Here is a 58397-nt window from a genome sequence, read left to right on the forward strand (position 1 = left end):
GTGCCTTTCCAAATGTGTAAGCTGCCCATGCCACATGCACTCATGCAACCCCATACCATCAGAGATGCAGGCTTCTGAACTGAGCGCTGATAACAACTTGGCTTGTCCTTGTCCTTTTTAGTCCGGATGACATGGCGTCCCATTTTTCCAAAAAGAACTTCAAGTTTTGATTCGTCTGACCACAGAACAGTTTTTCACTTTGCCACAGTCCATTTTTTAAATGAGCATTGGCCCAGAAAAAACGCCTGCGCTTCTGGATCATGTTTAGATATGGCTTCTTTTTTGACCTATAGAGTTTTAGCCGGTAACAGCGAATGGCACGGTGGATTGTGTTCACCGACAATGTTTTCTGGAAGTATTCCTGAGCCCATGTTGTGATTTCCATTACAGTAGCATTCCTGTATGTGATGCAGTGCCGTCTAGATCACGGGCATCCAGTATGGTTTTCCGGCCTTGACCCTTACGCACAGAGATTGTTCCAGATTCTCTGAATCTTTGGATGATATTATGCACTGTAGATGATGATAACTTCAAACTCTTTGCAATTTTTCTCTGAGAAACACCACTATTTTTCGTCGCAGCATTGGGGGAATTGGTGATCCTCTGCCCACCTTGACTTCTGAGTGACACTGCCACTCTGAGAGGCTCTTTTTATACCCAATCATGTTGCCAATTGATCTAATAAGTTGCAAATTTGTCCTCCAGCTTTTCCTTATATATACATTTAACTTTTTCGGCCTCTTATTGCTACCTGTCCCAACTTTTTTGGAATGTGTAGCTCTCATGAAATCCAAAATGAGCCAATATTTGGCATGACATTTCAAAATGTCTCACTTTCAACATTTGATATGTTATCTATATTCTGTTGTGAATAAAATATAAGTTTGAGATTTGTAAATCATTGCATTCCTTTTTTATTCAGAATTTGTACAGTGTCCCAACTTTTTTGGAATCAGGTTTGTATATAAGGGGTGTGTAAGTGAGAATGTTTTCATTGTTGCACTTGTTCCTGGCATAAAAATACATGCAAACCTCCGACCTGACACTAATTTATATAATCTTACACTTGAATGCACAGATACAGATAAATTGATTTTGAGGACAAATTGGAAAGCATACATTGAAGATTTTAACATAAGAAACCTTTATAATCAAAAGGCTAAATACAACATATCTTATAGAAGTCTTTATTACTTTTGCTTTGAAATGCACAATAAACTTGTGTATTATATCCAACTAATCCTGTGAATCTATTGATTATACCTTTTAACTCCCTGAGCTCTATTCTTTAAATCCTTAGTTTCAGTGACACACACCAATGGTAACAGTTATGAAAGTTTAATAACACTTCACAGTGTAACAAGGTGCAAATGCATGCTTCAGTACAGCATAATTATATATATATATAATCATAAATCTAAAGAGTGACTGAAATATTTAAATCAATGCATCATGATTTGGAGCAATACATCATTGATTTTATGCTTTTCAAAATGAAATACAATAACAGAAAAGTTTTATTTACACAGTATATAAAGTATTGTATACTGTTAGAATTGTAAAGTGCAGCTTTAAAGAGGTTAAAATACATGAACAGTTTATAACTGTGCATAAAGTAATACTTGACTCTTGTTGTTCACATACAACAAACATGAACTAATATATACCGACTCGAGCAGTTTCATGTACATATATACAGTCTAAATGATACTGATTTCTTTCACTCTGGCATTTTGATGTCAGTGAGTCTAACGTAATTCATTTGCATTGTTTTACATATTTACATGGTTTATGTACATGAAAAAGAGGAAAATGTACTTTAGATAATCGAATTTCCACTTCTGTTTTTATTAACACCTTATTTTCCACCGGTATGATTAGACTCAAATGAATGAGCTTTAATGTCCCACAGTCCCTTTGACCTTAAACTAGACATGTGCACAATATTTGTCTAGTATCAATGGTGATAAGAGAATTCACAAGAGATTTTGTTTTATGTCCTCATTGTGATAGGCAAGATTCAGCGCAGAGAGGATGGGATCCTGGAAACCGCCGAATAGTGAGTTTTACCTACGGATAATTTCAGTAACATTATTTATAGCTCTCTGAATGTAGTGTTGGGAAAAAATCAGGTGAAATCATCATCTTACCTCATCCTTGCTTAGTCTTCTTAGGTATGTGTGTATCTCTTCTACTGTGTCTGTCCGCAGGCCATTGAAGGCCAGGATCGATCCATCTTATGGAACAGACATGAGTCCTGAATCTGCCGACATTCGGACACACTGGAGAAGAAAAGGATGAGAGTCAATGAGAAACATAATACTATGTAAGTTGTTCTTTTGTACTCATGTTAATGTTTTCTCTATTGTAATACATCTGTAATAACTGGAGTACGGTACCATGGTTTGCCTTCTCCCTGCATCAAGATCAGACTGTTTTTCAGACTGTTTGGGCTAACGCAGATCTCCTTCTCGACATGTGTGTGCGTTTCACTGCAGAATAGAAATATACATTGACAATATTCAAAGAGATGCCACATTTTTAATAGCCTCAACAGTTCAAAGCTGCCATGATGTCAGTAAAACTGAATTAAAGTAAAAAATTACCATTTATTTTTATCGTCCTGGTTGACTGCACCATTGCACAAAGAGGACTGGTGGCCATTAATGGAAGTGCTGAAAAAGACAAAATAATAATAAGTTACACTTTATGTATTTTAAACAAAGGGGCATCAAGAATCAAGATCATTTTAATGTTGAACAAGGCTCAAACTACAATAGAACACCTTAGAATGATGCTTGCTTAATCGTTCTAATCAGAGATGATTCCATCTCTCATGTATTAAAGGGATAGTTCACCCAAAAATGAAAATTTGATATTTATCTGCTTACCCCCAGTGCATCCAAGTTGTAGGTGACATTTTTTCTTCAGTCGATCACAAATGATGATTTTTAACTGCAACCGCTGCCCTCTGTCATTCAAATCATTGCAGTAGATGGGAACTTTATCTATAAGAGTGAATAAACCTTGCTTAGACAAATCCAAATGAAACCCTGCGGCTCGTGACGACACATTAATGTCCTAAGACACGAAACGATCGGTTTGTGTGAGAAACTGAACAGTATTTATATCATTTTTTACCTCTAATACACCACTATGTCCAACTCCGTTCAGCTTCCGGTGAGTGAGGTCAGACAACAGAAGTGATGTCTCGCGCTCATTGAAGTATATGGGCGATCACTTCCGTCTTCAGAACGCGTTTTTTGACTCACTAGCAGGAAGCTGAACGGAGTTGGACATAGTGGTGTATTAGAGGTAAAAAATTATATAAATAATGTTCGTTTTCTCTCACAAACTGATCGTTTCGTGTCTTAGGACATTAATGTGTCGTCACGAGCCGCAGGGTTTCATTTGGATTTGTCTAAGCAAGGTTTATTCACTCTTATAGATAAAAAGATGAAGTTCCCATCTACTGCAATTATTTGAATGACAGAGGGCAGCGGTTGCAGTTAAAAATCATCATTTGTGATCGACTGAAGAAAAAATGTCACCTACATCTTGGATGCACTGGGGGTAAGCTGATAAACATCAAATTTTCATTTTTGGGTGAACTATCCCTTTAAGATGCTAAAATCATGCTACAGTCAGTGTTAAAAACAGAATGTTAAATAAACAAAGTATCACATATGAAGGTGAAAAATGTGTAGCATCTGAGGCACAGGGGAATGATCTCAGTGAATGCATTACAATGTGTCAAACAGCAACATACAGAGTTTATCATCTCTTGAACAACTAACACAATAGTGCATTGCCATGAAGTGAATCGAAGACTTCAAAATTACTTTGTCTGTATGCATGCAGTGTCCGCCTCCTGTTGGTCATCTTCCAATTTCATTTGCCTAAAATCAGGAAAGACGACAGAAAAAGAACAATTCAATTAAAATATCTCTCAGAAAATTGCATTTTATCAGCAGAATACATTTCACTAGGCAAGTTAAGGGGAAAAGTCTTTTCAAACACCTACAATGATGCCATTAACATGTATTCACTGCTGTCCTCTGGAGATTCATCCAGTTTCCCATCCTTCTCGTCTTCATCCTCTTTAACTGAAATCTGTCAAATAGAAGTTTGAGTTTTTGTCATATGGAAGTTTAAAAGCATTTGTGTGCATATATTAAAGAAACATGTAAATGTGTAAAACCTTGAGCTCTACTGGTACTAGAGGTTCACTGAACTTGCGAGGATAGTCATAATAGTCGGAAGATAATTCAGGTGCTGACCATGTTTCATCAGACTGATCTTTAACCTTTGGTTCTGAACATTTCTCAGGTGCAGATATTGATCTAAATCTGTTGTCCTGTGGAAAAAGGTATGTGAGCATGTACAAAAGTTGCCTCTTAAAAGTTTTGACATGCTTAGATTTTTTTTTGTTTCTTAGGATGTTAAAACTGATTAAAACATTTATGCTTAAATGCTTGAAATTAAATGAATTATTCCAACATGTGTGTTTCTAAACAAAACAACAATGAAAAAAAATGTAATTATATGAAGTTATATTAATATTGTAATATAACAAATTACAAATCAAATGTAGAAAACTGTAAAAATAAAGAATAAGAAGGTTGTCACAGTGGAATTATAAGGTTCACTCTGTATTCTGAGCAGTTTTGAGATATTGATCCTTCAAAGTTTTTGCATTACATTCGACATGTTCACAACATAAAATGTCACATAATGTAAATAAGTGGTCACAGAATAAGAATATGTGAATGACTCAATTTTGACAAAAATATCAGAGAGAACCTTAAAATTCCAAGGTGATGAGGTGTGTCTAAACCTTTGACTGGTGCATGTGTGTAAAGACAGAGAGAGAAGAGAGAGAAATATTTTAATGTTTACTTCAAGGGTTTCCTTCTCGTCTTCATCCTCTTTAACTGAAATCTGTCAAATAGAAGTTTGAGTTTTTGTCATATGGAAGTTTAAAAGCATTTGTGTGCATATATTAAAGAAACATATGTAAATGTGTAAAACCTTGAGCTCTACTGGTACTAGAGGTTCGCTGAACTTGCGAGGATAGTCATAATAGTCGGGGGGCAGAGAAGATAACTCGGGCGCTGACCGTCTTTCATCAGACTGATCTTTAACCTTTGGTTCTGAACATTTCTCAGGTGCAGATATTGATCTAAATCTGTTGTCCTGTGGAAAAAGGTATGTGAGCATGTACAAAAGTTGCCTCTTAAAAGTTTTGACATGCTTAGATTTTTTTTGTTTCTTAGGATGTTAAAACTGATTAAAACTTATGCTTAAATGCTTGAAATTAAATAAATTATTCCAACACGTGTGTTTCAAAACAACAACAACAACAACAACGTCGACGAAAAAAAATGTAATTATATGAAGTTATATTAATATTACAAATTGTAATATAACAAATTACAAATCAAATGTAGAAAATACTGAAAACTGAAAAAAAAAAAAATAATAATAAAGAATAAGAAGGTTGTCACAGTGGAATTATAAGGTTCACTCTGTATTCTGAGCAGTTTTGACATATTGATCCTTCAAAGTTTTTGCATTACATTCGACTTTATACATAGAACCTTTTTGTTTTCTAAATGTTCACAGCATAAAAATGTCACATAATGTAAATAAGTGGTCACAGAATGAGAACGTGAATGACTCAATTTTGACAAAAATGTCAGAGAGAACCTTAAAATTCCAAGGTGATGAGGTGTGTCTAAACCTTTGACTGGTGCATGTGTGTAAAGACAGAGAGAGAAGAGAGAGAAATATTTTATTGTTTACCTCAAGGGTGTCATCTGTATGTCGCAGTTTATTTGGTTTCTGGGTCTTCACGGCCTTGACTAAGGCATTGCACCAGCCATTCATATCATCACTAAAAACACCATTGGAAAAATGTCATCGGTTGGTTTAAAATGAAAATAAGTGAATGAAAAGTTTAAACAACTTCTAGAATGATTAAGGTACTGCTAAAAGACTACATGTAATTACTCAATACTCCAATTCCAATCATGTATCTCTTTATTTCATATATTTTCTGTATTCTGTATTTCATTTGAATACTTTCTGATTCACTGATTTTGTAAGACTCAAATTTAAATGTATGTAACCTACTATATATGCTACACTACTAGCATATACATGGCTTCAAAACCATGGGCACTTCATGGACACTTTAAATGTTATTTTTTGCCTGTATCATGCTGGCTTTCATTGAACTATATGGTGTGACAGCAGTGAGAGATATAGTCAAAATGATGGTGGCAAACCTTTTTGCTCCAATCAGGAAATAATCTCTCGTGTGTTTTGATGTGTCATCTTCCACCCTCAAGAACAGCACAGAGGCTGGAGTACAACTGAAGTGTTTCTGAATCCAATCACACATCTGTTTCTCTGGGCCAGTAAACAGCAAACTGATGCTTTAAAACAGAAAGACTTTCTCATTATAGTGTGAAAATACTTTATTTATTTATGAGTTTTACTATGAGTTTGTATTGTCCTTACTTAGATAGGTCTATCTCTCCCACAGGTTTGTCTCTCTTTTCGCTGTTTGTGTAATATTTCAGCTGGTAGTCGTCTTCTCCCATCTTGGAGAGCACAAAGAAACGGTGCTTCCATGAGCTCTGTGACAGATATAACAGGTAAGTCATATATAACAGTAACTGCTAAGTTTCCTGAACAGAGGAACTGACAGACTTCAAGTTGAAATCCAATATGAGACTTACAACGCTTTTTAACACGGCCGATTGGCCAGGGGACTTGTACAGGTATCCAGTGTACACTTCCTCTACCATTGCTGGTTCTTTGTAAAACTTTGCAGTTGATGCTGCAGAAACATAAATAAACTGATCAACAATAAACGCACCGATACCACTCAATTTAATTTGTCTTCATTAATTATCCCTTTTTTACCAAGAGATTTAAGACTTACTTTTAGGTTTGTTGGACTTGCTCATGTTGTTGCTAAAATAGATGTGAAATAAATTTACTGTAAGCACTGACATCAGATACAATCAGATGCAAAAAACATTTAGGATTTTGGGAAAAAAAATAATATTCAGTGAAATGTCATCACAAGACTAATTAAAATGTAATGGAAATCATCCCTCCATCATTTTTATAATATATAATATGTTATAAACTTTTTATTTCTTTACAAGCATCACACAGCACAACCATGATACCAGTAGCCGTATTCTATATTATTAATGTCTTACCTTGTGTCACGGTAAAAATAGTGTCCTCTGAAAAGTTATTCAGCTCTCACAACATGCGTGTTATGATGGCAGATTAGGAGGAAGCTGGTGGCTTTTTGTTTGTTATGCTAACAGGAGGAGTTTCTCATTATTTGTAAGCTTAGGTTTAAGGTCCCTCCCTTTTGATTGAGTCCGTCATTAGTTTGTGGAAACTACCAGACAAACTAGATATTCATAATGGCTTTGTGCTATTGTGGGAATACTATATTTATTATTTAGCTTCTGAAGCACATCCTGTATGCTGTGATTGGAAATATGTGCAAATATGTGCAAATATGTGTAAATATGTGGCACTGTTCCATTTATGAGATAATAGTAATGTATGAGATTAGAATCTCCTGGGTCCCCTTAGAAATGCAAGAGGTCAATTAATAAGTTACTTTGGCAAAAAAAAATCATTCCTTTTTTTCTCTGCATGCTGCTGGGGATTTGTAGGGGAATTCTTGATTGATTTCAGAAAATAATTATAATTGTCTTTCCTCCACCATATTCCCTGGATTTTTTCCAAGTTTAACATTTGGCTGGATCTGGAGGGGGTTGGGGTGATTGATTATGGCATTAGATTTCTCCAAGGTATAAAAAAAACGTGTGGTACTCCAAGTAAAAACAACATATAACAAACAGAAAAAGATGTCATGACATTTCTAGCTATATGAATGAACATTAACAAATGATCTAATATGCATTATAAGCCTATATCCAGTGTTGGGTGTAATTAATTACTAAGTAATCTAATTACTTTTCCTTTAAAAGTAAGGGATTACTGTATTGACTATACACCAATTCTATATAAAAACAATACTGGATTTAACATCAGATTTTAATGTTATAATATGTGTTTAATGTATCCTTCTCACTTTACACACGTTGATCAGTTCAAGAATAATTTATGCAATTGTATATTGTTCATTTGTAAGAATCAAATGTGCAATTTCGTGTCTGTCCTTTGTATTGTTCAATTGGTCAAAGTTAATGGGACCTAATTTAGAATTACAGTTCTTGATGTAATTAGTAACTAGTAATTATTTACTTTTTAGAGTAACTTTCCCAACACTGCCTATATGCAATAATGCTAGTTAGTTTTCATTATTGTGCTTTACCTGTTTCTTTTAAATACATGCAGACTTCTAACCCGGCACTGATTTATCTAATCTTGCACTTTATACAGAATGCACAGATAAAGATAAATTGATTTTGAGGACAAATTGGAAGCTATACAGCAAGCTAAGATTTTATCATAAGAAACCTTTATAATCAAAAGGCTATACAATATACACAATTAAAGAAAAACAATACACTAAATTTGTAGAGTAACATAAATACAGTCATTTCAGGATATCAAGATATATAGGATTTCAGTTTTAGGAGTCTTTGCTACAAAACATTGGGGAAGTCAATAAAAAATCTTTTATTAAAAGGCAAAATATTAACATTGAAAGCACACTCAGTCGAATGTGGACAAGTTACAACAGATCATACATTTACATTTTATTTAATTTTCACATCAAGTTGAATGGTTATACGAACACATTTGTCTTGAAACGTAATATTTCATATATATTTAGTAGCCTATTTACATAGTATATACATAGTATTGTTCTGGTCTTTTGAAAATAAGCTGCCTTGTTCTAAAATTATTGCCTTTTGGTCATTTGCTTTAATCATATTTATTTTAAATATATTTATGAATGCAACTTGTGCAGTTCATCTCATTATCAATTTCATTTGAGGTGCCCAATGGAACGCCATTGTAAAAAAATTATTAATTTTGCTTTGGGTTAGTGCAACAGTTAAACATTGAAAGAAAATATCATTTGGCATATAAAGAATCCTGTTCAGCTTTACACTCATTTGGAAATTAATTCAACATATTACTTGAACTGCAAAAAATAAAACAACAAAGATATCTTAAAATCAGTCTCGTTTTTTTTAGAATGTTATGACAATTGGCACTCAGTAGGTAACAACAGGTAAAGAAGCCAGAGTTTAGGATGAAGCCTGAGTATTTTTATGTACTCACTGTGACAATTCATCTGTGTCATTATGTGTTCTCAATTCTGGCATGAGGGGGAAAAAGAGTGAAACTATTAGTATATTTGTGTGTATTCTTTTGTATTCCCTTTTGTGTTGTTTGCATGCATCTACCTGATTACTTTTGAATTTTGTAGGAGAAACATAGATGGGCTCCTGGGTCAAGGGTGATGGCAGTTCGTGTGTAACATATTTTGAATGACCCCACCCAGCTTTCTGTCATTAACACAATATAGATGATGATATTATTGCCTTGTCTTATTAGATTATTGCACAGCTACAAGTAAAGTCCATTAATTATCAGAATAAGTGAACTCTCAAAGCAAAGGGTTAAATAAATCCCATTACAATAAGCAATGTATTCCATGAGCTAACATACCTGCTCATCCTTTTCTGGTTGTGGAAGTTCTCTGATGTTTTTGTTTAACCCAAATGTCTGTGTGACAGATGTTTAATTCAGATTATTTTACTAAAAGAAGATATTTTACACACCATGCACAATTATGTATGATTTTCAAGTCAGAAATCTAAAAACATTACCTTTGGATCCAACAGTCTGTGTGGACGATTATTTAAGATGTCATATAAAGCCTTGAACCATTTTTCCATCTCCCAACTGCACAAATATGTTAAATTGCACCATTCAGAGACTTACGGAAGAGGATTAGGGCCAAGCAATAATAAAAAAAAATAAAACCATCTTGAGATTAAAGTTGTTAAATTTCGAGAAAAAAGTCGAGATAAAATGTTGAGAATAAACTCATTCAATTATGAGAAAAAAGTCGTTAAATTAGTTTATTCTCATAATTTAATGAGTTTATTCTCAACATTTTATCAACTTTTTTCTCGAAATTTAACGAGTTTTTTCTTGAAATTTAACAAACTAATTCTCGTAATGTAATGACTTTTTTCTCGTAATTTAAAGAGTTTATTCTCAACATTTTATCTTGACTTTTTTCTTGAAATGTAACGGATTTATTCTCGTAATTTAACAACTTTTTTCTCGTAATTTAACAAATTTATTCTCAACATTTTATCTTGACTTTTTTCTCAAAATATAACAAGTTTTTTCTCGAAATTTAACAACTTTAATCTCGAGATGGTTTTATTTTTTTATTATTGCTTGGCCCTAATCCTCTTCATTAGAGACTAGTCGAATGATATCATGAGCATTTTTAAAACAAAAGAAATTACAAAATGTAATACATTTCTGTAAAAGTCATCTCTTTAAATATATTTATCATATATATATACTGTATATATAAACCTTTTCACTCAATTTACGACAAAGAGAACAACAATAAATCACTGAACAAAGCAAGTGAACAAAGCAAACACATTCAGGACAAACCTGTTTTCTCCGATAAGGAAGTAGTCTCTATCTGGTACTTTAATAAACATTACGCATGAAGAAGAACATCTGAAATTGTTGTGAATCCAGTCCCACATTTTATGCATCTCAGGGTTTAAGAACATGAATGTGACCCTATAAGGACAGACAGAAAATCAGATGTTCTCATCTGTAGCCTTGTTGTACAATTATTGTGTAAGGAAAGTTTGTCAAGACAAACTAGGGTGTTGAATAGTTGGCAGACAGGTTATGGGGTGTTGAATGATCTGATGAGGTAAATTAGTGCTGGACAGTACAATTATTGAACATACTTAGACAAGTCAATGTCTCCCAGTTGTTTGTTCATCTCTTCATTTTTGTAGTACTTAAGCAGACATGTGTTGTTACTGTACTTTAGAAGAACAAAAAACCTCCGTTTCCAAGATTTCTGGAAAAAAAAAAAAAAAAATAATAATAATAATAAAAAATAAATATATATATATATATATATATATATATATATATATATATATATATATATATATATATATATATATATATATATATATATATATATATATATATATATATATATATATATATATATAATTTAGAGATAAATTACTGTAGAAAAGAGAATCTCTCGTTAAAGGAATTCACCCAAAAATGAAAATTCTGTCTTCATTTACTCACCCTCAAATTGTTCCAAACCTTTATGTATTTCTTTGTTCTGGTAAACTCAAAGGAAGATATTTAGAAGAATGTCAGTAACCAAACAGATCTCGCCCCCATTGACTACTGTAGTATTTATTTTTCCTACTATGGCAGTAAATGGGGGGCTAGATCTGTTTGGTTACTGACATTCTTCCAAATATCTTCCTTTGTGTTCAGCAGAACAAAGAAACTCATACAGGTTTGGAACTACTTCAGGATGAGTAAATGATGACAGAATTTTCATTTTATCTCTTTAATGTGCTGAAAAACCTGTTCTGCTCTTCCAGAGAAACATACCTGGGTCTTGAACTGATTCTCTGGGGGAGATTTGTAAAGATACCCAGAACACGTTTGCTCCTCGGCACCATGTATGTAAAATGCATAGTTTTTATCTGCAGAGACAAATAATTGATTTAAAACTAAGCCGTATGCTATGTAGATCACACACTTTAAAAAAGAACATACCTGCCATTTTACAGTTTTGGTGAGAAATGGAATGCTGTGAGTGTAAATCTGGGAACAAAACAAGGTGTGGTTACATGAATGATTTCAAATGTTTTAAATTCAAGGTGTTCATAAATGGAACAATTATTCTGTCAGGACCACACACACAACTCTCCATAGGCGTAATGGTTTTTATACAGTCCAAACTGTATATTCTATCTCCTAACCCTACCCCTAAACCTACCCATCACAGAAAACTTCCTAAATTTTTACATTTTCATGAAAACATCATTTAGTATATTTATTAATCCATTTCCCTCGAAAGAGGAAACAAATGGCTGGTCCCCACAATGTAATATAAACCTGTACTCACACGCACAAACAGAAACCTATTCCTGACCTAAGTTTTGTTTTACATATTAATTCAGACGGTATATTAATAAATAAACACTAAATGGTGACTCTACTATCATTGATGCTGCCATACATTATGTAAATCAGACACCACAATTTCTTAACTTTAGCTCTTCTGCTGCAACAATCCAAATTATTTAAGCAATGACTTTAATGCAAAAGGTATGATTTTAATATTATTATATGACTGAATTTACAGTTTCTGTACCTGAGATAGATGCTCCCTGTCTCTGAGATCACAAAATGTAGTTAAAATATATGAGGAAGTTTACACCAAAGATGCCAATCTTTAGAGGTGATGTCACAAGGAAGGCGGTGATTAAGCATATTTTATGTACTTGAACAACAAATAGAAAGTAAAAAGAACTACAAGAAACATTAATGCCACTATTGCCAAGTTTAAACTCACTTTGTGTACTCACTATTCAAATAGGGTGAGACTATATTATCTCTGCAATGCATTATTGATGTATATTGCATGTTATTACCAGACTTACAGTCTGACATTGAAGGTGAAGTCAATTTCCCAATACTTATAGTGTTTTGAATACGTTTCCTGAACACTTCCCAACTGCCATTGGTCATGAAATCAGATAGCCCCACCCCAAACTCACGTTATTGGTGGAGCCAAAATTGATGTGTGGAGATGTTCAAACAAACAGAGCAGTGGGTCTCGTTCACTAATAATTGTGTAGATTATTTCATATTTAGTAGTTAAACTACAGTCAAGCTACCGTTTTGAAAAAGTAGTTAGCTACACTACAAGTTCAAAAAGTAGCTAGCTACATTGAAACTACTTTTATTTTTTTATTTTTTTAAATGACATAGCTTATTACAAATAACTGGATAACTGTTAATGAAAAATGTTTAAGTAAGATGTTTGGCGTTTAAAACAAAGCAATGCACTACAATTATGATTTCAAAGCATACTGTTTTATTTTGTAAACTATATAGAAAAATACAATACTCAAATGTATATACTCAAATGTCAATACTCCTATATCTCACACTGACTCTCTTTGCACACTTTATATATATTAAAATGTATTATAAGTTTTGTTTATCATGTCATGAGAGGACCGACGACCAATTGCACTCTGCAGTTTCAGAAATGATTTCTACATAGAAATGCAGGATTCATGCTCAAAATTGCTACCATAACACGGGACAAAAAATGCAATAATAAAAAAAATAAGCAATGTAAATGCAGACTAGAAAAAGATTAGAATTTTTGTATCAATATTTTTGAAATTCTATTCCAATTATTTGTAAAATGATTTAACATCTTAAATGTCTCACTACGCGAATCATGCGCTTCTCGCGTGAACATTCTTATACCCGAGCAACCAATTTTATTAGATCAGCACACTAAGCTATGTTGTTGTTTTCTGTTCAGTTGACGGATGCTTTGCCAATGCAATGAATCAAAACACCGCGTTAGGGATCTTATGTTCATTATAAAACTGGCGGGACAAATTAAACTATGGCGGGTCACCACTGTAATAAAATAGTTTGCATACATTTGATATAGACTGCAATAAAGCAGAAAAATCAATTTAAAAAGGCTATTATTCACCTGTATGTGCTTGAAATCTTCGACACAGACAGCGTTTTAATCATGTTTATAAATTAAGCGTAAACTTTACTAATCGATTCGTGCAGTGTGAACCCTCTCCTGTCCTTTACATAATCATCAGACGATCTCTTTTTTGATGAACTGCTGATGAACTGAACTGATAAAGCCGCAAGATGCGTTATATAACAATAGATGGCGGTAATGCACGATTCCGCAAAGCGGAATGTAGCTTGTAGCTTTTGGTCGCGCTACACCGCTACTTGCTGGAAAATGTAGTTAACTACTGGAAAAGCTACACTGTTTTAAAAGTAGCTGAACTACATACAAGCTACTGAAAAATGTAAAAACTAGTAGTTAAACTAGTAGCGCCGCTACATGTAGTTAACTACTGCCCAACACTGAATTCATAACATGTGCGTACACACATTTTGTTCTTAACCTCTGTTCTTTAACAGTATTACATTGGATTGGAGAAAATTAGTAAGTGCCAACCAAAGGGAATATTTTTATTCCAAAAATACCAAGAAAATTACATATCCTCAATTGATTTTACATAAACCTTAAAAACTGTTTTTTTTTTGTGTAATTAGGCTACTCTTTTTACATTTCATCACAGTTTACATTTACATAGATGTAGTGCAGATGGGAAAGTACACTTGTACTCTTGTGCAGTGCTGTTTCACACATCTATGAACAGAAGTGTCAGTTTCAGCATACTTCAATGACTTTTGCAAGGGTGCAATCCAGACAAAAGTTTATCTACTACATTCCTAAAGTCCGCTTCAAAGAAACATGGTAGTAACCTGACACCTTTCCTTACACTTAGTGTAAAACCCCTGCCCTAATTTCCTGCCCTAATATAAAATATCAATCAAAGAGTCATCGGCAACTCGCATCAGTTCCCACACACACCTGCTCGTTCAGTGACGTGAGGCTGAATAACAATTGTTTGATGGCATCGTGACAAGAAGTTGGCCATGATGTATCAGGGATAGAAAGACAGGCGGCAGCTGCAGGTGGCTTGGCACAGGCCTCAATCCAAACATTCCTACTCATACGCCATTCTTAGAATTTGTATCAGTCATTACAAGGGCTAACAGGGTCATGGCCGAAGCCTATAATTAGTGCTACCTGCTCCATAAGTGCTTTTGAACCATATGGAATTTGTCCTAGTTGCGACACGCAAACTTAAAATGTGCAAAACTTAAAACTTTTACCTTAAAACACATCTGTAGAACCCTGTCAAATTTTTCTTCAACGCTTAAACTGGACACCCAGATTTAAACATCTAAATATTAGATGTTGCAAAACATGCATCAACACTTTCAAAAGTCTTCCATGTGAGACGGTGATATAAATAGATGATTTGTTTGGCTAGAAGTGCTGCTTCCCTTCTCTTTTGGCCACAATGTACTCAGACTACAGCAGGCCCAGTACAGCTCCAGATTTACGGACCACAGTCGTACAATGCGAATACTTCCCAGGGCATAGGAACAACAGATGGGCCATCACCCCTCCCCCATCCTTGGCATTTTAACTGTACAGTATAAAGCTCAAAGTTTGGGGCTTAGGTTAGTCATTTGCCAGTGAAGAACAAGCCTGGAAAGAAAACCAAAACAATCAAATTAAGTGAAGAACTTGTACTATTGGAGTCAATGATGAAGGCACAAACCCAGGTAAATAGTCAGTGAATTTCTATTCATTATGATGGATATTTTCAACTTGATTTTGACTTTTGAAATATCAAATTCAAGGACACCCCAATAAAACATCAGCAGCACTTGAAGAGACAAAGAGATATTCTGGCTTTCCGAATGAAGAAGCTGTCATTGAAACAATCTGACTTCAATGTAAGTTGGCGAATCTTCCATTAGCGTGTGTAAGTATGCTAAATGCAAAGCTTTAAATATGGCAGTCGGGTTTGTTGTATCTTGACAAGTATCTTTCATTATTCCACAGAGCAAGACTGCAACTTTAAAAGAGAAGATTAAGAAAAAATATGATGACATGAAGAGGGTTTTGGATGAGGATTTTAGAATTACACTTAGCCAGCTGGATCTTGAGACAGAGGCCATGGAGAGAACTGTTGAGGACAGCATTGAGAAGTGCTACCTCCTCACGCAGGAAATCGATCAGCAGCTCGCTGAACTATCGGCACAGATGGAGAAAGATCAACATCAGGTTCAAGAGAAGGTGCATTTTTAGTCCAGAATGGTCTTCTGTAGTAGCACATTTTTATACTATACTATATAGCTGAGTTAGTAACAATATACTTGAAGGCTTGAACCCTTTTGTGCTCTTCAGCACTCAACTACAAATTGCTTTAGACCTTTTTTGTTGTTGTTGTTGTTGTTGTTACTTTTTAATACCAAGGACCCTCAAATGTGATTCCATAAATGCAGCTACACTCTAAAAAATGCTGGGTTAAAAACAACCCAAGTTGGGTTGAAAATGGACAAACCCAGCGATTGGGTTGTTTTAACCCAGTGGTTGGGTTAAATGTTTGCCCAACCTGCTGGGTAGTTTTATTTAAACCAACTATTATTTAAAAATTGCTATATGGCTGGCTTAAAATGAACCCAAAATAGTTGGGAAATTAAAAACCAGATGCAATTAGAAACATCAATAATAGACAAAAGGTGAATGTTTTTTAATAAGCTTTAATATTTTATTCATATAAATTTAATAGTTGAATAGTTTATTAATATAAATGTATTATTAAGCAATTTAATAAATGTTTGTTTAATAATTATTCATTGAGTAAGTAATTCACAGTCATTTTTAAACAATAGTTGAGTTAAATAAAACTACCCAGCAGGTTGGGCAAACATTTAACCCAACCGCTGGGTTAAAACAACCCAATTGCTGGGTTTGTCCATTTTCAACCCAAGTTGGGTTGTTTTTAACACAGCATTTTTTGGAGTGTACACTATCATTATTTTTAAAGAAATTGATACTTTTGTTTAGCAAAGACTCTTTGAATTGATCAAAAGTGACTGTAAAACTATTAAACATTTCGACCGATTTTAACATTGATAATAATAAGAAATATTTCTTGAGCACCAAATATCAGCATATTAGAATGATTTTTGTGATCATGTGACACTGAAGACTGGAGTAATGGCTGCTGAAATCACAGCAATAAATTACATTTTTAAATATATTAAAATAGAAACATTTATTTTAAATGTAATTATTTTTACAGTTTTTAGATAATAAATAATCGATTAAATAAATGCAGCCTTGGTGAGCATAAAAGACTTCTTTAAAAAAAACATATAAAAATCATATTGACTTTTGAATATTGCATGAGAGAATACTGCATATTTTCTCATGTAATACAGTTTGATTAAATATTAAGGATGATATTGTAAAGATAATTAAATAATTTGGTTTTATATTGTTGTAAAAATTGCAAAACATTATCTGGAAAAGTTTTTAGAGATGAATAGATTTTTCCTCACAAAACTATGTATTATTTTTGTACTCTTAAGAACTGTAGTGCCATCAGTAGAATACAATATTTCCAATTGATTTCATGATTTCTGATCAGTCTTTAGAAAGAAGAATGAAATGTTAATTTTATAAAAAAGTATCTAATTATCTTAAATGCATTTTAACTATCTATAATAGCTTAAAAATCATTTTGTAAAATCTTTTTCAATTAAGGCAAATGCAATGTGGAAATGTTGTCCAAATAGCTACTTTTTCAACCCTAATATCTCCAACTCTCTTTTACTTACAGACGTCAGAGATGGAAGAAAGGTAAGTAATGTTGCACTTTTAGGAATTTAGTCTTTAGCTGGTCCATGACGGAAACTTGAGTTTAAAACGTATGTACCACTCTAAAGTTACCGGAATAGCATTGTTTTTTTCATTTAAACGGTTTTCTGGTTTTGACAAGTTTGTGGGACGGAAATGGGCCAAGCATTTAATCAAGCATGCAATCTGACGTTTCTGCACAACAGTACTTCCTTCTTGTGTGGCATGAGCATTTTTCTGCACATATTCTTCCTTGTTTTTAGGGTAATAGAGACTCTGAAGAAAACTGACCCAGAATTAATACAGATGGATGAATTTAAGAATGAACAACTGCTCTGCTTAACCATCAACCTGCTACTGTTCATACGCTCTCAGGTTCCTGTCACCAAGAAACTCTTCCAAAGCTGTGAGGATCTTCACATTTTCACATGAGAGTTACACTAGCACTTTTAGTATGTACAGCTAAAGCAAGTTAACAAATGTCTGCAATGTTTTGCATCATTCTAACACATGCTAAACCTATCCCTAGCCAATCAGAGCTCTCACAAAGAATGTCTATTTATAGTCTAATTTTAATATGCCTTTGGTACTTTCCATTTTTCAGATGCCCAAGAAGTTGTTTTGGATCCTGACTCTGCTCACCCAAAACTTGTTGTTTCCCCTGAGGGCAACTCAGTCACTTACACTGATACCTGGCAGGAAGTTTCTGAAAACCCCTCTCGATTTGACACCACCCTGAATGTGATTAGCCAAAATGCCTTCACAGATGTTCGAAACTACTGGGAAGTGCAGGTTTCTGGGAAGACATACTGGGAACTAGGCCTCACATACCCTAAAATCCCCAGGAAGGGCCGAGAGGAGGACTGTTGGTTGGGACGGGGTCCAACATCCTGGTGCGTTGAGTATTTCAACGGCGACTACACAGCCTGGCACAATGGCGTTCCCCATGAACTCACCCATGTAAGTGGGAGAACCTTCCAGCGCATTGGTATCTTCTCCAGCTCAGAGGGAGGTTTGATTTGTTTCTTGGGGGCCGACACTATGACGCCCTTGTACAGTTTTTGTGCAGGAACCTTCACAGACTTGCTCTACCAGGCTGTCTGTCCTGGCCATGAAAACCAAGGGACGAACAGGAACTCGTTACTGATCTGCGATGCCTCAAAATCCGCCCCCACCTTGTGATGGACAACCAATGAGGGTTGTGGTCTGGATTTATCTGAGTGAATGAGGTTGTTGTTAAGCATAGCTTGCAATAAATCAAGTTGTTCAGTTTTTTTTTGGAATGATTAGTTGGAAAATGTCCCTTAGTTTTGTTGTGTTCCTCAAAAAGTTGGGTTGAAAATTGAGAAACCCAGCAATTAGCTTAAATGTTTGCCCAATGTGCTGGGCAGTTTTATTTAATCCATATTGTTTAAAAATTACTATATGTCTGGCTTAAAATGAACCCAAAATAGGTTGGAAATTAAAAATCAAACACATAATTACTAGAGGTAACAATAATAATGCAAAGATGAACATTTATTAATAAACAATTCAATAATGATTATTGTTTAATTATTATTCATTAAACTTATTAATAAATATTCATTTATTAAACATATTATTGCATATCAATGTTAATTTCCAAGCTAGCAATATAGTAATATTTAAACAATAGTTGAGTTAAATAAAACTACCCAACAGGTTGGGCAAACATTTAACCCAATCGCTGGGTTTGTCCATTTTTAACCCAACTTGGGTGGTTTTTAACCCAACATTTGTTAAAGTGTATATCTGACTGATATTTCTAGAACTTATTTGTATAAAATAATCTGTGCCATTTAAAAAATAAAAACAACAAAAAACATTTTACTGTATGGATGGGAAAGTATGAGTTTACATGTCACTTTTTTTCCCATGTACACTGCCATTTAAACATTTGGGGTCAGAAATATATATATTTTTGAAATAAATTTATTGAGCAGGGGTGCATTAAATTGATCAAATGTGACTGTAAAGACATTTATATTGTTTCACAAGATTTTTATTTCAAATAAATGCTGTTCTTTTGAACTTTGTTTATCTAAGCATCCTGAAAAAAAAAAATTGTGCGGTGCAAAGAAATACAGCATAAGAAATGTTTCTCGATGACCAATCAGCATATTAGAATAATTTCTTAAGGATCATGTGACACTGAAGTGATGATGCTGAAAATTCAGCTTTGCAGTCACATGGAAAAAGTACATTTTAAAATATATTAAAGTAAAAAAAAAAAAAAAAATTTTAAATTGGAATAATTTTTTACAATATTGCTGAGTTTACTGTATTTTTTTATTAAATAAATGCAGCCTTTATGAGTATAAGAGGCTTTTTTCAAAAACATCTTACCGATCCCAAACTCAACAGTAGTGTGTATAGACTAGAAGTATTAATGACAAGAAATTAGTTCAATAAAGTCTTTTAATACAATAAAATAAGTCTTACAAATGCATTCATTTGAAGTAAAGTAATTTTAAACAAAAATCAGCCCACTTTATACAGTGTAATGTTGACACAATGTAAACAAATTTTTCAGGGCACTTGTGCCAATAATATCATTTATATTTTAATTATTTTCTATAAACATTCCTATTATCCCAATAAAGCATTTAAATTTATAAAACAATGTAGTATAAAATTAAAGATAAAAATTGTTTTCCATTTCAACACTTCCTTTAATATAGTTGAGCACTTCACTAATAATCCATGCATAAAAAAGAGGGCCTTTCATTTGTGGCAGTCGGTCGGTTGCACAGGCTGGCAGATTGAGTGTGTGATCTGGAGGAACATGCAATAACTGAGAATGAAAATACAGAAAGGAAAAACTGTAGGACGAAGCACATCAGAACCTTCCATCAAGTTTCAAACAGCAAGTTAGGTCAGATGGATGATAAATGGTAAAAATGGTCACCAGTAATTCAATAGCTGCCTCTTGTAGATTATAGACGGATTCGGTACAAAACATTAGTAAATACTGTGTGAAGACTTTAAAGCTACAGTGTGCTCAAAATACACGGGACACATGCAGATCTGATTTCGGGTGTTCAGTGAGCGCAAACTAACCAGCGAGGGATAAATGAATAGCTTTTAAAACCAGCCAGGTGTCAGCATTACTTCACTATTTGCCACTCCATTTCCATTCATGCCCTTTCTTTGACCCCCTTTGAAGAGCATTCTAGAATAACCAAACCAAACCAAACTGAAATGCTACAAATGGCCATTTATGCTTAGAGCTAATGCTTGAGTTGTTTTTTCTAATTGTCAAAATAAAAACAGAACAACTGCAACGTTTTTGTATGGTATTGCATGTCTTTTTTCAAATATTTTTTCATTAATATGTAGTAGGGTAAAAGTGGCAGCAAACTTTCAAAGTTGCCAAAGCAACATGGATATTTGACAATGCCAGTTGACATAGATCATATGTGACATCACTATTCTCTGGAATACTCTGAGGAAGTTGAAATAGAACATGCATTGAGAAGGTAGTGAACTCAAACAGGAAGTAGCACAGAGGAAGACCTTTTCGGTGTCCGTATGACCAGCATAACGTAAAAAATTGCTTTCACACACAAACTTCCAGCTGGGATCATCCCTGAATGTTGTGACCACTTGGTCGAGTGAAGTCAGTCACTTGGTCAGTCAGTCTTTGTGCACCTGATGTGTCTTTCCTGCCTGCCATCCTGAAATGTGTACCGTAAAAATTAGACTGAGGTTTCCCTCCTTATGGCGGATCAATGACAAAAAAGGATAACAATTTGGTTAATATTTACTGTTAAAAGATAACAAATTAAAAGTGTTCTACTATATAGTCCTTGGCAAGTGTGCTGAGAAATGGCAGATGGATCACAGCATGTGAAGATAAGTCTACTCAGATCAGTTGAAGTAGAGTTCTTTAGTCAACATGGACACCACACAAGGTATCTGTTTCTTCTCGCTAAAACGAGGGTCCTCTGACCAGGACTCGAAGCTGGTGGCCACCTTATAGTTGACCCGTGTGAGGATCTGCATGATCTCAAGTTGCTTGCCAAACTCACTAAGAACGTTACAGAGGGCCTGGACAAACCAAGACCCTCGGCCCGGATTCCTCCAGGAGTAGTAACCTGTGAGAACAAATTTGGAAGAATGTTAAAAAACTAAGTTGGTTTTGCAATATTTTAACCAAGGGCTGGGTATCTATGCAGATTTTGAGATTCACAACCTCTCGATTTGATTCAATTCTGATTCATCTGGGTAGATTTCAGTTTTAAAATCAATTTTTGCTTACATCTGAAACAAACAAATATTTATATATATATATATATATATATTTATATATATATAATATACAATTCATATAAAAAATATACACTACTGTTCAAAAGTTTGGGGTCAGTAAGATTTATTTATTTATTTATTTATTTTTTATGAAAGAAGTCTCTTATGCTCACCAAAGCTGCATTTATTTGATCAGAAATACAGTAATATTGTGAAATATAATTACATTTTTTAAATTATTTTAATATATTTTAAAATGTAATTTATTCCTGGTGTCACATGATCTTTCAGAAATCATTCTAATATGCTGATTTGCTGCTCAAGAAACATTTCTTATTATTATCAATGTTGAAAACAAATGTGCTGCTTAATATTTTTGTGGAAACTGATACAGTTTTCAGGATTCTGTGATGGAGTGATAGTTAAAAAGATCAACATTTATTTGAAACAAATCGTTTGTAACATTATAATTTGTCCTTATAGTCACTTTTAATCATTTCAATGTGTATTTAAAAAACAAACAAACAAAAAAACCTTACTGTCCCCAAACCTTTTAATGGTATCTTACTAGCATATAAGTAAAAAATAAATTAATGACTGTTACACATTTACATTTACTTTAAGTTAAACTGTCCCAATAATTATGCTCACATTAGGCAGAGGGATGAAACTCTAAAAGTGCTGTTCTTCTTAGTTGGTAAAACATTTTTGTTGAAACAGCAAATGATAAAATGTAACATTCTGCACTTCTGAGTAAAGAAAAGTCAGAAAAGTCCTGAGTTTGTGATTCTTTTTTGTTTGAATCATAAAAGCAATCTGTTCATAAATGAGACAAGACTGGTTACACTACGGTTTTGATTCACTAAAAAGAACTTGAGTCAGTTGTTCATGAATTGGACTATTCTGGTCATTGCTGTTTGTTATTGTGTGCAACTCTAGAGGAAAACTCAAGACATTTTTTCTTGCTATTATTTCCTGGGACTCTCTGAGTCAAAAATTTCTGCATTCCATAACTCCAAGTAGACACATTACCTGGCACAGTTGAATATGCAAACAGGAAGTCTGCCTCTACCGGAATCTTGTGTCTTGGATTGGCATCTGTCTCTATCGTGTCATTGGGCGGTCCTGAGTCAGTCTGTATGCCATCATCAAACTCGGAACCCCGACAAGCCTGCCAGTAAAAACACCCGGCCATGTCAATATCTGCCTAAAGCGAACTTCAAAAAACATAGGCTCACTCCGGGTATGGTGCGACTGAAATAGCATTAAAAACAATAGACACCGTTGTATGAAGGTGCTCCATTTTCTCCTCCTTCACTTCTTCCTCATCCTCCTCTCTCCTCCCCAAATCCTCCTGTAGCCCTGCTCCTCTTACCTGGATGAAAAAGAGCTTTGGCTTGCCCACGAGGCTCTTGCACATGTCTCCTTTGAAGAGCGAGGTCATGCTCTTGATGGGTATGGCTCCGTCAGTGCCGTAAATCATGCCCTCCTCACCGTGGCTCAGCAAGATGCAGGCGAAGCATGAGCTGTCGCTGTGGTCCTCTTCTGAGACTGAAATACATACAGACAAAATATGTGAGAGAAGAAAATGCAAACTGTTTTGTCATTTAATGCAATGAAACTGTGGATTTGCCAACAGCAGGGGGTGCAACAGCGCATTAGAAATTGGGCCACTAAACAGTAGAGGGCAGCAGATCCAATACTGAAAAGGAATACTTAAAAAAAAAAAAAAAAAGTCCATTTGTTGTCATTAAAACTGATTATATCAGCTAAGCGACACACTAACAACTAACAGCCTATGTAGAACAATATATATTACCAAAATGGTAATTTATGAGGTTTCATAAGTGCATTAGAAAGCAGGTGCCTATGTAGTCAGATAATAGTGAGGCAACTCAATAGGTTTTGGAACAGAACTTTACACAAACAACAATCAAAACAGCATATGCCATTATGCAGTCTTCCAGCAATCAGGTAACCCAATCACATTCCGCAACTGTTCCATAACATGTTTTAGATTTTTTTTTATGATATGCAATACTCAAATATGTTTGTATATTTCGTGTTTTTAATAAAATCATTTCCCAGCAGAATTATGCAAGCCTAATTTGTAAACCGGATGTGGCATTTTAATGGTCTGGGGTAAAGATGACTATTTTAGCCACTCACCTTCTTTAAGTAGCCGCTCCATATTCTTACAGGTCTGGTCATTGTAGACGAAAACGTCAAAGCCCAAGCTTTTAAAGCACTTGAACAGCTCTCCAGCATCCTTATCTGTGCCATTGCGTACATTCATCCCTTAAACACAGAGCACAAAGTAAGCGGCGTTAATCTAACTGAGCATCAACCTAGTAACTTTAAATAACTGTCAACATTTAACAGTTTTTTGTAATCTTTTAAAGGTGTTTTTACAGAAACTATGGTTATTATGGTAAATGTTTGTAAGAAAAGTCAAAATCGAGCAAGTAGACTCATTACTTTAGTATCCTAATGTTTTTATACATAAAAATCATTTTTTTATTTTTTATTTTGGATCAATATACAGGTGAGCAAATCACAATTTTAGAACCCAATTTCAACAAATCAATTGTCATTAAAAGAAATGTTTTCAGAAAAAAAAAAAACTTTATATCAATGACAAATAATCAGCTGTTTTTGGGTTAAGCAATTCAATATTAATTGTTCAATAGGAAGACATGGAGATGAAGACTCACCTGTCTTTTCATCAAAGTTCTTGTTATTGATGATGATGCACTTGCCAACGCGCCGGTGGCTCATCTTATACTGGAATGTTGGTGAAACAATCCTGTAATGGCTTTCAGAAGATTGCTCTTTTTCCTGCAACTTCCCATCCTTCTTCTTACTGAAAAACAGAGATGAACAATTAACCAATCTATTACAGGAACTTCATTAAAAAAAATCTTAATATATAGGAATATAGGGTGTTCTATGAGACATTAGGACACATCAAAATAATAAGAAAAAAGCTCCTTTGTAATTCAATCCAACCTCAAGCAAAATACAACCCATGCCCATCAGGGAATAGGAAATGGCAGCTAACCAGGATTTCCAGCCTCATGAAGAAAATTAAATTCCTTTATCGATCATAATATTAGCTGCATGGTGTCCCAAAGAAATAATATTCCACATGCCTGAGGGAAAATTCTCACAGACGTCTCATATCTCCATTGTCAAATATCCAAAGAATCCATCCAGATTAGTAGGCCACAGTGGACACTGGGGTGTACAATATGTACTAGTATTCCAGAAGAGCCTAGTCATCACGTTACCCAACCACAACAATGGGTTCCTGCCTATACACACTCTCTCGCACACACGAACAGTGGAGCGAATCACAGGTGTCCCATGTGATGTGGGGCAGCAAGCCCCCCCCCCCCCAACTTCCCTCCAACTAGACCCTACATCATATCCCATCTGAGCGCTCTCCTACCTGGGCTCTTCATTAACTGGTACGCCACTCTGCATTGAAACGTGCTTCTCTTCCTTCTAGATCAGCTGAATTTGGCTCAAATTTTAGGCTCTTTTGGGTGGATTTTTTCCTTGTCGTGTGGTGTGGTCTCTGCTAGGATCCTGGCATGCTCTATACTCTATAAAGAGTGGAGCGGTGGCTCCGCTGGGCAGGGGCGGCGCTCGCTACCTGAGTCAGCACACACGCCACCCCCCAGAGCTTTCGAAAGGGCTATTCATACCCATCGACCAAGGTCATGCAGGACATGAGCACACCTCTACTGACAAACATACTATCAAACTTACATATTAGGGTAGTTACTCAGGGCAAGAATCCTCAAAAGTGCCTAAATAACAGGCCACCAAATGTACAAGAGTGATTTTGTTTATTCACAAAGAAAGTAGTCCAGTATAATTCTAAATATGCAGGTGTTTTCATATTGAAGAGTTATGAAATGTCAATCTCAAAACACATTCAAATACAGCCTATATGATGCAAGTGTTACAGCGGCCATGTCAATCACAAAGAGGACTGTGGCGCCATCCAGTGTATGACATGGCCTTTAACATCTGAAGAGTACTTTCAACTTTTTTAATGATAATTACAGAAGTTTTTTCTCTCAGGTTAGGTCCTTAGTGGTGGTTGATATCTGCACATTGCATAAATTATGGATGGATAGACAGAAAAACAAAATCTCACCTGCCAAAGAGGATAAATCTCCCTTTGCGATCAGGTTTTGCATCTGTCACGTCTCCTTCTCCATAGTGCTCTTGGTCCTCCTCCAGCACCTCACGCTCAGCAGCAGGGGTTTCTTTATCCATTCTGGAGCAAGAATGAAAGCTGTTACTGATCAGCAACACAATGTCACTTTGAGGGATATAAAGATGAGTAACCGTGGGGAATTCCTGACAGACTGGAACTCTGGTTTCCAAGTTATACTGATAATTATTCTGACATCTACAGAAATTTACCACTGTAACAGTAGTTTCCACCAAAAATATTCCAAGGGTACTACTCGGTATTGTCTACCACGGACAGCACAATAAGTTATTAAAATGAAAGAAAGGTTCTATAGTAGTGTAAATAACTGTTTCTATGGTAAATTTCTTGCCAATGTCACAGTAGTGGACTGTGTATTACTCAAACACTCTGTAAATTAACTTTTACTTTCACTTTGTGATGTTATCTCAACTGGATGTATAATTATAAATATTTAAAAAAAAATCTATTTATAAAAATAAATAAAACCCCTATGTTTATGTGAGCATTGTTGGAGCTGATAAAGTAAAGCTCTATGACATGACTGTAGCTACAGTAGGATAAGACAGACATGTTCACAGCGTTGGTTAACACCCACAGATAGTCGTCGAGGGTAACAATGTACAGTTACTTTAGCAATACTGATGCTAGTTTAGTTTTAGGCATTTACATAAAGTATGTAATTTGTTCTACAGCTAAAGGTTTTGCGAGCTGTAAAGCTTTTCGATTTGTTGGGTTTACTGGCCTACTTGTCTTTCTAACGTGATTTTAATGTTTAACAATTGAATAACAGGTTGTTTACAAACCTAAGTTTGGAATAATATGCATTTTGATTTCGTAAAACGTCAGTGCGTTATGACAATGCAACGCAGAATTTGTTACTTACAGTTAACGTTACAGTAGTAACGTTAGCTAAAAAAAGATGATTAAGTACAGCTAAGCTTGAAGTTTTCATAACATTACTAACGTTATATCTTTATTCTCGAAACTTACATTTCTGTCGGATCAGCCTCTGTTTTGTTCATTGTTCTTCCAAATAAGTCCAAGGAAGCTACACTGAGAAAATGAAACTACTTTCAAACTAACGATCTTCCACTTCCAGTCTGAGAGTGTCCCATTAATATTTAAAGAAACAGAGTCATATATGAAGTGAAAAATACCGCACAAACTTCCTGTATAATATTCAATAGTCAGAACATTATTTAAACATAAACATTATTTATTTATAGATTTGTATTTATAGATTTATACGTATTATATTATATAATAATAATAATAATAATATTTGTGTGCTATCAGAAAAATATAATGGTACAGCACCGTTTGGTCAATATTATTTTTTAATCTTTCTTTTTCTACTGTGTGATTGTTTTATTGTATTGATGATATGCACCTCTATTAAAGTGATTTATGAAGGGCAGTGCGCTGGTAAGTGACAAATAAATAAATAAATAATGTATTGTTTTTGTAAAACTAAGCTTTTTCACACACATTTCTCAATCCTACAAGCTGTAAATCGGGTTGTGAATGAAAAACTGGACCATCTTGTTTGTTACCAAAATGTATTACGTGTTTTTTTAAGGTTTTACATGGACTGTAACTTGACACTTGGTACTGAACGATACTAAAGAACTGAAAAAATTAAAAACTACGGAAATCAAAGATGGCGGGGGAGATAGACGACGATGAAATACAAAAACAACTCAGCTTGTGTGAAAAGCGAAACCTGACTAATTACCTCCAATGACCACAAGATCAGATCACAGACAGATAAGCTCTTTGACAAAACTAAAACAAATTATATGGTTGTACGTTTCCTAAAAAGTGAAACAAAGGGCTTAAAAGACAAAAGGAAAAGGGGAAAAGAGCCTACATTTGCATTTATGTCGATGAATTTATAAAATCTTGATTTTATTTATTCATCTGTCGAGGTGTTTACTTATTTATTGCACACATGACCTCATTATCTTTTTGTCTGTTATGAGTAAGTTTTTACTTCCTACAATAATTTCAGCTGCATTATCTACAACACTAGGCCTAGGTCGTACTGAACTTGACCCTGAAGTTTATGTTTTTCCTTTTGATTGAATCTTCTCACATTCAACATGCATATGTGTTACAATGTTTATAATTATATAGCATTGTTAATGGCTTATAATTAAAAAGTAGAGTGTTAAAACCAATTAGGATTTCTACCATAAAATCTGAAGACAAATATTTACTAATATGGCCTTTTATTCATAAAGGACAACTTGACTTATTTGTTTATTTTAATTTCAGAAATACGGCAAGTGAGAAATTCTCACGAAGGATGAATAAAAATGCTGTCAGTTGCATTTTAAAAAACATCATTAACCAGACTAAAATCAATACATTATCCCCATTAAATTTAAAGTAAATAAAATTTTTATCCCAATGTGATTAGATTATAAATAGAGTCAAACATTTTATATTATTTCATAAAAGTAACACTATTTTACAGTGCCGTAGTAGTTACATATTACTACATGTACTTACTATAGTAATAACAGTAAATTATGCATAATTACAAGTAACTAACCCTAATCCAAACCCTAACCCTAACTGTAACTCTAAAGTAAGTACATGTAGTTTAATAATAGGGTCAATATATAATTGAGGGAGTTTTCATGTCCATGAGATTTATCTCGCAAACATGATTATTAAAATAAAATTTTAAAAGTCTTCAGTGTTCTTCATGATCTTGTCTTTACAAATTTCATAGTTAATTATTATGGAAATAATCATATATTTATAAAAATTTACTAGATATCCCTAAAATGTCAACTAAATAACCGTCCGAAATGAATTACAACCACAATCTCATTACCTAAAAAAACATTTAAAAAACTTATTTAAAAACAGTTTTAATTATATTATTTACATTAAGTTGAAGTAATTGTGAACAATGTGTCTTTTTGGGCAATATGTCACATTTTCGATTGAAATTGACAAATTGAATATATGTCCGAGAAGTCGCTGTCATCTAAGTTACCCATAGCAAATACACCCCTCAAGGAAGAGTGTGTTTTCCAAATCACATGACCTGCTCCACATGATGTCATTTCCTCCTGAAAAGAAAACTAGCAAGACTCAAAGGTATGTTCTCCCTCCACATTTTCAGTTATTTCACCTAAAGTAGTGCTTAGGGCAAATGTGTACTTATCATATGTCAACAATGTTACTACAATGAATTCATAAATAACTTTGAATTTCAATTCAACTCAGTTGTACATATACTATTTAGAAGAACCTCTCTGTAAAATGCCATGTGGTGTCTGGTGCTAGGCAACCATTTTGATTTTATCCCTAAAAACAGCAAAAATGTCAACTAAGTTACCAGTCACCTATGTTACTCTGCAAAGGTAACTTAGTTGACCAAGAGTAACATAGTTGACATTCATGACATGTTCTTATAGTTTTCAGGAGTTCATTTAATATTCTAATTGTACAGTAACTATAAAATACTTTGCAATAAATATTATAAAAGTAAACTTGTTTTCAGGCAAATGCCACGATTATCTGCTGCAGAAAAGATGTGCTCAGGTTGATTCCTGCCCCACAGCACGTGACAGCATGTCATGTTGAAATAAAAAGAGATGTGTGGGAAGATATTGCCAAATCATATCTTACAGTTTTTCTCCATTGGTTTGGCTCATTTCTTGAAACAGAAATTACATTCTCAAAACTACATGGACAAACCTCTAAACCACTTGGCAATTGTTCACAACAGAATTGAATTTCTCATTCATTTTGCAAATTGCAAATGTCTAAGTACATGTCTCAATGTCTCACTACATCTTTGGGAATGATTAAGTACAGGTAGCCTACATTTAGCACAATTTCCAAGTGAATAGATCTTGTTGATCTAAACTGATTGTCGATTCTCAGTCTAATGGTTGTTTGCTCCAAAACGTGTCAGCGTCATTTCATTGTATAAGTCATCACATGCACAATAGTTTGTTCAATTGTCAAAATTAGTCAAGAACATAATACCATGAATACCATATATGAATCCTTGGAACATTTGATAAATTATTACAGCAATTGACAGTCAGGTGAAACTAGATCTTGACTAACATGTAACATGTAAGTCAGTTACTGGTTGTCCATCATTATAACTTTTTTACAATTAAGCAGTTGTTCCCAAACTTGTTTGGCTTCAGTACCCACTTTACCTCATTTGTGTATCCAGGTAATCCAGGTATGAAAGTATTTGACTTATCTGACTTCAACATTTTGCCTAAAAACTGCAGCTTACTGTATGATGCAATTATCATTATAATCCTTATTTTGAAGAATATAACATACAATAAGAAAAAGGGTCAAAGAGCTGCAATTAGTGCCTCCCATGTAAATGTAATACTGTGGGTTTTACTGTAATATTTCAGTAAGTCTAGTCATTGATGATTTTCCCCCTCCCCTTTCTGTCAAATACCCCCTGTAGTACCTCTGCATAGAGGTACATGTACCCCAGGTTTGGAACCACTGGAGTAGTGGCCAGTAGTATAATGAAGTTGTGGAGAACATAGAACATTCCTATGTAATTGTCTGTAATGTAGTGTATGACTCTTCTGTATGACTGATTTGATTTTTTCTTTTTTTACGCTATTGTAGAGAATAATGGCATTGGAAGGAAACGAGCGACCAGTGAAGAACTGTTAGTTGTGAAACTCCAGCTTTATTTACAGCACTATAGGCTGCATATAATTTTCATTATTTTTTGTTTGTGTGTTTATATTACAGTATATTATGCTGTATACATTTTCCTTTTACTCTGATGTATGGAAGTTACTTTATGTGTGTGAATGATAATGGTTACAATTTCCTTGGCAGTATGAGTGCAATATATGATGTCAAACCTTGGAGGCTACTCTTACCCTAAAATCCTGTCTTTTTTCAGTTTTACACACAATTGTATTCTGTTAGCTAGACAAAAACTGTACAGTAACCATTGTCAGTGAAGGACTGGACTAAGACTGAAAGGTGGACATGAGGGATATTTGCCATAGTGACAAAACATCTAAACATTTTGACTTGCAGTGCTTACACAATGCCAAAGGAACTAAGCATTTTGGGGGCACTGACTGTTTAAATGAGAAGGAAATTTAGTTTTGACACAAACAGTTTAAACTGATGTGCGTCTGTATTTCTCCTTTATGTCATGAAATATTCAACAGGTCTTGATTAAATGCAATAAAAGATTAGCTAACATATAATAATTGATATAGTTTAGGATTGTGTTTGTTAAATACATCATCCTACTTTGTCATGTCCAGTCAACTATGTTACTTTTGTCAACTATGATACTGGGCTGTCAATTAAGTTACCATTATGTTTTTTTAAAAAATATATGTATTTCAATGGTTCCCTAATCTCCAAGTAAATATTTAGAAACTGAGTAGCTGTCAAATATATACCTCAGCATAATTTAATCAAGAAAATTATCATGAATCAAGCAGTTTGGAAACAAAATATACAGACTGGTTACTTCAGTACTTGAAATTTGGGGTTTCAATTGAACAAAATGTGTATTTTCTTAATTAATTGGGTATTTTAATTGAAAAGGTAGGTAAATAGACACATATTCTTCCAAGAGTAATGATTTTTTTAAATGTCTGCCATTTACATAAAGTTAAAACTTATAGGTTTTGTCCGTAACATAGTTGACCAAATAATGAGTAAACTTCTTGTTTTTAAAACTAAATATCTGAAATCAATTATGCCTGAGCTTGGCAATTACTAAAAACAAAATATTTCAGGGATGATTTATCAGGGAAGATAATAATATTTTGTAAATAAATATATTTTTTCCCAGAATTATTCAAACTCAAAATCTCCCACAATTATATATTGACCCAATAGTACTCAGTACTTATTTGAGTAATAACAATGTTACTACAGCCAAAGAAGACATGTCACTCGTATTGTTTAACGCGCAATATGGCGGAATAAGTCCCGCCTTCAAAATAAGAGCCAATCGCCAACTGGTAAAGTCATCGCGTCACTGCAGCGACCGTTAGAAGCCCTGGTTTCTATAGAAACAGTCAGACGCGTGCAGGCACCAGAGACGCGCATTTAGGTCTGCGCATGCGCATTAGCTTAATCCAGCCCAAAAAAGAGTTTTTTTTGTCATGATTCGAGCGTTTGGGGAAAAAAAAATTATGAGACAATTGTTGTCAAAATTCATTGGTGATTTCAAATATGAAATTTAATCGAAAGCTTGGCAAACAGCTTTGAAGAATTGATGTTTCCCCATTCAAAGAGATGCATGGATGCCCATGATGCCCGAGAGGCGTTTCAAAGATGGCCGCCGAGTGAAATGACTCGTCTTAAAAGGACTTTGCTACAGCACCGTAAAATAAAGTGTAACCTTCATACATTATAAAAGGGTGCCTTTTATACAGGATTTCTGTTATATTTTAAATATTTTTAATGACTGATTGTCAGTGGACATGTTAGTCACCATATTTTGAGAATGACTTGATCGTAATAGCCTATCTGGAGGTTATGAAGTATATAACAGCATGAACAATGAAATCTTATTTGGGAAAATGACGGAAAGCCATGATAACGTATACATATGCTACTAGAAACTAAGGCATTTCATAACGTGTTCAATGACCAAGCCGTGACTTCATCCACCTATTTAGAGCATGTCTGAAGGCTCTGACTAATGTACTCAAAGTGAACAACACCGTGATCACAATTCAGTGACATCTCTCTCCCCTTTCAAGTAACTGACAGCTGGGCAACCAGTCAGCTGACTGGCAACAGCTAAAGAGGGGTGGAACTCTGCACCCACTGACATGTACTAGACAGGGTCTCTGTCAGAGAGCAGATCTAAGTTTAACACAGGACAGAGACTGAGACACAAGTGGGAACAAGGGACTGTCTGGGAAGCCTTGCTTTCCTCTACTGACTGTTTGTACAAGTTGTTTTTATATTTCTTTGGAGTTGTCATCTTAATTGGATAAAAATATGAATGTTCAAAAGTGTGCCAGGTGCGGGGTTGTGGTGTACCCAGCGGAGAAGATCAATCTTATTGGTCAGGTAAGGCTTTACTACATGTCTCAAAGCTCATACAAATTAAAACCATAGTCTATAGATCATCATAATGTGACGATGTATTTTTAAGTCAAGTCTATCCATGTTTTCTAAGATGTAAGCAAGTCTACATTGGACCAATTAAATTGGACAGATTTTCAGAAGGAGGAATTGTATTCAGTTATTTTCAAAGTACACATTTCATTTTCTCATGCTCTGCATGAAATGTTCCTCTTTTCTCTTTCAGAACTGGCACAAATCATGTTTTCACTGTGAGGTCTGTAAGATGGTTCTGACTGCCAATAATTTTGTCAGCCATCAGAAAAGGCCATACTGCCAAGTGTAAGTTTTTGAGTAATTTTTGGCTCGAATCTCATTTTTTATTAAAAATAAAGGCTCAAGTGTTCCAATAAATCAGCATTATTATGGCTGAAGGCATAATTTGTACAATTTGGCACTTTAAATTGTTAAATATAAAATTATTTGTCTCTCATATTTCATAGGCATAATCCAAAGAACAACACTTTTACAAGTGTTTATGAGACACCAGTCAACATCAATGCCAAGAAGCAATCTGCTGCAGTCAGTGAGGTGAGGTTTTGTTTACGTCACAGACAACACAATACATTACCAAACTTTATTTAAGTTTTAAATACTGTACATCTTAGAGAGAAAAGCTGAGGTTATAAAAATTAATTTGATAAAAAATCAAGTCATATTTTGGTTTTCTGTAACATTATTTAAGGGAGTACAAGTGTAAAGTTTACAAGTTAATGCTGTGAAAATTGAGATGTATTTTTATATAGGATATATTAAATATTAAGTAAGGCGTAATGTACAGTAGACCCCTTCAATGTGATTTATTTTGGGATAATGACCAGATGACATCCCACTTATAAAACTTCTTAACAAATAAATTAATAAATAGTTAAATAAGATCTGAGTTGAAATTATTTTATTAGTTTACTTATGGAGACTTTGAAAATACTTGAGTTTAGAAATTTGAGCTCATTAACCGCTTTAAAACACAGGTATGCGGAAAGTAAAATATTTTAAATGATAAATAAATGAAAAATCATACAGATTCAGAGAAACAGTTGGGCTTTTTAGGCTGCCTGGTGCTAGTGGTGCTCAGTGTATTTACTGTCTGGATCTTGCTAAATTTACAAGCAAAAGGTATTTAAAGAATTGAATATGGGTCATTTTGCTTGTAATACCCCCTATATGAGCTGGGTTAAAGTGCTGTTTTTAGGAGAGCTCAAAGGCCTTGGTGACTCTACTGGTTTGGAATGAGAACTACATCTCTCCAGTTATTTCTGTGGTGTGACATGATACTCTTCTCTGGCCTTCTTTATGTATTTGCTGTTTAAATTTATACCACATGAACATAGCCCACCTCTCCTCCTTTCTTGCTTCCTTTCCCTCTCTCTCTTTCTCTGAATCTCTCTCTGTGGGATCCCCAGCTGCCCCTGTCTGTCACTGCGATGGTCTCAGAGTGACTAAGTGCAAACCACCATACTTCCATTTCACATGTATAATTTCATTTCATCACCAAAAAATTATCAAAAGACAGTGTGGAAAAATAGCACTCACTAGACCCACTGATGTTGCATATCTTTTAATATGACTTTGCTTGTGCCTATAGGAAGCTCACTGATAGCTCCATGTTTATATCACTCTGGTTTTTAGAATAAATATAGAGAAGAAGGGGAGCGTTTTATGTCAACTTTCCATTATGACATGAGATCGAAAGAAATCGAGCAAGCTCGTAAGGCCAGCCAGCTTGCCAGTCAGGTGAGTAAACAATAAATAAATACTGTTTAATACTGTCTAAGTTTAGTCGTGGACTTCAACATGTGACTGGTTTCTAATCTTTCTAAAAGCAGCAAGGTTACCAAACTGAATTTGTAGGCCAACAGTCATTTTACTCAGGCAGCGTTACCAGCCAGGAAATCGTACGTGTGACCCAGGCACAGAAGACCATTAGTGACGTGAGTGATCTGATTCAGACTCAAAAGGGCAAATGCTTTGAAAAATGAGGCTCTTTCTATTTTTTGCTGCTTCAATAAATGGATAAATAATGATGATGTATTACTAAGAGTGACCTGACGTGGTAATTGGGGCTGCAGGTGGAATACAAACGAGGCCATGAAGAGCGTGTGACGCAATTTACCTCTGTAGCAGACACACCTGAGATGTTGCATGCCAAGACTGGAGTCTCATTGGCCAGTGATGTAAGGACAAATTTCAAAAAAAAAAAAAAAAATTCAAGAATCTTTACACCACTTTTGTGAGCATAAAAGTTTCTTACCTGTGATGTGTTATGTTGATTTACAGGTGAAATACACAGAAGAATATGAGCAATCTAAAGGAAAGGGCAGTTTTCCAGCCATGATCACTCCAGGATATGAAATGGCAAAGAAAGCCAATACACTGGCTAGCAATGTAAGCAAAACAGTTTTGTTACAAAAAGTGCAGTTTCTTTCCTACCAGGTTCAGTATTGATTTATTATTCCTTGTTTTTTTATTTAGTTGGAGTATAAGAAAGGCCATGAAGAACGAGTGTCAAAGTACACCACTGTGACGGATACTCCTGACGTACTTCTAGCTAAAAATCAAGGGAAGATTGTCAGTGATGTAAGAGAATAGAATCTTGAAAATTCTTTGTGTCTGTCTGAATACTCTCCATATATCCTAATTCGGTGTCTCCTTCAATGAAAACAGTATGTCTACACTGAGGGCTATGAACAGCAGAGAGGCAAAGGCAGTTTTCCTGCCCACTTCACTCCTGGATACCAGGTGGCCAAAAAAGCAGGCGAGATGGCCAGCAAAGTAAGTGTCCAAATGTGTTATTGCATGTAAATCCTGCGTGATAGATGTAAAATCAGTGTTGTTTTTGTGCAGGTGAAATATCAACAGAAATATGAGCAGGAGATTAAGGGCAAGGCCAGCACTGATGCTGGGGCTGCAGAGTTTGCTCTGGCCAAAGAGAATGCAGAACACTTCAGTCAGGTGACACAATGCTCTTTTGCACATACAGTGCCTTTGGTTTACATCCTATGTGGACTGAACATCTCTAATTCTTTTAGCATGCCTATACTGAGGAATATGAACAGCAAAGGGGCAAGGGCAGCTTCCCTGCTATGATTACCCCTGGATACCAGATGGCCAAGAGAGCCCATGACATGGCCAGTGATGTGAGTATCAGCACTGCTGAATTGTTCTGTCATTTTAATGTTTCAGTGTGAATTTAACCCGTCTGTTCCCATCAGGGTAATTATCATTAAATAAAAAAAATTGTTAATTGAAATAAAACTGCTATAAATTAAAATATAAATATTAGAAATGTAGAAATGTTGCCTTGTCAACTAACTGAAATAAGTTTAAGTTGAAGAACTATAATAGTATATAGATAATACTAAAATTACACTGAAATATTTTGTCAACTTGGCCTGTCATCACTGAGTGGAATATGCACATTCCTCCCCTGACTCCCACCAAGAATCCAGTGTTGTCACTTTAGAGGCATCAAAAGACATATTTAGACATACTGACTGTCTAAATGACTGATTGTGTATGTTCTCTCATGTCGCAGGAATTCATCCTGACAGATCTGGCATCCTGTAGACTAGGTATTGTTGTGTTTGAACACCTTCCTTACCCTTCTCTCTCCATTTTTAACCTGCAGCTGAAATACAAGAAGGATTTGAACAAGATGAAGGGATCTTCTGCATACCACACTTTAAACACTGAGGATAACCTCACTCTGAAGAGTCAGCGCAAGATCAACAAGCTTATGAGCGAGGTGAGAACCTTATGCCCTTGGTCCATTGCCTAAATAAGGTACATGAGAATAGATGGAGGGAATTTTAATTTGAATAGACACTTACTATCTCCTGTTAAAATGTTTAGCAACAGCCTTGATTAGTTAGCTGTAGATTTGTAACATTTTAGGATGCACAAGTGCTAAGAGAGAAAAAGAGGATCAGTGAACTCATCTGTCATCGGCTTAGCCAGACATAACGTCTCCACACCTGCATTCCCTACATCCCATGAGCCCTCCTACTGAGCCCAGCCACCCACAGACATAAACAAAGAGAACACACAAGCCCAGGGGCCACATCATCATTCTATTTTGATCAGTGTATCTTTCTGCATGCCATAGTGTATACCTGATGATGCCATAAACAATACTGCATACTCATCTGACCCTGATTTACAAGCAAATGTCAAAAGGGCACATGGTTTTCTTTATGCAGTGCATAAAGTTCATCACAAGTGATAAAGACTTAAAATTCCACAATATCATTGCCTACGTGACCCAGACACCATCCCATGATACAGGTTGAATACAGGAAGGACCTTGAGAATACAAAAGGCCACAGCATCAACTACTGTGAGACGCCACAGTTCAAGAATGTGTCAAAGATCGCCAAGTATACCAGTGATGTGAGTGCCACATCAGTTACTGCTATATCCAAAGAATGACAGCATATTCTATATTTAAGGTGTTACTATGCTGTGCAGTCATATGCAAGCTCATTCACTCTGTGATTGCAGAATAAATATAAAGAGAATTACACCAATCACATGAAGGGGCACTATGAAGGGGGTGGCATCGACAAGAAGACCATGCATGCCATGAATGTCAGAAAGCTTGCCAGTGATGTAAGAAAAAATATTTTTTTCCCCATATTATCTCTCCTATTTTTCCAAACATAGTGCAGTGTGTTTACATATTCTCTAATAACATCTGATTTCAGATTTCCTACAAATCAGAATATGAGCAGGAGAAGAATGTGCAGGGTGAGTACAACTATCCAGCCACCATCACCCCATCCTATCAGTCACAGAAAAAACTGGAGCCGCTCAAAGATGTAAGTCTGTCATTCTTGTTGCAACTATAAACTTAAACCTCCAGTATTGGCTCTTCTGCCATGAACTTGTCTTCATTAATTATGCCATCCTTAATTGCTTAAACAGCTTTAGCCTTACAAATTAGCTTCACGCTTGTAAACATGCAAGCTAATCTAAATGGATGTCCTTTTTTCCCCCACACAGAAAAACTACAGACAGCATATCGACAAGCTGAAATTCAGCCAGGTTACAGACACTCCTGAAATTGTGCAAGCCAGAATCAATGCTCACCAGCTTAGTGATGTAAGCATCAATTGTCTTTTTTATGTGCTTAAGTGAATTTAATATAACGTATCTACAGTTAAGCCTCACATATAATCTCTCTCTCATTAAAGCTGAACTACAAAGCCAACTATGAGAAAACAAAGACACAGTATACATTATCTCAAGATACACCAGAACTTAAGAAGGCCAGAGTCAATGCAGAACTTGTCAGTGATGTAAGGCTATGCCCACACATTCCAGAGCCTTGGCACATTGCTTGTCATCCATATATATATATAGTTCACCAGTGTTGACTGCATTGTTAAGCACGTTCTTTCTGCACGTTCACAGATAAAATACAAAGAAAACTGGGAGAAGAACAAATCTAAAGCATGTGATATTGGCCTGGATACACTGACACTCAAAGCTGCCAAAGCCTCTCGAGACCTGGCTAGTGATGTAAGAATCAAATGTTCAATGTTTAAATGTAAAACTTCATTAAATTTCTTTTCTTGGGTTGATTTGATTTCTTCTTGGCCGTACAGATCAAGTATAAGGAGGCATATACAAAGAACAAGGACAAAGCCATTGGAATGGATGTGAGTGACTCTAAAACACTTCACTCCCTTCAGGTGGCCAAGCTTAGCAGTGAGGTAAGCCTGAGTAGCCAGAGTCAGGTTAAGTTAAACAAAACTGTATTTTCCCATTAACATGAGAGCTCAATGTAAGATTCTTCAAATACTATTAAGCCTAAACAAAAAAACAATCCAATTTCTTTGCTATAGGTCGCTTATAAAAAGGGATCTAAGGAGACTCAATCCAATTTCCACCTTCCTCTGGATATGGTGAACCTTAGTCATGCTAAAAAGGCTCAGGCCCTGGCGAGTGATTTGGACTACAGGAAGAAGTTACACGAATATACCGTCCTGCCTGATGACATGAAAGTGCAGCAAGCTAAGAAAGCTTACCAAATGCAGAGTGATGTAAGAAGACGAAGCATGTCTATATGCAAGGAAACACATAATGTGCATTCAATTATGCATGCTAAATGGATAATTGGTTTGTCTCTTTTAGAACCAGTACCGATCAGACCTGAACTGGATGAAAGGAGTCGGATGGGAGGCTGATGGCTGCCTGGATGTGGAACAAGCCAAGAAGGCAGGAGAACTACTCAGTGAGGTTGGTGATTACAAAATGTGTATTCCCTACTGATTAGACTCACATCGCCGGTGACCGGTATTTCCCTAGGCTTTTAAACTTTAAAAAATATCCTGTTAAATTTATCCTGCTGCATTTTCCACCTCTCTACAGAAAAAGTATCGCCAGAAGGTGGACCGTGTGAAATTCACTCAAGTGGCAGACACTCCTTCCATCATTCATGCCAAGAAGAGCCAGGAACTACAGAGTGGCGTAAGATATGATCAATCCGATATATTATATCTCCTCAGTGGACATTTAACTGGAGTCCTATCTGAGATTGGTTGGTGTTTTCTCATCCTCAGCTGGCGTACAAGGCAGGCACTGAGCAGACAATGCACCAGTACACTATGAGCAAAGATGAGCCTCTCTTCAAGCAAGCCAAAGCTAATGCAGAGCTTCTCAGTGGGGTATGAACTGAATCACATGAACCTGTACTTATGTTGCACCAATAACCTGCACAAGAACTAACAACCCACCGCCTGCTTTTAATCAACACATTACATTGATGATTTTCAGAAAACTTATAAGAGTAGTTGGGAGGAGCAGAGAGGGAAGGGTTTTGAGCTTGGAATGGACACGATTTCGATTCTCGCAGCCAAAGCAACAAGAGATCTCGCCAGTGATGTGAGTGACCAAACACTCTACTGATACACATGACTCGCTTAGCACTCAACTAGACACTGAAATCTTATAATCTTATCTCCTGATATTCCGTTTATGTAGGTGAAGTACAAGCAAGAATATGAAATGACAAAAGGCAAGATGATTGGTGTGAAGACTGTATCAGGTGATTCTCAGATGGCCCATTCGGCCCTGGCCACCAAACTCCAGAGTGACCTCAACTACAAGAAAGATTATGAAGACAGCAAGACCAAATACAATTCCTCACTCGATATGATGACCCTCACCCATGCCAAGAAAGCCCAGGAACTGGCCACTGAACAAAACTACAAAACCTTCCTACACAAATACACCATCCTGCCAAGTGATATGAAACTGGAATGGGCCAAGAAAGCCTACGGCCTACAGAGTGATGTAAGATCCCAGCATTCACTTTAATGACTTGTAAAGCCAATGAATTCTAAAGCTAAATGCAACAAAACTTTGTTTTCTTCACAGAAAAAGTATCGCTCTGACCTGAACTGGATGAAAGGGGTGGGATGGGAGACCACTGGATCACTTGATATACAACAGGCCAGAAAAGCTACAGATTTAGCCAGCGAGGTACAGATCAACCTCTCATTAACATGACCAACCATACACACTAAATGTCAAAGTTTTTCTCTTAAAATCAGAATCTCCCTTAAGGGAGTCACTAGATTCCTAGGTCATCTGCAGCACCTTCTGAAAATTTAAAGCGTACATTACCACTTGGAGAGCAGTTATGTAATGCTTGCATAGCAAATAGCTTAAGGTTATATTTAGCAGATAGGAATAGGAATAGGAATTAACTATTTCCTCAGTTCATCAGAACCTTGTATAGTTAATTGTCTCAGCAAACATGGCTGAGAACTATATTAAATATTAGGCCTATATTTTATTAATAATTTATTTTTTAGGTTATTATGCATTCAGAAATGTGACATTGTCGACTAAAAGAGTATTTTGCTAAAGAAGAGTTATTTTAATAAATAATATTTTTGTATAAATAATAATGTAAACTGAAGGTTTTAAGATTTTGAAAAATGTAAAACAGAGAAACATTATGATGTCAAGTGCTGCTGTTAGGCTGACATCCATGACTGTTAGTATATGCACTCACTTCACTTTGAGTATAGATGTTAAACTCAGCTAAAATAAAAAAGCACATGCCTGGGGGTGAACACTTAAATTATGCATGTGTTAAAGGTATTATGAAATGATTGAAGCAAATCGTCCTTGAAATGAGACCTTGAGGGCTATACACCCAACAGACAGTCAAGACAATGAATTCAAAACACACTCTGGTAACACTTTACAATAAGGTCTCATTTGTTAACATTAGGTAATGCATTAACTAACATGAACTAACAATGAGCAATACATTTTGTTACAGTATTTATTAATCTTTGTTAAAGTTAGTTAATAAAAATACAATTGTTCATTGTTAGTTCACAGTGCATAAACTAATGTTAACAAGTACAACATTTGATTTTAATAATGTATTGGTAAAAGTTGAAATGAACATTAACTAAGATTGCTGTAGAAGTATTGTTCATTCTTAGTTCATGATAACTAAAGTAGTTATTGTAAAGTGTTTTTTCTCCCAGCACTGAAAGTGAATATTAATCTTTGCCATGACCTGTGTATGTTCCAGAAAAAGTACAGACAGAATGTGAGTGCTCTGAAGTTCACCAGCGTGGAGGATACCCCAGAGATGGTCCAGGCCAAAATCAGCACCAAACTGGTTCTTGATGTATGTCTTTTCTATGAATCAGTATTTTAATCTATGAATTGAATTCTGTAAAAAGAGAGGAGAAAATGTTGCATTTCTTCATGTATGTGATCTTCATGTTGACAGAGATTGTACAGAGAGAAAGGAGAGAACGAAATGCACAAGTACACACTGATTGGAGATATTCCAGAGCATGTGCAGGCCAAGATCAATGCCATGAACATCAGTGATGTAAGAATCCATTATACACATTGCTGTTTCTATTTCAAAAGCTATTAAACACATGCACAAACAATTGAAATTCCACATTAAATTGTTAAAAGTAAAATTCTTTTCTATATAGTCACGTTACAAAGAGTCCTGGACAAAGATTAGAGATGGTGGCTACAAGTTGCGCTTGGATGCTATTCCATTCCAAGCAGCCAAATCATCCTCAGAAATCCTCAGTGATGTGAGTATTTTGTACACAAAAGGGATCAACTACAGTTTCTGTTTCTGTCTATCTAACTGTATAAAATATTTACCTTCAGCAAAAGTACAAGGCGCAGTTTGAGAAGACAAAAGGGAAGATGATTGGGCTAAAGGGACTACAGGATGACATAAACATGGCTCACTCTGTGCATGCCACAAATATACAAAGCGATGTGAGTATTTCAGCAAGGCTAAAACTGAATGAAGTACCATCAATGTGAGTTTGAGAGGTCATGCTCAAGTGATTCTCTCTCCTTAGCTCAAATACAAAAAGGACTCTTCTAAGGTGCATTCTCAGTTCCATCTGCCAATGGATATGTTGGACGTTCTCCATGCTAAGAAGGCTCAGTCTCTGATCAGTGATCAGGACTACAGACTTACATTACACAAGTACACAACACTGCCCGATGACCTCAAAGTTCAGGCTGCCAAGAGAGCATACGAACTGCAGAGTGAGGTAATGTCAATTCAATGCATTTTCACTAGTATGGTTTCTAATACTCATTGCTCCAAAGAATTCCTCTGAAAGTCGAGTGCTCTTGAACACATTGTGTTTAAAAAACAGAAAATCTACCGCTCTGATCTGAACTACCTCCGTGGTGCTGCCTGGATTGCCACTGGTGCCTTACAGATTGAGGGATCCAAACGGGCCACAGATCTAATCAGTGAGGTATGAATGAATTTAAATTTCAACACTTTGTTCCAGCATAGTCGTCTGCACTGTTGTTCAAAAGTTTGGGCTCATTAAGATTTGTTTTAAAGAAATTAATACTTTTACTTAGCATGGATGCATTAAATTGATAAAAAATGACATTTAAAATGTTTACATTGTTACAAAAAAAAGTTAACACTTTATTTTTATGGTCCCATTTAGACCTTTTGTTGACTATAAGTGATGTTGGACCTAAAGTACATGTCAACTAACTCTCATTAGAGTATTAGTAGAATATAAGTAGACTGTCTGCTTAATATCTGCCAACACTTTATTTTGATGATCCCCAAATGTACATTCTACTGACTTTGTAGTTCCAAAGTATCTTTGGAAGTGCATGTCAGCTTTTCTACTAATCCTACCCCTGCTCCTAAAAGTCTACTAATACTTAACTAATACCCTAATGAGAGTTAGTTGACATGTAGGTGCAATGTTACTTGCAGTCAACAGAATGTCTAAAGGGGACCATCAAAATAACCCTAATGCTTTTGAAATTTCTATTCAAAAAGTATCATGTTTTTCACAAAAATTTTAAGCAGTACAATTGTTTTTAACATTGATAATAATAAGAAATGCTTCTTGAGCACCAACAGCATATTCAAATGATTTCTGAAGGATCATTTGTCACTGAAGACTGGAGTAATGATGCTTTTCCATTACATAAATTACATTTTAAAATATATTAAAATAGAAAACAGTTATTTTAAATTGTAATAGTACTTCACAATGTTACTGTTTTTTTTTTTTTACTGCGTTTTGATTAAATAAATGCAGCCTTGGTGAGCGTAAGAGATTTTAAACATTAAAATATTGTACCATATCCAATCTTTTGAATGGTAGTGTACATATTTTTAATTCACATTATATATTAATTTATTTATTTTCCCTAACAGAAAAAGTATCGTCAGCAACCCTACTCTTTTAAACACACATCTGTCACGGATTCTCCGGATATTGTGCATGCTAAGGCCAGTAACAAGATCACTAATGAGGTAGGAGGACATGCAATATTGCCTCTACAATGATTTGCAGAAAAAGAGGGATTATAATGTCTTGTGGTCTGAAATTATTTAGCGCTTGTACAAAGAAAAGGGAGAGAACTTCAGGCACAACTACACCATTACTGCTGAGAGACCTGAAATCACCCAGGCCAAGATTAACGCTGCTAACTTCAGTGATGTAAGATGAGCCTTCCAAGTCTATTTTTGTGTTTATGGATATTGCTACATTATAAAATCCACTGTTCTTAACTTAAGTTGATAATTCATTTTAAAAATATTCTAAAAGGGGAATTTATTCAAATGAACTTGCATGCGAGACCAAAGTTTTAACATTTTCTGTTTTATTTCAGGTTAAGTACAAGGAGTCATGGCATGTGCTAAGAGCTCAGGGTTATAAACTCACCATGAAGGATATCCCCTTCCAGGCTGCAAAAGCCTCCACCAGCATTGCTAGTGATGTAAGATTACCCTCTCTAAATTTACACACATAAACATTTATGGGCAAAAACAGCACTGATAAACTCATGCATTCATATACAGTACATAAGCAATCATGCTGCCAAGTTTGTGGTAACCAGCATGTACATCAACATTCAGTTGAACATATTCCTTTGCCTTGATAGGTTCAGTACAAGCACAACCATGTATTGGAGAAAGGCAAGCATATCGGAGCTCGTAGCATTCTGGAGGACTCACACCTAATGCACTGCATGGAGATGGGTCGTCTTCACAGTGACCAGCATTATCGCAAAGACGCTCTGTCAACCAGCAGCCAGTATCAGCTGCCTCTAGATATGGTGAACTTGGTTCAAGCCAAGAAAGCCCAGGCCTTAGCCAGCGACCAGGATTATAAGACTCAGATCCACTCTTACACAGTCCTACCTGATGATATAAAGGTGCAGTGGGCCAAAAAGGCATATGACCTGCAGAGCCAGGTGAGAAAGAGTAAGGCCATAAAAGATTAAGAGTTTTGGCTTCATACCATAGAGGAGTGACAGGGCAAAACATTGCAATACAAATATTATAATCTAGTCTTCTTTGTCTTTTCAAAGAATGTATACAAATCAGATCTGAACTTCATGAAGGGAGTGGCTTGGGACTCAGTAGGCGCACCCCAGATGGAGTCTGCAAAGAAAGCCGGAGAGCTCATTAGTGATGTAAGTTGCACTTCAATTCAACAGGAAATAATAAATGACCCTATTTAGTTTCTTAATGCAAGTTCCTGGTCTTATTGTGAATTAATCATACATTCACATAATTCCAAAATGCCTCTGTAACCTAACTTGCTCTTACTCAACCATCTTCACTTTTATGCTGACATCCGTTAGGCCAGACTTCAAACAAGTTATTGGATAATGTTAACTAATAGCAGAATTACTATTTAGCTATTTTAGATTTAGATTCATTCTGGTATGGAATGCCACTTTTCACACTCCAGTAAATTACCTTTTTTTTTTTTTTAAATATCCTGCTTCGCTCATGTGAACACAGAAATAAAATGGGTTGCAAGTGGGGTTTATAGTAGTAATTTTGCTAGCATACTATAATAAAATCAAACATGGTTAGTAATAAATGCTTTGCTTCACCCTTACCCTCTGTAGAAGAAGTACCGTCAGCATCCTGACAGTCTGAAGTTCACTCAAATTGCTGATTCACCAGATATCATCCATGCAAAGAACAGCTACATGCAGTGTAGTGAGGTAAGCTTCACCCAGCATTCTTGCTTCAATGTGTGTGTAGCCAGTGATTGCTTTGGGTGATGTGAATAACAAGACTTTTATCCTGTTTCAGAGGATGTACAAGTCTGGAGACTCTGACTCTATGCACAAATACACATTACCCGCTGATCATCCTGACTTCATCAGAGCAAAGATCAACGCTCAGCAAATTAGCGATGTAAGCTTGCTGTATTTTTGGGTCTCTTACAAGAAGTATCTCAGTATCTCTGAAAGAAGTCTCTTATACTCACTAAGGCTGCATTTATTTGATCAAAAATACAGTAAAACAGTAATATTGTGAAATATTATTACAATTTAAATAACTCTTTTCTGTTTTAATATATTTTTAAATACAAATTTATTCCTGTGATGGCAAAGCTGAATTTCAGCATCATTACTCCAGTTTTTAATGTCACATGATCCTTCAGAAATCATTCTAATATGCTGATTTGGTGCTCAAGAGACATTTATTATAATTATCAATGTTCAAAACAGTTTTTGCTGCATAATATTTTTGTGGAAAACGAGATTTTTGATTAATAGAAAGTTCAAAATAACAGCTTTTATTTAAAATATAAGTCTTTTGTAATATTTAAAAAGTCTATACTGCCATGTTTTATTAACTGAATGTGTCCTTGCTGAATAAAAGTATTTATTTAAAAAAAACATTGATAATAAGAAATGTTTCTTGAGCACCAAAACAGCATATTAGACTGTGTCATGTGACACTGAAGACTGGAGTAATGATGCTGAAAATTCAGTTTTTATCATCCCAGGAATAAGTGACATTTTAAAATATATTAACATAAAAAAAAACATTTAATATTATAATATTTCACAATATTACTGTTTTTACTGTACATTTGATCAAATAAATGCAGACTTGGTGAGCATAAAGGACTTTTTTCAAATACATTAAAAAAGATTTTGAACATTTGAATGATAGTGTACATCCTTTAATATTGTCTATGGTCTTTCTTCTCTTTCACTTTGCAGAAAGTGTATAAAACATCAGGTGAGCAGGTGAAGTCTGCAGGTTACGACCTCAGGTTAGACGCCATTCCCTTCCAGACAGCCAAGGCCTCTAGAGAAATTGCGAGTGATGTAAGTACAAATCAAAATGTCTATATGCCAAACTGTGTACTATTTCACGAAGTAAAACCCAACTTCAGAATTTTTATTTAATATATGGTGTACCATTCCTTCTCAGTTCCGCTATAAGGAGGCATTTGTCAAAGATAAGGGCCATCAGGTGGGCCTCCTCAGCGTTGAGGATGACCCCAAGATGAAACACTCATTGGCTGTAGGGAAGCTCCAGAGCAACAACTTGTACAAGAAGCAGTCCCAGGAGACACGCTCTCAGTTTAAGATCCATGCCGACCAGCCTGATTTCCAGCATGCTAAGAAGAGCCAGGCTATGCTCAGCAACGTCAACTATCGCCAGCATCTCCACGATTACACCTGCGATCCTAACCAGCTCAACGTCAAACACGCTAAACAAGCCTACCAGCTGCAGAGCGATGTAAGAACCGAGTTTTAGGATTATGAAGAATGTTATGAAGAACTGTATTGATGCCATTGTATGCTAATGTCTCTGATGACATGTGGTTGACATGAGACACTTTGCATGTGAAAAAATGACTTGGTGACTTCTTAGATTACATTGTTTTGATAAATGAATTGTTCTTATAGTTGTCCTCACGTAGCAGGTTTAATGGTCCTGACTCTGTGGTTGCAGGTCAACTACAAATCAGATCTGAACTGGATTAAAGGTGCGGGCTGGACCCCACCAGGCTCTCTTAAGGTAGAAATGGCCCGCCGTGCAGCAGAACTAGGCCTTGCTGAAGGAGTAACCACTGATGAGGCTATCGCCCAGTATCAGCAGCTAATGGTGAGACGGAACCATCTACTCTACATCACAATATTACAATATTAGTATCTGAAGATATCTGAATATCTCCTCATAAGTGATCGCTTTGGAACACTCTATGTAGGCAGCAACTCCACAAGCTAAACAAATAGTTAGGATGCTAGCATGTTGCTAACCTAACAGCACAATACTCTATGTTTAAAAATATATACATGACTTTTTTCTCAGAATTGTGAGATAAACTCACAATTGCAAGAAAAAAGTCTGAATTGTGAGTTTATAACACAATTGCAAGTTATAAATTCATAAAAGTATTTTTTCTTCAGAATTTGACTTTATAACTCACAATTGCGTGTTTATATCTCACAATTCTAAGAAAAAAAGAGATATAAACTCGTAATCGCAAGAGAAAAGTCAGAATCTTGAGTTTATATCTCACAATTCTGACTGTTTCTCGCAATTGTGAGTTTATATCTTGCAATTCTGACATTATAACTTGCAATTCTGACTTTATTTCTCGCAATTGTGAGTTTATATCTCGCAATTCTGACATTATAACTCGCAATTCTGACTTTATTTCTCGCAATTGTGAGTTTATATCTCGCAATTCTGACATTATAACTTGCAATTCTGACTTTATTTCTCGCAATTGTGAGTTTATATCTCGCAATTCTGACATTATAACCTGCAATTGCAAGTTTATATCGCAATTCAAAATGTAAACGTCAGAATTGTGATTTATTTAGTGGCGGGGTTTAAGCAGACTAAATGATTGGAAAAGTCCTGCATACATCACCGGAGAGAAGATTAAAACATATACACACAGATTAATTATTCACAATAAGATCTATTACATACATTTAAAAAATAGATGAAATTTCTTTTCATGTCAGTTTATTTATAAATGTAATTTCTCTTAGCTTATGCATCATCTTGGATACTGAGCTTGTCGTATTGTATTATGGCCTTCAAATGGTAGCGCACTAGGTTTTTGGAACAGAGTAATTGTCATGCTTTTAACATTTTTACCACATTACCAACTTGACTCTATTTCCTCTCCCCCCATAATTCATTTGATCATTTTCTTCTGTCTCAGATGCTCCAGAGACAGCAGGAGTTCCAGGAGCAACAGCAATCCACCGCAGAGCAGACGGAGACCACAAAGGAGTTGCAGCAGCCAGGAGTCAATCCTGATGCTATGGAGATCCTCCACGTCAAGAGGAAGAAGACTATTCACACCACATTCAAGCAGGCCAAGACCACAAAATCCATCACGTCACAGTCTGTTGCTTCCCATTCAACCACAAGTCAGTCTATCACCAACCAGTCCACCAAGAAACAATCCATTATGAGCCAGTCTCATGCTGATGAATCCACCGCAAGACAGATGAGTGAAAACCGGGCCATCACAGATCAAGCTGCTGCAAAGTCAGGAACAATGTAATCTTTCAAAAGTCAGTCTTTTTTTTTTTATTATTATTATTTAATTTATGAGCATCATGTAGATCCTGGTGTTCTCTGATTCTATTTTTAATTTATCCATGAAAGAGGGATATTTATATGAAAGCTATAAGTGAAAAGTGATCTTGAAGATGGTTAAAGTAAGTCCAGACAGTAAAAGATGAAAATCATGGTTGGTTTTCTTTTTAATGAAGGTGATTGTACTTATTATTGTTAAGAAGAAATATCAAACAAAGCTGCAAGTATGGATAATGTATGTAAGAATAAGGGTAAGGGTGAGTTTGATTTTAGAGAAGTGTCATGGCACTGTTTAAGAGTAAGTTCTTCTGGTGGATTTGACAGTTGTCTCTGGTGGTTCTGAAATGGATATGTTATTTGAGTTATTGTATGTCTATATTGTATTGTTTGTCTATCCAGCTGCGCTTTATGAGAAAGCACTGCAACTCTGCTAGCAGAGTTAAAATAGCTGAACTTTAAGTGTGAATTATGACACATGATAATAATAAAAGTTTTTGTTTTCAAATGTCCTTCATAAAACATCTCACTTTTTTTTAACAATCTTGAGCACTAGATGGCAGTCACAGACAGTCTTATTGTGTTGATAGTTGACAGTTTCTTGTGATAAACTTTTATTTGAGGAAGGACTTCTCTGTCTTAGATAGATAGATAGATAGATAGATAGATAGATAGATAGATAGATAGATAGATAGATAGATAGATAGATAGATAGATAGATAGATAGATAGATAGATAGATAGATAGATAGATAGATAGATAGATAGATAGATAGATAGATAGATAGATAGATGGATGGATGGATGGATGGATGGATGGATGGATGGATGGATCACTAATCACTGTACAAGCTGTAAAATAGCAGTTCTCATCCCGGCAGTTTGGAGGAACTGCTCAGCGGGGCATCGCTGACTACTGCTGGGACATAATGAAAATCAGTTTAAGAAAATAAATCATGTTTATTTTCTTGCTTTTCCAATGCAAGTGTTGACCCATAATGCCTAAAGCAGAGGTGCTGAACAACTGTTGTGAAGGAATTGGTGATGTTTAGCCCATAGGGACACTTGCGAAGGCCGATGCGAGTTCACAGCTGAATTCTGGGCATTGGGCTATTGGAAATGGTTACGGGAATCTAGGTGGAAAAACCCTCTCAAAAGAAAAAATAGGTCTATTCACTGCATTTTAGCATTTGTGTTTTCTGGTTAATGCATGATGCATGTTTATTTTAACTTCAAGCATTATTATAGTAATCATATTCATGCAATATACCTCTTGGGATTAGAACTGCTGGGTTTTCTAAATACATCTTTCTAACAGTGATCCTTGATTCCTCCATTGATGTACATTTTGCATGCATATAAAAGCAGGAATATCAAGCGTTTTAAAGACAAAAAAAGCAGCATCCCCTCAATCAAGTTCACTGCTGAGGAAGTGGAGAGCCTGACATCTCTGAAGAAAGCTTTGAGTAATGTGACTGTTTTTCCTAGAGACAAGAACTGGCCACGAGTGGATTTGTGGTCAAAGTGGTAGTAAAATCATCTGTGTGTGTGCAGGCATCATTCCACCCCTCTGTTTAATTTGGTGTCCAGCCTCGGTCCTGCAAACCCCTTTGTTACCCAAGGTTCTTTATGCATCTCACTAGACCTTTAAGAGTGAATTTGTATTGCGTTTGTGCTTACTACTTTAAAAACTCCCAAGTGTGAGTCAGTACAGGGAGCTGGACTGAATTCCGCTAATGCAAACCTGATTGAAAAAGGTTGGCATTATCTCGAACAGCTCACAAAGGCAAATGTGCACTGACGTTTCTGGTATTTCTCTGAAATGAAAGCCTTGATCTGAACTAGTTTAAACAGAAGTTTTATGATATTTCGTGATGGAGATCAATTGCTAAATTCATAACAACCAGTGCAACCCAAGAGCATCAGCCACTTGGCTCTGTCGTTAGTTTGCTTCTGCAAGGAACATAAATGATCCAAAGATCTTAGGAAACACTGCCCTTTGAGTATAGTTTGCACATGTTGTAAATTTCAAGTATACCTTCAAGCTCATTTTGAAACGAAAACACTATGCGCTGTGTATTTTCTATAGCCAGTGAGGGGGGACCAGCGGACACACATAAAGCGTGACATGGTGGCCAGTCACTTCTGTCCAGTTTGAATTGAACCCTGTCCGTTTAAAGAGTGCCACATGGCTTGTATAAAAAAAGCTCAGACTTAATGAGTTGTATTCCACTGGAGTATTGGCTTTCATGAGTCGGCCTTTCCACATGGAAAATAAGGACATTCCTGAGTCTTCTGTGCTGCAACGCAAACTGTCAGAATTAGATCCGTATATGGAAAAATGAACACATGCTCTCTGCCTACCGTAATGCAATACCAGTGATATTTACAGAAGGGGTTCTCAACTAGTGGGTCGCGACCCAAAAATGCGCCACGGGTCTGTTCTGATAGGGTCATGGGGAAAAAATTGTTAGGATAGAAAAATAACCCATCTTTTGTTGATTGTCAAATCGAATTCTACAATATTTTGCTGTGAATTCATCTGTCACTTGGTTTTTACCAAAGCCCAACCAGGCTAATGCTAACAGGTTAGCATGTTGCTTGACATGCTGTTTGTGTCAACCACAATTTGTTTTGTGTGGTAAATTGTGGTAAACATGGAGCTATTTAGCCTGTTCCATAATAATATGTGTAATATTTTGCATGGTTATGCTATTGATTGTAGTATTATTGCATTTCAATACTTAAAATTATACAAATAATTTTAAAGGTATATTTCACTCAATTAAAATTCTGGTATCATTTACTCACCAATGTCAATCCACATCTGCAAGTTTGGAACAACATGAGGGTAAGTAAATTATGACAGCATTTTCATTTTTGGGTGAACTATCCCTTTAAAGGTATGGTAGGCAATTTCGGAGAGGCTAGCAATAGCAAGCTAGCTTTGAAATCATAAAATCTCCCCTTCAGAGAGCTCTCCAAAGCCACGCCTCCTCCAAAACACATGAACTCGCACAGCCTCCAGAGTCTGCAAAGCGCCATGCAACAGCATTAAAGGTGCAGTGTGCACATTTTAGAAGGATCTATTGACAGAAATGCAATATAATATACATAACTATGTCTTCAGTGGTGTATAAAGCCCTTATATAATGAACCGTTATGTTTTTATTACCTTAGAATGAGCCATTTCTATCTACATACACCATGGTTCCCCTTACATGTTAAGTCGCCATTTTGCATCAGCGTGTTTCTACAGTAGCCCTAAACGGACAAACTGCTCTACAGAGCGAGTTTCATCACTATGTTGTTCTTCTTCTTCTTCGTTGGTGTTTTTAGAGGCAGCTTGCATCGTCACTACTTTGAATACGCACTAAGAAGAAATAGTAGTAGTAGTAGTCTTCTGGTTTATTAGAAACAGAGACCGTTCTTTGTTAGAAGTAAGAAGTAACCTCATTTTTGGTCAGCTTTTCTATAATAAACAAATTTAGCACTGTGTTGGGTAAAACCTTAGTCAAAAGCAGTTGGGAACCACTGAGGTGAGACATCAAGTACCACAAAGTGATGTAGCTTAACTTAAAGTACTTGATCCACTAGCGCTTTTATGTATTTACATGGTTGGCTCTTCCTTAATGTCCCATATGTAATGCATTAAAGAGCTCCCGTTCCTTCTATCTCTCTTTCTCTCACGTTTTCTCTGTAGTCTTTGGCAAGAGGGACAGAATAAATAAGAGCATGGAAGAGCCATGGATTTGCCTCTTGGTGCCAGGGCAGGGTGACCTAAGTGTGAAAATGAGAACAGGATGCACGAGAACGGTTGCTATGACAGACCTCTGGGATTCCCAGCAGAGTGAGGTTTTCTTATGAGTTTTTACTGGATACGGTTCCATTGGAAAACCAACCTTTGTAATGGCTGTTAATCATGTGCACAAATAAAACGTGTAACATACTTCACTTTTGCATCATGGTTCCATGACATGACATTTAAAGCTAATTTGATGGCTGCCTGTTTTTGCTCCTGCCTCACTGCAAAGCCCAAGCTCCCAGTTTGTGACGTGTAGGTTCACAGAACCACTGTGGGATCCTGCAGAGAGGGAAATAGGCGTACCGGAGTCATAAAACCGAACCAATCTACTATCGGCCATTTTTCACTGTGAATTTGCTGATAAACCTCATCTTTGTTTAAAGTTGCCGTATTAAAGGCACTTTTTCTAGCAATCAGGAGATTGTGCATTGCAATTGCACCAATCCAAGGTAATCCCATTCATTACCACCACATTGCTTGCTGGGGTCACTTCCCAAAATCTTAAAAAAAAAAAAAAAATAGAACTTAATTGCTAAGTTATTACTCTTGGCTCAAAAACCACGTCTTTCTTCAATAAATTTGCGAGTCCCCCTGGGGTCCAGTTATAGCTTGGTTTGGTGAATTGCATTCTCTCATGAGGTAATAAGAAGCATTAGGCTTGGCAGAGAATGCTGTGGAAAACAGATATCCCATACTGGTAAGTTTTTCCATACTGCGTTTAATGCTATGTACAAGGGTCTACATAAAGTCATGTAACCTTAACCTGCAAACATTAATTAAGTAAGTGATAATGAACTGAGGGGGTTTATTTTGCAATAATGACATGCTGACTGTACATTTTCCTGCTAGGCACCAAATAAATCTAATATGTGGACATGAAATATTGATTTGAGTTAAAATTATTTTATAGTTGTAGCCTACCTGTATATTAATGCAGCATACCATTTACCTCTGAAGAGGGATGTACAGTAGGACCTGGGAATTATGTCACACCCGAGTTAACCACGTTCCAGTGCACAGGTCGAAAAACTAAGAAGGACACATCCAGGCAAACTTTCAGAATGCAAACACCTAAAAAAGCGGTATTTTGCACAGATAATGCAGAAGTATCAGGTCCACAATACAGAGGTTGGAGTTAATTGAGAGACAGACCAGCAGAAGTGCTAATATATTACTTCTGTGCGGCGGCCAGGGCGGGCGAGAGCCGTGAGGGAACGGCGCGAGAGTTAACGAGCGCACCGGCCACGGAGAAGCTCCGGGAGCATAAAAGGAGGAGCAACGACAGTGGAGGACAAGAGAGGATCAGGCCTGGATATTATTTTATGTTTTATTATGTTTGTGTGGCCGACAGACGTCCGCGAGGGTCTGCTGGCATTACTTTCGTTTTGTTCTTTGTTATTATTTTGAATTAAAGTTCCCTTTCGTGGGAACTATCGACGCTACGTCGGATGACGTGATGGGAACCCTCTGTATTTTTGTGTTCGTGAAGCACCTCTGTATCCAACCAATGAAAAGACGCGACGTCAGAGGCGGGTGACGTCACGGATCAGGAAGCTATAAAGCACACCTGAACACAAAGCACGCCAGCTTCTGTTGTCTTCAGCAAGCGTTCTCTGTATCTTGTCTGTCTTATTTATTGTTGTCTGTCTGATATATATATATACATATTCACACAGTGATCTCTTCGTCCGAGGACAAGAGTTTCAAAGCACAAAAATAAGACAAAAAGCATTATGGCGGAAAAGCAGCAACAGTTTAAAAAGTGTACTCCTCCTTGTCCACGCTACATAGTGACAGGAGATTCACACGACATGTGTGTGAAATGCCTGGGGGTTGAGCATGCACAGGCGGCTCTCGAGGGAGCCGTCTGTGTACACTGCGATCAGCTCACCCTCAGAGTGCTGCGATCTCGCCGGGCGCTCTTTGAGGAGGGCGCCGAGGCGAGTGTTCCCCGCGGGTCTGGTCCCGCTGTTGCCGAGGCACAGCGAAGGCTGCAGTCGTGGGGTTCACAGATGGATCTAGCAGAGGGGGAAGAGACGGGCACTGCCCTATCGCTTCCCTTACCTGCTAGACCCAGTGTCTCTTCTTTGGTGGCGGAAGCACGCGTAGCGGTTTCTTCCCCCCGAAGAGAGGCACCGATGCTTAACATATCTTCCTCCGAGGAGGTTGATGTGGAGAGCGTCGATGAGGAACCGCCATCCTCATCCCCTGCTTATGAGGAGCTATTAGAGGTAGTGACCAGGGCAGTAGAAAAGTTAAAAATCGACTGGCCCGCGGAAAAAGCTGAAAATAAACCAAAAAGTAAGCTTGATGAAAGATTTCTTCCCGCGCGGTCACTACCTCAGCGCCGGGGTCTGCCGTTTTTTCCCGACCTCCACACCGAGGTGTCGAGGTCGTGGAAGAGGCCAGTACAATACAGACTGTACAGCCCGCAGACGTCACTATATAGCAATATAGTTGGGCTGAAACGTCACGGCTATGGGGCGATGCCTCGGGTCGAGGAGACGCTCGCGAGCCATCTCTCACCCGAGCCCACATCGTCCCTTAAGACCCCGATGCTGCCCACCAAGCCCCTAAAGACAACTTCCAGCTTGGTGGGCAAGGCTTATTCGGCGGCAGGTCAGGCGGCGGCATGCCTTCATACCATGTCTATCTTACAGGCATACCAAGCCGACCTGCTGGGGGAAATTGATGACACTGGGGAAGCGTCCTTTGAGGCTATTCACGAGCTCAGAAAGGCAACAGATTTAGCTCTCCGGGCCACCAAGGAGACGGCCAAATCCATCGGCCGCTCTATGGCAGCCCTGGTGGCCACGGAGAGGCATCTCTGGCTCAACCTCTCAGACATCAAGGAGAGAGATAAAAATGTTCTCATGGACGCGCCGCTGTCTCCTGATGGCCTGTTCGGCGACGCAGTGTCAACTGTCGTCGACAGGTTTCAGGAGACACGAAAGCAGACAGCGGCATTTTCTAAAATTATTCCCCGCCGCTCTCATCCCCCGAGGCTGCTGGGCGGGAGCAGCCTCGGCCGACAGCCAGCTCCTCAGCACACAGGGTGCAACAAAGAGCCAGTGTCGCCTCCCGCGCTCCCCCACAAAGATTTGGGGGGCCGGGGCGGGTGGCACAGGCGAAGCCTTCCGGAGGTAGGACGGATCTGAGGACCGTCATTATCTCCCGGAAGGCTTCAAAGAAGAGGTCCTGACCTTTATAGTGCAGGATCTCTCGAGGGCAGCCCCCTCCGGGGGGATTCGGATATCGGGTCCCTCCCGGTGCCCTCAGGGGACCGTCCTGTCAACCCTGCCACCCAGCGTGCGTCAGGGCACAGCGGTCTCCGCCGATCCTCCGAGGAGGGTTGGCCAGCACGTGATTCGCCTGTCTGCCGGTGCGCCGCGTCAGATGGACGAGCCAAGTGCTCAAAAAACACCAGAGACCAGTCTCGAGAGACTGGTTCCCTTAGTAGAATATTTGGAAGAGTGGAAAAATCTCCCGAATGTTTCGAAGTGGGTGCTGCTCATGGTAGAACAGGGCTACAGAATTCAGTTCGGTTCACGACCGCCCAAGTTCAATGGGGTGCTTCCTACGGTGGTAACCCCAGAGCAGTCTCTGGTGATGGAGCAAGAAGTAACGACGCTTTTGCAAAAAGGGGCTATAGAAAGGGTTTCCCCTCCCAGCAAAATGTCGGGCTTTTACAGCCGCTACTTCATTGTTCCGAAGAAGGATGGAGGGTTGCGTCCGATCATAGATTTACGTGTGTTAAATCGATCAGTAAGGAAGTTGAAGTTCAAAATGCTTACACTCAGACAGATCATCCCTCAGATCAGGTCCGAGGACTGGTTTGTAGCGATAGATCTGAAAGACGCATACTTTCATGTATCCATCCATCCTTCACACAGGAAGTTCCTCAGGTTTGCTTTCGGGGGCGAAGCTTACCAATACAGGGTTCTTCCGTTCGGCCTATCCCTCTCACCCCGCACGTTCACGAAGTGCGTGGATGCAGCGCTGGCTCCGCTGAGACTCCAGTGCATCCGCGTGCTGAACTATATCGACGATTGGTTGATACTAGCTCAAACAGAACAATTGGCAGTTCAACATCGAGATGTTGTTCTGTCGCACATGAAAAGGCTTGGGCTGAGGCTCAACGCCAAAAAGAGTGTGCTGGTCCCAAGTCAGGTTGCAAACTATTTAGGTGTAATCTGGGATTCCACCACGATGCAGGCGCAGTTGTCCTCTGCTCGTGTGAGTTCCATTCTCGGGGCCGTGAAAGGGGTGAAATTAGGCCAGTCACTCACTGTAAAACAGTGTCAGAGACTGTTGGGTCTGATGGCAGCTGCGTCCAACGTCATTACTTTTGGCCTCCTGCACATGAGACCCTTACAGTGGTGGCTCAGGACCAAGGGGTTTTCCCCGAGGGGAAATCCTTTTCGCATGATCAAAGTCACGCGGCGATGCCTTCGTGCTCTGGTCATGTGGAAGAAGCCTTGGTTCCTAACCCAGGGACCCGTGCTGGGGACTTCTGGTCGTCGTGTAATGCTTACGACAGATGCTTCCCTCACGGGCTGGGGGCGATCATGAGTGGTCGCTCGGCTCAGGGTCTTTGGGAGGACCATCAGCTCTCCTGGCACATAAATCGGCTGGAGATGATGGCGGTGCTTCTTGCACTGAAACACTTCCTCCCCGACCTGAGAGACCATCATGTGCTGGTCCGAACGGACAACACTACGGTGGTCTCGTATATCAACCATCAGGGGGTTTGCGGTCTCGCCCATTATCAAAGTTGGCCAGTCGCATCCTCCTCTGGTCCCAGGGAAAGCTCCTCTCGCTGAGAGCAGCCTACATCCCCGGGCGGTTGAATGTGGGAGCGGACGCCCTGTCGAGGCAGGGCGCGAGATCGGGGAATGGAAACTCCACACCAAGGTGGTGGAGTTAATATGGAAAACTTTCGGTCGAGCTCAAGTCGATCTTTTTGCCACAGAGGAGTCAGCTCAGTGTCCTCTGTGGTACTCACTTCAGCACCCAGCACCTCTAGGGCTGGATGCCATGCTACAGACGTGGCCGAGGCTACGTCTGTATGCATTTCCCCCAGTCTCAATGCTCCCGGGAGTTCTGGAAAAGGTTCGCCAGGAGAAGGTCGACCTAATATTGGTGGCCCCTTACTGGCCGACCAGAATATGGTTTTCGGACATAATGTCTCTTCTGCACGGCTCTCCCTTAGAGCTTCCCCTCAGGCAGGATCTCCTGTCTCAAGTGGGCGGCACGATTCTCCATCCCCGCCCAGAAATGTGGAAACTGTGGGCCTGGCCCCTGAGGGGGCAAGGCTCATAGGATCTGGTCTCCCAACTGAGGTTGTGGAGACCATCCTTCATTCCAGAGCTCCCTCCACGAGGAAGTTGTACTTATACAAATGGAAATTGTTCTCGGTGTGGTGTGAACAACATAATTTGGACCCGGTCCATTCTTCAGTCTCAGACGTGCTTCGGTTCCTTCAGGAAAAGTTCTCGGAAGGTTTAACCCCTTCCACGCTGAAAGTATATGTGGCC

At 37.1% G+C, this 58397-nt stretch overlaps 4 protein-coding genes and 1 pseudogene across 5 annotated transcripts; 2 read left to right on the forward strand and 3 right to left on the reverse strand.

Annotated features, from left to right (window-relative positions):
- Positions 1-1436: 1436 nt before the first annotated feature.
- On the reverse strand, positions 1437-7364 carry LOC137008154 (pleckstrin homology domain-containing family S member 1-like; annotated as a pseudogene).
- Positions 7365-8921: 1557 nt separating this feature from the next.
- On the reverse strand, positions 8922-12429 carry plekhs1.4 (pleckstrin homology domain containing S1, tandem duplicate 4). The gene is made up of 9 exons (XM_067370347.1): positions 12419-12429; positions 11818-11865; positions 11650-11744; positions 10971-11086; positions 10660-10794; positions 9849-9924; positions 9688-9744; positions 9423-9524; positions 8922-9334 (listed from the first exon to the last, which is right to left on the reverse strand). Exons 2-9 carry the CDS (start codon positions 11822-11824, stop codon positions 9329-9331), a joined length of 594 nt encoding a protein of 197 aa, XP_067226448.1. The 5' UTR covers positions 11825-11865; positions 12419-12429; the 3' UTR covers positions 8922-9328.
- Positions 12430-15231: 2802 nt separating this feature from the next.
- Positions 15232-19507, forward strand: si:ch211-28p3.4 (probable E3 ubiquitin-protein ligase TRIML1). Of its 2 annotated transcripts, XM_067369926.1 has the most exons (6): positions 15232-15462; positions 15541-15636; positions 15746-15979; positions 17532-17551; positions 17812-17954; positions 18153-19507. In XM_067369926.1, exons 1-6 carry the CDS (start codon positions 15442-15444, stop codon positions 18728-18730), a joined length of 1092 nt encoding a protein of 363 aa, XP_067226027.1. In that variant the 5' UTR covers positions 15232-15441; the 3' UTR covers positions 18731-19507. The 2 variants fall into 2 exon arrangements, with proteins under 2 accessions (XP_067226027.1, XP_067226028.1); XM_067369927.1 differs by lacking the exon at positions 15232-15462 and having other exon boundaries at positions 15545-15665.
- A 466-nt stretch (positions 19508-19973) lies between these two features.
- casp7 (caspase 7, apoptosis-related cysteine peptidase) lies at positions 19974-27164 on the reverse strand. Its single transcript, XM_067368628.1, has 7 exons — positions 27042-27164; positions 25989-26111; positions 24535-24683; positions 23990-24118; positions 23196-23371; positions 22853-22991; positions 19974-21666 (listed from the first exon to the last, which is right to left on the reverse strand). The coding sequence occupies exons 1-7, from the start codon at positions 27071-27073 to the stop codon at positions 21440-21442; spliced, it is 975 nt and encodes a 324-aa protein (XP_067224729.1). The 5' UTR covers positions 27074-27164; the 3' UTR covers positions 19974-21439.
- A 5726-nt stretch (positions 27165-32890) lies between these two features.
- On the forward strand, positions 32891-49568 carry nrap (nebulin-related anchoring protein). Its single transcript, XM_067369272.1, has 43 exons — positions 32891-33119; positions 33361-33455; positions 33617-33704; positions 34803-34907; positions 35000-35104; positions 35243-35347; positions 35451-35558; positions 35646-35750; positions 35838-35945; positions 36018-36125; positions 36203-36310; positions 36802-36918; positions 37458-37562; positions 37674-37781; positions 37877-37990; positions 38175-38273; positions 38366-38470; positions 38586-38693; positions 38780-38887; positions 39020-39217; positions 39309-39413; positions 39546-39644; positions 39737-39841; positions 39951-40058; positions 40158-40469; positions 40554-40658; positions 41731-41829; positions 41935-42039; positions 42152-42259; positions 42339-42452; positions 42539-42736; positions 42845-42949; positions 43885-43983; positions 44066-44170; positions 44343-44450; positions 44616-44927; positions 45045-45149; positions 45594-45692; positions 45784-45888; positions 46707-46814; positions 46921-47232; positions 47449-47601; positions 48677-49568. Exons 1-43 carry the CDS (start codon positions 33048-33050, stop codon positions 49022-49024), a joined length of 5586 nt encoding a protein of 1861 aa, XP_067225373.1. The 5' UTR covers positions 32891-33047; the 3' UTR covers positions 49025-49568.
- The last annotated feature ends 8829 nt before the right edge of the window (positions 49569-58397 follow it).

Source organism: Chanodichthys erythropterus, chromosome 19 (assembly GCF_024489055.1).
Source record: "Chanodichthys erythropterus isolate Z2021 chromosome 19, ASM2448905v1, whole genome shotgun sequence".
In the NCBI taxonomy this organism is placed as follows: Eukaryota; Metazoa; Chordata; class Actinopteri; order Cypriniformes; family Xenocyprididae; genus Chanodichthys; species Chanodichthys erythropterus.

What these genes read in the sequence shown, in the direction of transcription:
- plekhs1.4 (XM_067370347.1), bottom strand. An exon ending in AGAATCAGTTCAAGACCCAG is followed by an intron (nt 11,087 to 11,649) that starts GTATGTTTCTCT and finishes TTTTTTTTCCAG; the next exon opens with AAATCTTGGAAACGGAGGTT. An exon ending in TTCCTTATCGGAGAAAACAG is followed by an intron (nt 9,925 to 10,659) that starts GTTTGTCCTGAA and finishes ATATTTGTGCAG; the next exon opens with TTGGGAGATGGAAAAATGGT.
- si:ch211-28p3.4 (XM_067369926.1), top strand. Translation starts at nt 15,442, where the DNA reads ATGATGAAGGCACAAACCCAG. An exon ending in TGATGAAGGCACAAACCCAG is followed by an intron (nt 15,463 to 15,540) that starts GTAAATAGTCAG and finishes ATCAAATTCAAG; the next exon opens with GACACCCCAATAAAACATCA. An exon ending in ACGTCAGAGATGGAAGAAAG is followed by an intron (nt 17,552 to 17,811) that starts GTAAGTAATGTT and finishes CCTTGTTTTTAG; the next exon opens with GGTAATAGAGACTCTGAAGA.
- casp7 (XM_067368628.1), bottom strand. Translation starts at nt 27,073, where the DNA reads ATGAACAAAACAGAGGCTGATCCGACAGAAAT. An exon ending in CAAAGCTCTTTTTCATCCAG is followed by an intron (nt 22,992 to 23,195) that starts GTAAGAGGAGCA and finishes TTTTACTGGCAG; the next exon opens with GCTTGTCGGGGTTCCGAGTT. An exon ending in TGCATATTCAACTGTGCCAG is followed by an intron (nt 21,667 to 22,852) that starts GTAATGTGTCTA and finishes TTGTTCTCACAG; the next exon opens with GTTACTACTCCTGGAGGAAT.
- nrap (XM_067369272.1), top strand. Translation starts at nt 33,048, where the DNA reads ATGAATGTTCAAAAGTGTGCCAGGTGCGGGGTTGTGGTGTACCCAGCG. An exon ending in CTACAGATTTAGCCAGCGAG is followed by an intron (nt 40,659 to 41,730) that starts GTACAGATCAAC and finishes TGTATGTTCCAG; the next exon opens with AAAAAGTACAGACAGAATGT. An exon ending in CCACAGATCTAATCAGTGAG is followed by an intron (nt 42,950 to 43,884) that starts GTATGAATGAAT and finishes TTTCCCTAACAG; the next exon opens with AAAAAGTATCGTCAGCAACC.